This window comes from Glycine soja, chromosome 4 (assembly GCF_004193775.1).
Source record: "Glycine soja cultivar W05 chromosome 4, ASM419377v2, whole genome shotgun sequence".
NCBI classification, from domain to species: Eukaryota; Viridiplantae; Streptophyta; class Magnoliopsida; order Fabales; family Fabaceae; genus Glycine; species Glycine soja.
Genome location: NC_041005.1, coordinates 3,325,045 through 3,394,326, shown reverse-complemented (window position 1 = coordinate 3,394,326; position 69,282 = coordinate 3,325,045). Strand labels below are relative to the sequence as shown.

The following is a 69,282-nucleotide window of genomic DNA, read 5'->3' as shown; positions in this document are numbered from 1 at the left end:
ACTTAAATGCATCTACAATTTTTATTTGAATAATCATACACTGGTGTCTTCTTATTTTTAATATCTTTTCAACACTTCTCATTTTTTATCTCTTTTTATCGTATCATAAAATAAAATATTTAACAAACGTCTACTATGTTATCATACACATATAGAGAAGAAAAAAATATTACAATAATAAAATTTATAATATGACAAAAAAAGATAAAAATAAAAGATAATGATAAATTTTTAAAATAAATAATAATTTATGTATTATTATTTTATTATAATTATATTTTTTTTCTTCTCTCTTTACCTGCCTCGTAGTACTATGGATGTTCGTCATCAAATATTTTTTATATTTTTTAATTATTTTCTTGTTGACTTCATCAAAATAATTTACTCCCCATGTCACATTATATAGTTATATAATTATATCCAATTGGGGTTATTTTAATTTTTTATATTTTTATATATTTTTTAAGAGATTTTTTTATTTTTTTATATGTACACACATCTTTAGAATACAATAAGATGGTTGGTGAGTGTACGCAATTAGTGAGAGGAAAAAAACAATCAGCACTGTATAAATATAAATGTTATCGTCACGTGACAAAATTACATGTTTTTTTTTCGGTCTTCATCTGTTTGGAAACAATGTTACATGTAGTTAGGAATCCAATCGGTCATATTCTTATTTCAAATTTGTCTTAATACATATAATCTTAATTTTTTTATCATATTATCATTTCTAATTTTTATTTTACACTCTTTCTAATTGATAACATGTATATGAATGTCTGTGAAGTTGTTCTTTATTTGTGTTTTTATTTAAACAATATTTAAAAATTATAAGAGAGTTTTACGGTACTCTCATTTTTAGAGTTTTGATACTACTAATTTTGTAACCAATAGTAATCAAGTTACATTATTATCATGTTATTTTAACATTTAGTGATAATTTTATCATATATTTTCAATTTAATCACTGTGTAATTAAGATATTATTTTTAATCAATTTTCTAATCTCTAAATTAAACCTCAACAAACAAACATTGCAATTCAAAAATCTCGCCAAACTCTTTTGGCTATCCCCATTCCAATGTACATATTTCTCCAAAAATCAACCTACTAAAATCTGGTTCGATAAAATTGCAAAGAAACTGAGACTTTTCCACGCCCAACCTGCACGAAAAAACAACTGCTAACTAGTGAACCACACTGCATAACAAATCAACATCTTGGATAGGTCTGAATATTGCCACGGGTGTCAACTAAACCTTTCTATTATACCATAAATGGAATGTTATCCAAAGACCAATGGGATCGTCACTCCGAGGCATCTTACGTTCCTGTAACCTTATCCCATCCCCTACTGCATAATGATACACCAAGATCAGTTGAACCACCACAGTACCCAGATTCCCTGAGGTTTTTTAAATTGGAATGTTTGTTTGCTGAAATCTGAATTGGTGAGATTAGAAAGTTGATTTTTAAAAATATATTTTAATTATACAGAAATTAAATTAAAATATATAATAGAATTATTACTAAATATTAAAATAATAAGATAACAATGTAACTTGATTATTATTGGTTAAAAAATCAATAGTATCAAAATTCCAGAATTAGTGAGGGTATCATATATAAAAACTCTCAAATTATAATGATTGTGTAAGTTTTTTTCACAAAAAGATAAATATTTTAAAATAAATAAATATTGTTAACAAATTAGAAATAACAAGTTTAACTGGAAATTAATAAATTATTTTTATGTTAAAATTACTACTAAATTTCCATTTTATCAATTTATTTGTAGAAATTTAAGAGAACTTTTTTTTTACTGCATGAAATTTCTAGTTTTTATTTTGTATATTCTTTCTTTGAGAATCTATACCAATCAATGATACATCATATTTTTTTAGTAGTATTATATTTCTATTAATTATTGAATGAATTTTTAAAATGAAAAACTAAATTTAAATAATGAAAAATCATTAAAAATAAATACGAATAATTAAAATAAGAGAAATAAAAACCATAAACAAAATAAAATATATGATCGAAAAGTGGGATTAAATCTAAATTTCCGTTTAATACTTTAATACATGATTGAAATATATCTTTATTGTAAAAAAAAATAGATTTGTACGCCAACCTAACGGATAACTTCCACTGATTGTTAAACGTTCGTTAATTAGCAGCTTTGAAAGGTCTGACAAGCTCTTTTATGAATTCTTTCTTGCTATAGTGACATGGGATTTAAATCTGTAACGTAAACAATGTGGAAAACTAATTTGTGGGGTTATGATCAAATAAAATTTTAAATTATATAATAGAATATTGATAATTTCTTTTGATAAATTAATTTCTTTCAATCAATCAATCTAATTTGATTTTAAGAGACAATCGTCAATCTTTTACATGGAGAGAAATTATTGCATAAAGATAAATAAAATCTCACTGTATTCCATAACTCAAAACCATGATGAAAACTAAATGGGGAAGCACGTCTAGATTAGTCATAATTGAAATGATGAAAGGTAGATGATCATTAAGATTGATTTTATGATTTTTCAAAGGTAGAGAACCCTTTTTTTCTCTAAATTTTTTTAATTCTAATGAGGATCATGACCTCTTATATTAGTAACTGTTATCCGTTACCCCAAATTTAATAATTATAATTTAGTCTTTCATCAAATTATAATATCACTACTGATATTTACATAATTAATCTTTTATGACATATATGTCCTTAATCATAATTTTATATTGATTAGACTACTTTAATATTTTGACTAATAAAATAATAACTCTAACTCATTTAATTATGTGATGTATATGCATATATATATATATGTATATGCATATATATATATATATATATATATATATATATATATATATATATATATATATATATATATATATATATACATGACCCAAAATTACTAACAATCTCCCACTTGGTCACAAATATATATATCCTTAGCATCCTTAAGAACGTGTTAGACTTTGTGAGCTCAAAATTTGTCATTACATGCCTTAATCACATTTCGAAAATCTTGTCCATTGATTACATCTTGCACGTAAAACCAAACCCATCAATGATCATTAATACTGACAGAATCAAATGACATAGACTCATCATGAAATGTATAGCATGAAAGCTACGTAAAGATGGTTTGTACATGTCTATTTTCAAGTGGTCCTACTTTACCTCAATGAGATCATTTAATAACCTTAATATACAAAGTGTAATAACTGAATAATATATATATATATATATATATATATATATATATATATATAAAAGTCAATGTATGTATACATAAAATACATAAAAATGAATAACTCCCACTAAACCAAAGATTCTTCGAACTATAAAACACTTATATAAGCAACATGCTCATGAAAGACTTTTGGTGAAAGTCCCTTAATAAGAGGATTTGTTATCATGAAGTTTGTCCCTATGTGTTTTATGAAAATTTGTTTACTTTGTACCCTTTCCTTAACAACTAGGAACTTGATGTTGATCACTAATGCTGATAAAATCAAATGACATGAACTCGTCATGAAATGCGTAGCATGAAAACTACGTAAAGATGACCTCTACACGTCTATTTTGAAGTGATCCTACTTTACCTCAATGAAATCATTTAATAACCTTAATGTACAAAGTATAATAACCGAATAATATATATAATCAAATATATTCAAAAGTTAATATATGCATACATAAAATCTAACATAGAACATAAAATACATAAAAATGAATAACTCCCACTATACCAAAGATTTCTCGAACGCTAAAACACCCATATGAACAACAAGCTCATGAAAGATCTTGGGTGAAAATTCCTTAATAAGAAGATCTGTTATCATGAAGTTTGTCTCTAAGTGTTCTATAGAAATTTGTCCACTCTGTACCCTTTCCTTAACAATTAAAAACTTAATGTAAATATGATTTAAATATGATTCGACTTTATCAAACTCCTTCGTAAAATAGGAATTTGATTGACAATGTATAATTATTAAATTATTTTTTTTTGTCAAACAATGTTCTCTTGATTTTCTTTTATAAACAAAATCTAACTACTTTTATTTTATTGAAATTATTTTTAAAATATCCTTTATAGTACAAGATTTGTGTTTAATATCAGGTATCAGTTAAGGATAATTTAAGGAAAAAATATTTTTTTATATTTACAATGATACAATTTAATAAAGTTACAATGATACATATTAAGCATGAAATCAGTTTGTTTTCTTATAAAAAAGAAAGAAGGAAGTATATTACTTATATTTATCTTCCTCCCGAACAAATTTCAACACATTTGATTCATATCTAGATTTTTTTTTAAGTATATCTTAGATGTTTAATTATTATTTTGTGAATTTTAATTCTTTATGTGTATGAAAAATAATTTATTGGAAGATACAATATTCACATTAATGATCTCTATAACTAGAATGATTTAATTTCCAACTGCTGATTGAAATATATCTTTATTGTAAAAAAAAAAAAAGTAGATTTGTACTACTAAACTTTTTTTAAAATTACATATAACATCATTTTTTTTATTTCTATATTAACTCTTTGTTCTGACATTCTCTTAAGTGTTATATTAACAATCTTTTAATGTTTAAAAATATGACACTGATATTTCTTTCTATATTACACTAACACCGTTACTGGTTAAGAAATCAGTGTAATTTACTCAACGCTAAAACATTTGTCTTCGTCAGCTTGCACATGGAAAATATTGGACGAGTCGAGTAACATCCACACATGCGCGATTGAACCTGATCCTATAAATTTTGACAAAATAACTACATTTGGTTATGAAATTACATTAATTTAATTATGTTTATCACGCCCTCTTAATAAATTACTGTAAATAATAAAAAGTAGCCTTCCTGCTTTAAAATTACGAAGGTGCTTCATCAATGCCCAAAGCCCTGTTTCTGGTTGCTTCAAGCCTTCAACGGTCCGTTCCTATTTTTACGAAATAAAGTAAGAGAGAAAGACTGAAAACAAAATAATGCAAAACAAGAGAAGATTATAAGGTTGCTAAAACATGAGCCTAGCGGATCAATAAAGAAAGAATTTATAAATATACACACCCAAATATATATATATATATATATATAGTTTAACTCCAAGAAAATTAGGAAAAGCTGGTTACAAAGAGGTTGTTTATGATTCTGATTAACTAATGGCGCTTCAGCTGATATCCAGGGGTGACATTCACTTGCATCCTTATGCTGACTTTTCAGTTTTTTCGGACCCAGTTGAAGATTTCCTTGTTAGCTAATGCTTCTGGTAATATTAAGAATCACACAAGATAAATTAAATACGTCTGTTATAAAATAAAAATAGTTAACTTACGACAAAACAATATTCAAATTTTCTAGAAAGCAAAATTTTTAAGAGGACTAAATTCTTTATTTTAGGCGTCTAAAATTCTAAATATCAAGAGAAAACTTATACTGTTGTCATTTTTAATAATAATACGAAGATAATAATGTTCATCGAATGAGATAAATAAATCTTTAATAAAAGAATATATATATATATATATATATATATATATAATAATGGCTTTACAAAAAATTACTTTGTATTCAACATAAATTTATTTAAGTTTATGAATTTTTTCTCAAAATCAACTTAATGTAGTCATTTTTATTTAATAATAAAGATTCTATTTAAAAATTTGTAAGAAAATAATATTGTTCTGTGTTATAATTAAATAGACTTAAATATAATTTTGTTCTTTATATTTTAAAAATTCGTAATTTTGTTTTCCATATTTTAAAAAATTCATAATTTTAGTTTAATATTTATTTTGTCTACTTTTTTTATTTTGTAATTAATCAAATCATATGTAGATAGTATTTTAAATGAATATGTTAAGTTTCAGATTTAATGAAATTAAAAGAAAAAAATAAATGTAAATAAAATTAAGAATTTAATTAAAATTATAAATTTTTTAAAATAAAAGAATTAAATGTTTATATTTTAAAATAAGAAGATTAAAATTATAATTTTTTTAAAGTAAAACGATAAAACTCTCAATTTTAAAATAAATGAATTAAAATTACAGATTCAATTAAAACAAAATAACTAAAATTATATTTAAATCAATTAAATATTTCTTAGAAGCATAAAAAGACGAAGGAATCCTCTGACAGTCGTGTCATACACGGTACCAGAAGCTATAAAAACCAAAGACTGTTTGACAAAAATAGCAAGTTGTCGTAAAATTCCAATAGGAAAATAAAACGGACGATGTGTCACTGTGCGGCGTTGATGCCAACTTAGGCCAAAAAAACCTTCACCAACCTCACGGATTGATGCATAAAATAAGTGCCATTTGCCAAGTTGCTATAGCTCGTAGGGCATACCAATTCGATTCTGTGCTTATACCAAACTAACAATACATATTATATTGGTTGATGACTCCAATGGACTATGTGAAACTAGGTACGAATTGAAAACTCAGACACAAATACAGGGACAAATAAATAATGAACTAGGTTTGCATTGCTGATTTGTTAGTATTATCACAATAGACTCAGCTACCTTAAATTGACCCAAATTTAGCCGTGGATGGTTTTAGTTGTGGGAACTCAGACTTGACGGATAATAGTGGGAACTCAGCTTTGTCATTAAATATAGTGATCAGAAAATTGAATTGCATTAAATCAAACCTATTAAATAAAGAATTATGAAATAAATTTATTGAATCGATCGAACATTTTCAACAAGTGAACACTCAGATAAATAATGGTTTAAACAATATTTTACATAAGAAAAAATAACACAATAAAAAATAAAAAAAAATTACCACTACCACATCTTTTTTTCCCTCACCCTTCCACGTCAAAAAGGAGAAATGCTTACATGCTTCAGGATCATGTGACAAATGAGAAAAATTAGTATGATATAGTCAAACTTTAAAATTTGGGGGAAAATATTATAACACTTAATCATTTATCATATGAAAATTAATGAAAATGATGTAGTTCATAATCACTCATAATTTATCGTAAAGAAAACTACTCTGCAGTATACATGGAGCAGCAAAAATGCAAAACTGTCTGATCCAATTTCTACCAACCAACGTGCTGACTCTCCTACGTAACATAAATTGAGTTGTGGTTGATTCGGAACCTCTCTACTAGTACTTAAATGCATCTACAATTTTTATTTGAATAATCATACACTGATGTCTTCTTATTTTTAATATCTTTTCAACACTTAGTAATAATTTTATCATATATGTATTTTTAATTTAATCACTGTATAATTAAGATATTATTTTTAATCAATTTTCTAATCTCTAAATTAAACCTCAACAAACAAACATTCCAAATCAAAAATCTTGCCAAACTCTTTTGGCTATCCCCATTCCAATGTACACATTTCTCCAAAAATCAACCTACTAAAATCTGGTTCGATAAAATTGCAAAGAAACTGAGACTTTTCCACACCCAACCTGCACTAAAAAACAACCGCTAACTAGTGAACCACACTGCATAACAAATCAACATCTGAGATAGGTCTGAATTATTGCCACGGGTGTCAACTAAACCTTTCTATTTTACCATAAATGGAATGTTATCCAAAGACCAATGGGATCGTCACTCCGAGGCATCTTATGTTCCTGTAACCTTATCCCATCCCCTACTGCATAATGATACACCAAGATCAGTTGAACCAACACACTACCCAGATTCCCTGAGGTTTTTTAAATTGGAATGTTTGTTTGCTGAAATCTGATTTGGTGAGATTAGAAAGTTGATTTTAAAAAATATATTTTGATCATACAGAAATTAAATTAAAATATATAATAAAATTATTACTAAATATTAAAATAATAAGATAACTGTAACTTGATTATTATTGGTTAAAAAACCAATAGTATCAAAATTCCAGAATTAGTGAGGGTATCATAAAAACTCTCAAATTATAATGATTGTGTAAGTTTTTTTACAAAAAGATAAATATTTTTAAAATAAATAAATATTGTTAACAAATTAGGAATAACAAGTTTAACTGGAAATTAAGAAATTAATTTTATGTTAAAATTACTAATAAATTTCCATTTTATCAGTTTATTTGTAGAAATTTAAGAGAACTTTTTTTTACTGCATGAAATTTCTAGTTTCTATTTTATATATTCTTTTGTAGTATTATATTTCTATTAATTATTGAATGAATTTTTTTAAATGAAAAACTTAATTCAAATAATTAAAAATCATTTAAAATAAATACTAATAACTAAAATAAGAGAAATAAAGACCACAAACAAAATAAAATATATGATCGAAAAGTGTGATTAAATCTAACTTTTCGTTTAATACTTTAATACATGATTTGCCAAGCCGAACTCACGGTTATTAGTTACTCGGTCAAATTTGTTTATATATAAGCGAGTAAAGGACCAGTATTTTATATTTCAACAAGTAAACAATTGATTACAAAATTATAGAGTAAAATATTTTTAAAAATGTATTTTTATTAGTTAAATCATTTAATTTGGGTGAACAAAAAATTATGTGAAAGATTAAATAAATAAATCAATCCAATTTTTGTTTTATTTCAAACACAAACTAAGCCATTCATGAACATATTCTGATGACTACTAATTTTAGTCACTGACATTATTAACTTAACACCGCGCGTGACGTTATAATTAATTAACTTGTTACATATATAAATCTCGCGTGTTTGAATGAAGTGAGAAAATAAAGATAAAAAGTTGAAATTCAAAACTTTTTATTATTTTGTTGGAGTGAAAATAAAATAAAAATGCTTAATATTTTCTTTTTTTATTTATTTCCTAGCTCCTTAAACTTTCTATAAAAAAAAAAGGGGGAATTTCGTGGGTTTCGTCTCGACGCCGCATGCATGGTACCATAAGCTTGTTACGGGATCAGTGGATCCATACCCAAAACACCAACATATATAATACTATTAAGTCGATCGGGACCTGTTTATAGTGCGTTGCTAACTAATTCATTCCGTGAACAAGATAAAGATCTCCCACCATTCAACAATGTGTCACTTAATTTCTGTAAAGTGTGATCTCAAACATTCATATACATTGTTAAAGCTAGGTTTACTGAACTGTTAAATAAGCAGAAGCTAGCAGAACCTTGATTTACACTGTGAACTTCAGTGAACATATTCTCCATTCTTTGCTAGTGCAATCATGGATAGAAATTAAATGTTCTCATTTTGTATATTCTTTTAACAGAAAAATAATGTGAAGTTAAAATTATTTTTTTAAAAACCAAACTGGCTAGTTTGACCGATGGGCCAGAAAAAAAAATGATTGCTTAATGTTACTTAATGCTTCTTAATGGCTAGTTTAAAATTATTTAAACTGGTATTTTTTAAAATATAATTATTTTTTATTTTCATCTTATTTTAATTTAAATATTTTTAAATATATGAAAATATAATTAAATATTACATATAGATATAAATTATTTTTTATTTTTATCTTGAAAGAATTTAATTTAGTTATTCATAATAATTTATAATTTTGAGTATTTTGATTGCTTATATTATATAATTTTATTATTTAAAATTTTATATAATATTAAAATATTAATTTAATTATTATCGATTCGATTATATATTTTTATCTGTATAAATTGCTGGGTTAGACCTCTTTACCGATTTGACTATAATTTAACTACAATTGAACTATCAAACAAAAAATAAATGTTTTTACCGGTTTAAATATCAGTCTATTTTAAAAAAAAATATTGATTAAAACTAATATATTTTTCCTTTTTATCAAGGTATTATTTTTTAATTGAAAGGATAGGAAATAATTAATACACACAAGGCAGCAAAGAAATTTAGTTCTTTGAAATCTTATTTTCATGATGGCCACATGGACTAAGGCTTGTGGTTAGCCCACTGACCCAATATTTTCTTATTGTATAACTTTCGACATTTATTTATATTAAATTTATTATTTTAAATTAGATATGTATGTTATGCTAAAAAAATATAAAGGTTTAATGATCAAAATATTTATGATAAACAATATTTGGTTATAAATGTATCGAGCAAAATTATAAATAACCATCATACGTAAAAAAAAAAAATCTAAATCCTTTCTTGTTATTTAAAAAATAAATCATCATTGCTTTTGCAAATGAGAAATACTATTTTATACGAAAAGGATTTTCTCAACTGATAGTTGGATGAGTGAAATTACATAAATTGTAAATTTTTTAAATCTGTCTTCGATTTCCACCCGAATCAAGAAAATAGCATCAAAACATATTTTATATCTTTTTTAATTTTTAATTAATATTTATTTAAAAAAATATTATCAATCCATGTATTTATTTGTGTGTTTCGTGCATACTAGCATCGCTCTTTGCAAATACATATACTTGATGCTTTTGGCTTCACGCTTTGTTCCATTATACTTTTTTTTATGGTATTTGTTCCATTATACTTGAACTCCCAGTAAAGTTTTTTTATATATATATTAAAGCTGAATTAAATGGTTCACTGTAACAATAATAAAAAATTTAAAGACTAATTGAGATAGAATAAAAAATTATGATGCTTATATTTAGAAAAGATACAAAGTTTAAGATGATTATTTATTCTTTTAAGAGAAAATATATCATATATTAATAATATAAAATAATTTTATTAGATCATTCCATCACAATTTATTATATATGATAAATTTATTAACTTTTATCATAATTATTTTAAAAATCATATCGACTATAATTTTTAATTAATTGATCGGATAAAATTATTTTATACTTATCAATGTATGTGTATGATCATTCATCTCTAACTTTAAAAGTTAAAACATATTTTATGAAAATATGATAGAAAAATATTAATTGTTGCAATATTAATAATTATAATTTTTTGAATGAAAAAAAATAATTAAAATAAAAAAATCTCATTAAAAATATCAATCATGTTCTCTAACAAAGATTATTCATATATTAAATAAGTGAATATTTTATACCGATAACATACCATTATAACAAAAAAAAATTAATAATATTAATATGGTCAAAATTAAAATTTTCTCTTAAAAAGGAAAAAAATTATAAAAAAAAAGAAGAAAAAGTTGAGCTATAAACTTGCCAATTTAAACCGTGATTAATTAAGTTGTCACAGAAAATTTGAATCAACGACTTAATTGATTAAACTATGCAGATCAACCCGAATGATTACGTACCAACAGCCAACTTGCACGGATTAACAAACAAACCACACTTTAAAATATTTCCATTTCAAACCTTAATAATCATCACAAGCATGATCAGGAAGGAAGGCAGAACTTGGCTCACGATTTACTGGGTCCAATTCATGCTTACGCTCTTCAATAGTCTACCGAAAATGACTATTAAATGGAGGATATAGACTGACGATGACTTGTGAGCCTTTTCAATGCTTACGCTCTTCAATAGTCCAAGCGAACCTTTTCCTAAGTTAAATGGATAGAGATTGATGATTACCACTGAAAGCACTCTGGTTTAAGTTGGACTAATAATGCTATACACTCTGCAGCTTTGTTGAAATGTTGAATACACTTGGAATTTGACTTCCACGTAGAATTGTAGAAATACCTAGCCCCTACCCAACTTGAAAGTCTAGAACGAGTTTAATTTAAGAGAAATGTTTCCTGAATGTGATAGAGACAGGAAAAAAATATTGAAAGATATTAATGCGATATTTAAAATAAGTAAATATTTATATATCATTGTTCATCTTTCCTTTATAATATGTGCACATTATATTTAAATAATTGAAAATTTGATTATAAAATGTTTTTATATAAAAATCACTGTATTTTGAGGAGCGTTTTAATTGAACGCCCTTTTCAATCCCAGTGTTAGTTTCAAATAAATTTGTTAAAATATATCCAATGAAGGACCAAAATTATTCATATGATTAACTTTATTGTTTTAAAATTTGTAGTCAATTATTAACAAGTTTTTTAAAAAAATGTGGAGAGGAATACATGTCTTAAGAGGTCTGAAATAAATTGGGCTGAAGAAACATGCATCCTTACATATCTTGTTCACAATTCTAATAAATTTGACTGACAAACACATGAATCAAAGGAGAAGTAAACTCTAGATATGTGGACGGTTTCAAAGCTTCACATTGATTAATTTAGAATTGTGGTTTGCCTTTTTTCTTGTTAAAGGCCAGGTTCTATATACCAGAATATGTCATTGCACATTATGATGACATCTTTTCATGAGATTGCTTTAACATTTGGTGTTTTGGCTCATATAGAATTATTTTTTGATGTAGTTTGTGTATTTCATTCATCATTGAACACTAAGTGTTCACTGTTCTCGTGTTATTTTTTTACTCGTATCTTCATAAATCATTTATACATTTGCATGAGTACAATAAGAATAAATTTTGACATTTAATCTTTCGCAAAAAAGGTTTTTTCAACTTTAAAACTCTATATAGATAATTGGATATCATTTGGTGCCGAAGATGTCATCTGGACCGAACAATCTCAATGTAACGTGTAAAATAGTATCTATGTAATGAATTTTTTTATAAGTGATTGGTATTTAATTTGAATGATCAATGTCCTATGGTCAATAATCGAATATCTGGGATCTAGCTGCTAAAAATAATCAATTGAGTAATCAATTATCTAAGGCATAGTACCTGAAAGTAATTTATTATCATTGTTGGTTCATTGATTATTTTGTCAATTTTACCATTTCGAAATCCAATTGATTCTTTATATAAAGAACCCATTCTTCATTGTTTTAAGTGCGTGTGTTTTATTAGTGTTTAAAAAGTGAGATGTTCAAATTTCATCATTATTATTGTTTGTTTATCAAAATTCATACCTACAAGCTCTAATTAACTCTTTGTTTTTTAAATTTTGCATTTGTTATTTTAATTATAAATACTCAAATTTAACTATTCTATACTTTATAACGCAAAATATTTACTTATTATAGCTTAAGTATTGCTTTTATAATCATTACTGCTTTTGAAATATTAAAACATAAACATGTACACAATATTTTAAAACTATGCCTCAATTGAGAGTTGTTTTTTAACTTCTCCACACAATAAAAATATCAAATATTAATAATGGGCATTTACAATTTAGCTAGTAAAAACAGAATAAAATGAACCCACACCGCACATGTCACTTTCAGACAAAATAATTAAACCACAACCCCAAATAGGAAATTTCTAGAAGCAGTCAGCATTTTTGTTTAGACATCCAGCAAAACAGTGAAAGGGTGAAAATGCCTTTCGTATTTTCATGGATCCGTATGTTTATATGTATGTGGTTCATAGGATTTTTTTTATTTTTTTTTCAAAAATATAATTTACGATTTAATTTAAAATTATTGGTCCAAGTAGGGATCAAACTTGTACCTCCTATATTATTAATAAAATACTCAAACCAACTGAACTAATACACACATTATGTTATAAATAAATAATGTCGTTATATATAACACTAAAATTTCTAATTTATATTTAATTACATGTAAATTTACATATTAAATTTTGTGATCATTATTTTTTTATCTAATAATTAATTTGTTTACATATATAAATTATAAATAAAAATCATAGGTTTAATAAGTATTTACATATGTAAAAAAATATTAAATCTATTTAATTATCAATTGCTATAAAAAAAACATCTAAATACATCATTCAATTAAATATCATGTTTATTTAATTTTTAATCATTATAATAAACATCTAAGTACATCATTCAATTAAATATCAAATTTGTTTAATTATCAAATTTTGTAAATAAAGTAAATGAATACAAAATTTCTTAAAAAATAATTTTTAAATTTTTTTACTATCATGATAGTATATTAACTGGGTTGTTAAGGCCCTACTTTTGTGGGGTTCCATAAATTTTGTAAACAATTTTTAAAAAATGAGTAATTAAGAGTTGATACTAAATTAAGGATATTTTTGTAAAAATGTATTACTTTATTTTCAAACAATATATATTTTAGAATTTTAGGTGTCTTTCAAGTGTAATTTACACAATTAGTAGTTGATTATTAAATTAAATGGGTATTGTTTTTTTTAAAAAAAAAAAAACTAAATTTTAATACTTGATTTTGCATTGTAAAGTACAAGGTTACTAAATTTTAAACATATTTGAAAAATATTTTATATATTGAAAAACTCATTATATAATTTTTGTGTCTATTATATATAGCGACACTATTTGTTTATAACATAATGTGTCTATTAGCTCAGTTGGTTTGAGTGTTCTGTTAATAATGTAGGAGGTGTAAGTTTTATCCTTGCTTAGACCATTAATTTTAAATTAAATCGTAAATTATATTTTTGAAAAAAAAAATCAGCAATCCATATGAGTGTATGAATGATCAGCGATCCATGAAAAAGTAAAAGGCATTTTCGCCCTTTCACTATTTTGCTGGGTGTCCCAGCAAAAATACTAGGTGTCCCTAGCAATTCCCCCATATATAATGCAATGGGCAAAGAGCCCAACGAAATAATGAAAGAAGAAGAAGAAGAAAAAAAAAAAAGGTGGCTGGATCTGGAGTACACATCTTGGACAGCTTCCATGACCCAAGCATCCCAACATAACATTCACAAAACCAATTACACTAAAATAAAGTAATGACTAATGACAATATAAAAAAATTAACAAGAAATAAAAAGCAGACTGGGTTCGAACATGGACCCAATCCAAAGGGAAAGACCCCAATTTCTCAACCCAGATCCAGTAATAACAAAAGAAAATAATAAAAGCATGATTGCAAATTTTGTTTCCAATTCTTTTAAGATTTTTCAAATTTTATCACCCAACTTATAAAATTTCGTGTAGCCTAAAGACTTCATTTGAAACCTAACACGAGCTAAGGAGAGCAAATCTGCAAAATGGGATGGAGGAGTTCACAGTCCATTTAGGTCGAATGAGAGAGGGGAGCCACAAGCTTAGGGAGAAGACAGTGAGCGTGCAGGTTGCAAGAGGGAGAAAAATGAAGAAAAAAAAAACTTTATAAAATTGAAGTCAAGCTGGGCCAACGTGATTTAGAGGAACAAATAAGAAGCCATTTCAATTATACCACATAGGAAATGAAGGAAAAGGAAATGATAAAATAGAGGCAAAACTTTTGAGCCCAAAATGGTCCAACTGAGTAAAAAAAATAGCTTGAAGTTCAATAGAGTAAAAACAAAAATGAAACTTTAAATTAATATTGACCCAATAAAGAAACAAGTGTAAGAAGAAATAAAATATTATTAGGGCAAAATATTGACTCAGTGTGTTTTTTTTTTTTTTTTGTGGAACTCAATGTGATTTGATTATATGCTGAAAAGGAAAGAATAAAATAAAAAATTCAAATAAAAATAATAAAGGCAAATAAAATTTGGTTATATATATTATCTAACAATTGAAAAAGTAATTATATTTTTTGGTCAAATTTTAATTAAACTTAGCTTATTAAATATGATAATTCATTTATTACAATCTCAACCACATTTATCAATTAATTTTATAAATGCGTTTATCCATGTCCAAAAACATTGATCTTGGGTACTGTTTGGTCTAACGTTTTTTTATCCTTTTCTCCTTTTAAGAAGTTATGACAAACACTATTCTATAAAAACTCTTAAAATAAAAAGAAACATATTTTTAATGAAAGAAAAAAAAACTTAAAATTAAGCTCTCTTAAGTAATTTATCACGGCTTTTCATTGGTTCAGGAACAAGGTACGTCTTCTGTTCAGTGTTTTGTTTTGTTTTCCGTTACTTTTGGAAAATTTAGATAAAAAAATGATATATATATACTTGTTAATCAATTGGATTTTCTTCGCTAATTCCTAATTTTCTGCTGACAATAGACTCTTTGGTCGTTTGTTACCCTTGCAAAGTCATGGCCACGAACACAAAATCATCACTTTTTATCATTTCCGTTGTCTATATTCCCCACGAACAACCTGAACTTCACCATTCCTCAGTTTTAGCCTTTTAGGTTCCTTTATTGTGTGTACTATTTTTTTTAATGAATAATTTTGTACTATATATTTATCATTTCTTGACTGCATATATTTATCATTTTTAAATCTAATGTATCTGAAATAAATAAATAAAGTTCCCTGTATAACCCCTCTATCACAAAATGATTTTTTCTTTTTTTATCTCCATGATTTTTTAATCTCCCTCATTTTCATCGGTACAGATAAAAAATAATTATCATTTAAAAAAAGGATAATTAACCTAACAAAAAATAAAAAGATAGAATCACTATTTCTCTGCGATTTCACCTAATCATTTTTCCATGACCTAATATGAATATAATTTTCCGCTCTTGAATTCATTATTCAACCCTACCAATTCCCATCCTCTCCAACACCGAGATCCTAATGGCATCGGTTTGCATACACACACCATTACGTTCCAGTACAGACATGTAATTTCTCACTTCCACTCGTATCATCTCTTGCATCACCTTCATAAACTCTTGGCTGAACAACTGCTTTTGGGAACCAAGCATCGGTATCTCCTGGACCGGGCCGCAACTGGGCCCCTGATTCGGCCCAGGCCCATTATTAGCCCCATCGCACGAATCGAATCCCGGTAGAGACAAACTCAATAACGTGGCAGGATCAGTTACTGAAGAAGACGCGGTTTCCGCAAGGTGGTTAGAGGGAGCAACCGTCACGCTCACGCTTCTTGCAAGAATAATGGGTAAACCCGAATCGCTCAAATCGGATCCGGATTGACTACCCGAAACGGTGGCGGATCTCTTCAGAGGCCGAGGCTCGGAGAGAGGCTCGGAGCACTTCCTCTTGAGGGTGGAATTCCAATGGTTCTTGATGGCGTTGTCGGTGCGGCCATTGAGGAAGCGCGCGATGGTGGCCCACTTGTTCCCGAACCTGGCGTGAGCCTTCAGGATCGCCTCGTCTTCCTCCGCCGTGAAAGGCCGGCGCTCCACCTCCGGAGACAGCTGGTTGCACCACCGCAAGCGGCACGATTTCCCAGACCGACCCGGAATGGATTTGCTTATAACGGACCAGTTCCTAGGGCCGTAAGTCTGAACCAACCTCCGTAACGCTTCGTCCTCTTCAGGACTCCATGGCCCTTTTATCCGATCCATGTCCTTTGCCGAAGCCATGGAATTAATAAATAAGTTACTGGAGGGAAGAGAATATATATATATATATAGAGAGAGAGAGAGAGAGAGAGAGGGTGGGTAAGAAAGTGATAAGGATGAGTTGTGGAGGTAACCGGTTAGAGCGGTTAGGAGCGGTGTGTTGATCCTGACGAGGTAGTTACTAGCTTACAGCAATCAAAAGTGACACCTGTGGAATGAGAATCCCATGTTTTTACACGTATGTGTACATTATGGCTGCGGTTGAGTTCCCCAATCCACTACGTACGGTTTGTGCCAGTTGCCAACCCTAATTTGTGATGCGTGTTTGGAATCAAATCCTATCACGAAATGTGCCACCAATAGCTAATTTAAATATCACTTCTTTGACTGCGACGATTCCTCAATCCCATTACGAAACAATACGGAATTTAAAGATTTCAATCATTCCAAACAGAATAATTAATCGGGTGGGATGATTTTAATGGAGGACGCCAACCTAACGGATAACTTCCACTTATTGTTAAACGTTCGTTAATTATAGTGAATTCTTTTATGAATTCTTTCTTGTTATAGTGACATGGGATTTAAATCTGAAACGTAAACAATGTGGGAAACTAATTTGTGGGGTTATGATCAAATAAAATTTTAAATTATTGATAATTTCTTTTGATGTACAATGAATGATCAAATCTTAATTTGTTATTATAATGAATTAAAATCTTTAAAACTTAAACTAAAATAGTAATGATATATTTCTGTAAACAATATTCTAGTCTTGAATTGTTTGTACTTTGTATACATAAAAACACTAATGAAATTTTAAATTTTAAACTTCTTGGTAATACGCTGAAACTACCCCTGAACAAAATTTACAATTCCAGATTTTGCTTATATCATTGAAGGGTTAGGTTGTATACAGTTGAAACTTCAACCACTAGACCTTCACCGTCCAAAAAGAACATAAAGAAAAGTTTAAAAGAAAAAATACAGGTCGAAAACTTATTACAGTTAAAGATCAAAATCAACGGCCCTACGCTTCTTTTTACCTGTTGCTTGTTCAAAATTTCATATGAGGAAAAAATATGGCTGTAAATATATATATATATATATATATATATATATATATATATATATATATATATATATATATATATATATGATAAACAACACTAATAACAAACTTTTTTCTGTTAAATCTATTTTTATATAATTTAGTTCCTCATGGGTTTTAAGCTGTTTTTAATAACAAAATTTAACACTTATTTCAATAAATAAAGTTGCTAAATTAGAAATGATAATTTCAAGAGTACTATAATTAGAAGTATTATTTTTGGTTAATTTAAAAAATACACTTAATTATATTTTTAAATTCCTTAAATTTATTTTTTAAGTTCTAATGATAAAAAGAATAAAAGAAATAAAGATTATAAGAAAAAAAAGTTTATACAGTGACACGATAATGTAAATGATTTTTATATTATTATTTAATTACAAACTATTATATATAATAAATTAGTTGATTCATATAATAATTATTTTAAAAGATATATAGTTCACTAGCAGTGGCAGTGCTTGAAAAAAATGTTTGGAAGAGCTAAAATAATTATAATTATGATATATAATTAACATAATAATTTTGATAATATCGTTTCTCATAAGTGATTTTAAGAGTTTTTTCACGGGTGATTTTAAGCCTTTAACGATACTATTCAAATGTTATTTTTTTTATGACATTAAAATATATTTTTCCGAGTTTATTAAAAACACTCTTAAAGTTTTTTATGACTTTTAATCTTATTAGTTATTGAATAAAACAGTAGAGAAATTATCTTTACTTTATTTTTTAAAACTGCAAAGACATTGATTTTTTATACAAAAACAAAAATTATACTAGTATACACAAAAGAAAATTAAAATTTTATAAAAAAAAAAATTCAAAGAGTTTACTGAAATACTTACATTTTTGCCAAAGTCATTACAAATTTTACATAACAAATTGCAAAAAAAAAACTATTAAACCAAAGCAGATAATATACACGTGACCTTGCTCTTCCTTACACGTGCGGATGTCTAGCTATTTGAATTTTTGTTTTGAGACAGACATTCATTTACTAGCCTCTTTTGTAGGTTGAATAAGAAAATATTCATCCTTTTTACTAATTTTTGTTTGGTTGGTTATAATTTTTTTACAAACGTTTATATACATTTTTTGAAAATAAAAGATGTGATGTTTTTACTATTTTTTAATTATTTGTCATATTAAATTATTTAATAAGAATAATATAATATTATTATTACAGTAAAATAATTTGGGGAAATGAGGTGTTTCCATATCCCTTGGGAACAATTTTTTTTAAGCATAGCTAAAAAATAAACATTCATAATTTCATATTTTCGGAAAACTAATTTTTTTTTCTTGTACCAAATTTTCCCTCAGCTATTCTAATAGTTAACAAATTTATTTTATTTGATGCACAAGCTAAGTTTAATAGCTTATATTACCTATGATTCTTATTATAAGATTGAATTGACTAATTCATAAAAAAAATTAAAACAATAATTAATTTAGTTGAGAATATTAAATTTATCTTAAATTAATATATTTTTTTCAAAATTTTATTTACTTACAAAAATAACAAAACGTTGATAGGTTATGTTATTCTCACTATCATCTTATTCTTGGTAAGGGTTAGGAGAGAGAGGATGCTCACACTCATCAACCACGCCTTCCTTTCAGATTTTGTAATTGGTTTTTTTATTTTAATGAGCTGTCATCTTTTAAGTGTTTGTGTGCAAATGCAAGGTGTTAGGTTTGTGTGTATGCAAAATTTACTCTACTTAGATTCTCTATTAAATATTAGTTATATATAAAATTAATGTATACTTCGCATTAGCATTGTAATCAATAAAATGCGTGGAACAACCACATTATTAAAAAAATGATATTAAAATATGAAGTTCAATCTCTTTTTTTTTTTTTTTACCAAAAATCAGGATCCATAACCCTCTGGAGTCTGGGATATCAAAATCCATCACCATTCACTATTTTGTGAATGCAAATGCAGAGCTAGGCCCTGTGGCCTGAAAAAAAATACAAGCAAGTTAACAACTTTGATTTTGTAAGGCCTCAATTTACACCTTCTGCTTCCTATTTACACCGTTGGCCTCAAAATCCATCACCATTGACACATTTTATTTTATGATTCATTTAGACAAGTTAATATATTTTTTGTGTCAAGTGTTAACTAATTATTGTACAAACTTTAAACATGCTTTTTTTTAATATATTTTGATAAATAAAAAGGCACGTCCAATGGAAAATCTACTTTGTGTAGCTTTTTATTTTCACATATTTTATGTGTGTCTAAAAAAATATACGTGTAACCAAACATGTATTTAAATGTAAAATTCTCTATGTACTCCTGATGTTAAAGTGTCATTGTTACACTTTCATATTCTGTTTTAAATTTTGCATTATGTGAAATTTGGAATTGTATAAAACTTTATTTAAGTTGTATATTGTTATTAATTTGACTACCTTGTTTACTTAAAGTGAAAATAGTAAATAAAAAAAAAACAAGGAGAAACTCTCTTTGTTTTGCAAGAAAAAATAAAATGAGAGAATAGTCAAGTAACTAATTTATCACTTTTTGTTTTCTTCTCATATAAAAAGAAGAAGAGGGAGAAACATATTTTATTTTACATATTTTCTAAAATATTTTTCTCTCTACCATAGTTCCATATTTTTAATGAAACGTATAGTTATTATATATTTAACAAAACTTTAGTATTTTCAATTTCTTTTACATTTTTCTCACATTAATTAGTTTTTAAGCTTATTAAAAAAATAGCTTTTAAATATATTTTTATTTAGTGTTTATCTTATCTTTTTTATTTCCTTTTTCAAAGCAAACATGGGACGACCGAGTCATTCCTGCCACCTGAATTCTCTTTCTTTTATTAATCAACGATATTGACGTTGGAAGCCAATCTAATTCAAGCTCGCATTGCGACAAGATCCATCACCAACTGACATTCCAAAATCCAAAGGCTACTATATTCTTACAGCTAGTTTTCTTTCATCTCATTTTTCGTTGTAATATTGTTTTCATTTTTCATTACATCATTTATCAATGTTTATTTCTATCAATTTTTTTTATTATGTTTAATAGTTTTTTTCTTTTATTGTTTTCTCTCAATTTTTTCTCTTTTATGTACTCATACATCCCAAATTTGGGATATACGTACAATCTTTTCCCATTCCTAATTCTTCTAACCCTCTGCGTCCGCGAGATCAAAAATTCAAAATCCAATACGGCCCCATTTGTTAATGCAACCACACGCTTGGGCCCCTCAGGCCTGAAAGAAAAGTATTATCAACCTCGATTTGTGATGATTTTTAGATTCTTGCTGCAGCGAATCACGCAAGGAAATGGAACTTTTCCATTACTCAATATTGGTCAAGGATAAATAATATGTGCATGTAACCAAAAAAGGGTAATATATATGTACACACAATGTGAACGCTTAATCCACGCTTTTTTTTTTTATCTTATTAGTACGAAATTGTTCCTATTGAAAATAATACTTCATTTTTATTAAAGATGGCCAAAGTACACACAGGTTAATTTTTTTTAAAATTACTTGATTAATCTTGAGTAGCTTCCTTTAAAAGGACTTTTGCTTTCCTAGTGAAGGTCTTGATAGAAGATATGATTTCTTTAAATTGAAATTTATTCGCCTTTAAGTAAGTAACTGAATAAGAAATTTTCTTATTAATCCAACTTGTAATGAATCAAGATAAGCAACTCGTGCAATGGTACCTCTTGCTAATTGATTTTGAGTTGTCATCATTGTTGGTAGCTTAATCCACGTTTAACGCAACCATGATGACTTATTTTGAAGCGCCACGCCTTTTGCAACAAAAAAAAAAAAAAAATAGAAGGAGAACAACAATAATTTGGTATCACGTGATATTTTAATTATTTATATCATTTAAAAATATTAAAGAACCAGCGACAGATGGACTGATATATATATATATAATAATAATAATAACTGGAAAGCGTAAAAATGAGCAAGGGTGGAGAAAGAGGTCTTGTGTGATCTGAGAATATGCCTTGCTTGTTATTGTTGGTATTTCTGATTCAATCATGGGCAGTGAAGGCACAACAAGTCTACGATAGGAACATATTCATATTAGCGGGGCAGAGCAACATGGCTGGTCGGGGCGGCGTGCTGAACAACACCGGCACGGGGATCGCCACGTGGGACGGCGTGGTTCCACCCCAGTCCCGTCCCAACCCCTCAGTCTTGAAGCTGGACGCGCACTTAACGTGGGTGGAGGCCCGTGAGCCACTGGACGCGGACATCGATTCTAGGAAGACAAATGGTGTTGGGCCAGGAATGGCATTTGCGAACTCGGTGTTGGAGAAGCACCCAGATTTTGGTCTGATTGGTTTGGTCCCTTGCGCGATTGGAGGCAGCAACATAAGCGAGTGGGAACGCGGAAAAGAGCTTTACTTTCAGATGATAAAGAGGGCCAAGGCATCGTTGCGTGACGGTGGCACCATTCGTGCATTGCTATGGTACCAAGGAGAAACCGATACAGTGAATTTACACGATGCTCAATCGTATCAAAGAAGAGTTCACAAGTTCTTCTTGGACGTTCGTGATGATCTACAGTCTCCGTTGCTTCCAATAATCCAGGTATTTCTTTTTTTCTTTATTCAAACCATTATTTTCGTCCTAAAGATATTTATTAATCACTTGTTGATCATTAAATTGGTAGGTTTGGTTTGGTTTCACCTTCTGTTAGTTGTTTACATATTTTCAAGACCAAGTAGTCGCAACTGATAGTATATATTTTCATCAACTTATTTAATTCGGAGCGAAGCAATATCCACGAACGTTTACGTATGTCGGGACAAATAGAAAAACTCAACTGGTAGCAAACAATTGATTTATAGGGAAGTTATTGCTGATTGGGATCGAGGAAGGAATCTTCGACTTATAGGTAGCTTTGCATACTAGGTAGTGTGTTCTATATTAGATTGGAAACTTTCTTGGATATTCCATATATATCTAATAAAATTAAAGGTGAATATTTATTTTGGTTTTTGAATTTGAAGTAAGTTGATAAATTTATGTTCCAAAATTCAAATTTTAATTTTTAAAAGTAAAAACATGTGATAAATTTATGCATTTGTTAATTTCTATAATTATCATAAATAAAAAAATAAAGAATTTATGTGACACATTTAGAGATAAATTTATCATCCTTTTACAAAAACAAAAATGACTCTTTATTTTAAAATTAACCTAATTTTTTTTCATCTATCTTATTTATTAAAAATAAATAAAATATTGATGTATAATTATAATTTCGGTATCTAAACATTATAATTATAAATTGTTTAAAATAGAATGATTCTTAGCAACCTAATATACTAAATATACTAAACATTATAATTTTTTTTCATCATATGTTTATAGGTGATGCAAGTATACTAAATATATATTATTAATTTGTGGCCTTCGGCCATACTTGTATCAGGCACTCAACATAAATGATGTTGACATACTCCAACCAAGGTGACCACATAAAGTAACCCTGCACCGACTAATAAAACTTAGGTCTTTGGTTTACTTTCTTGTTTTTTAATCTTTAGAATATTATTTTTAATGTCTATATGAAAGTTTAGTTTAAATATATGTTTCAATTAATTGTAATATTTGAAAAACAATTTTATAAAAATTAATTATACTTTTAAAATTAAAATCGGATTTATGAATTTTCTAGGTTTATAATTTCATTATCACTGTTGAGCCAGATTAAGGTTGAACTTGCAATGTAATAAATGGTTTCCTGTAAGATGATCCCTGTCAATTCATGTTACCAACTAAATAGGTTATTGTATAGTTGTGGTGTGTCATGTGTGCAGTAAAAGTACCTTCATAGCTAATAGCTTTACAAGTGATATATTGATTTTGCTCTGATAATTACTTTACACGGACAACTTATTAACTCAAATGTTAAGCTATGGAAATGGAAGTAATTTGTCTTTCTCAACAACACATATTCGCTTGCTGTTGAAAACGGCACTGAAGAATGAAGATTGCCTTTTCTCTTTCAGCAAATTACTTGAAACTCCTTGTAGTTTATGGAGATTGCACAGATGTACTTGAATTAAAATACATTACATTGATATTTTCTATTACTTAAAAAACAAATTACATCATATAATATTGTAATAGGGCTACTCTAAACGTTAAAAAGGTAAAAATACTGTGTCCAATCTCAAGAAACTACTTGTCAATGCAATTTGTTCTATCAATTTTTGTTTTTCCTTTTATCTTTGTTCCATTTTTTTTCTATCACATTTTGTAGGTAGCTTTGGCATCTGGATCAGGCCCTCACATAGAGATAGTAAGACAAGCTCAGCTGGGCATTGACCTTCTAAACCTGAGAACTGTGGACGCTCATGGTTTGCCCCTTCAGCCCGATGGGCTGCATCTTTCAACCCCGGCCCAGGCTCATCTTGGGCAGATGATGGCTAATGCATTCCTTCAGTTCGTACCCTCTTCAAATGTAAATTACAAAGTTAGCCCAATTCTCAATGAGGCAATCAGGCTTTATAATTATGCCTTTTATGTTTGTATGCTCCCCTTGTTCATAACACTTTTCACAATTATGTACCCATCATTCTTATAGTAACATTCTTTTTTCATTACTATTTTCACCCATAGGCACAAACACGATCGTGAAAACTCCAACAGTGTAAGAATCATTTCAATATAAAACATGACTGCATGCATGAGTAGATAAAGAATTCCTTTGCCTGATTTTATTTTCTAATTTTTCGGTTACAGTTGAGAAATTCTTCATTGGGTAAATTAAAAATGCATTAGCTATAGGGTAGAGTACTCCTCTTACCCCTTTCTATTTATCATTCACTAAGGTTAGGGTTGTTTCAGTCACGGGAAGTTTGAATAATAAGCATGAAGTCTTAGATTCTATCTTCATTATATTACTCTTGTACACCAAAAATAAAAATTATATTTATCATTTAAGATATGGCACACATTTTATCAAAATAATTGATTATATAAATTTCCGTGATACAATAATTTTATGTAAATAAAATTCTCTTAATAGTTTCGCTGTACAGTAACAAGTAGACATATATCAGTTCCATTTATTTTTCGAGGATATTATTAAAAAATAATTAATATTTAAATTTTAAAATGATAAATAATTTAACAGATGAATTTTTTTAAAATTGGATCATTGTTAGCGTGAACCAGTTGCTTAAGTGGTTCATTGTGGATCATTTCTTTTATACCGTAAGATTCATCAAAGCCACACAGTAATATGGTGTAGCTTTCGCAATAATTTTTTTTCTCTCTCCTCCATTTTCCTTCTTCCTTCTTCCTTCTGTTCTCGATCCTCCTGTCTAGAAGAACAAAGGAGAGGGAAAAAGGGTGATCATAAGAAAAACGGAGGAGAAAGGGGGGAGGGTAACAAAGGAGGAGGATGCTACTAGAACGAAGAAGGACATGGGAGACGCAGTAACAGAAGCAGTGGAGGAGAATGTTTTCACTGTGCGGAGGTGGTTTGGGGTGGGTGATGGTCGTAGAGGTTGGTAAGAAAAATAATCTGGTGGAGAGAATGCATGATATGAATTTAAGGATTAGATTAACCCAAGGGTAAGGAAAAGTGGTACAGTATAGACCACTTGTTTAGCTAGTCCACGGTAGAATGGTCTTAAAATTGAAACTATTAAACTCAATACTGTTATTAATTTGTGGTAAACAATTATGATAAACCCACAAGGAACGTTTATTTTACGATTTTTTTTTATTCCAGAAAATGTTATTCTTAAAAATATTATAGAGGAATATCATTTCTGAGTATTTTTAAAAAAAAATATTTTTTGATACATTTTGATATGCCTGGAAATATCGTTTAAAATCCAAAATAATTTAAATAAAGAAAAAATAATGATATTTTAAGAAATAATTTCTCTTATTATCATGAAAATATCTCATTTCCATTCCTTTTTTATCAGAATAAAAGTGTTAAAAAATATGATAAAAATAAAAGTTATTACGACTTAACAATACTCAAAAATAATTCTTTAAAACTTGTAATAAAAAGTAGTTAAGGGAATGTTTGGTTTGTTTTCTGTTTTTATTTTCAAATTAAAACAGAAAATGGTGATGAAGATGTGTTTGGTTGAATTTTTGAAAATATTTTCCGTGAAAATAAAAACAAGAAATAATCAGAAAATAAAAACAATAAAATTTCGTTTTATTGAAAACAGAAATCTCATCTTGAGTAAAATGAAAATGCAATGTCAATAAATATAATTTTAAGCAAATCTAAAAATACAAAAAGACGAGAAGTCAATATATCATAATACTGTCAGTATTTTCATTTCATGGAAACAAAAAACAAGAAGTCAAATCAAATATGTTTTCAAAATTCTAATCTTTTAAAAATGAAAACATTTTTCAAAAAATGAAAACAGAAAATAAAAATTCAAACCAAACACATCCTAATATTCTCATATTACATTTCGGGAATGAACTTTTATTTTGTGAAAAAAACTCACATAGGATTTGAAAAAAAAAAATCATCCCTTCCCAAATATATATTCTAATTAAAATTTTAAACTCGAAGCAATTGTTAGTTTATGACAAAAATATATATTCTTGCGGCATATTTATGAATTTTTACGTTTCATAATTTTTTTAATTAAGATTTTAAAAGTAAGTATATGTTATCTAGCAATCCAATGAATTTGTACGTTTTATAATTTTTTTAATTAAGATTTTTATTAAGTTGGTTTGATTCGCGTTTATTGAAATAATATAAAAAATCAAACAAATTTGATTTGTTCAAATTTTTCGTCCACTGAACCAAATTGAGCCGTATAAAACAACGCCTCTTATTCTCAAATAATGCATAAATGGCATAAACTTATAGGATCAAGAATGTCTCACGATCTATTAATTATAGTCTGTAAGATCATAAAGGTCATTTGATGGATATAATAGAATAAAGAAAAAGTAAAAGAGATAAGAATATGATATGTAAAAAATAAATAAAATAAGAGTATGATACGGATATAAATTTATAAGTTTTTTTTTTAAATATATAAATTTAATATAATTTTTTTTATCCGTTGAAGATTGAAGATAATATTAAGGAGTTTATAATTAATAAGATCTTATTCTATCAGGCGTTAGATACATACCGAATAATAAATTTGGGTAGTATTATATCATCATATGTTTGATATGATCAACTAAATAATTACATTGTATGATATAAATGTAAATTATATTTAAATGGAAAACTTGTTATTGTGAAAAAATTTACATACATTTTTCAAATTAAATTTGATATTTTAATTTCTATACATAGTCTAAATTATAATAAATATATAAATAACAAAAAGAACTATTTCAATAAAATTATTTAACTCGATGAATATAATTTAATTAAGGGTGTGCTTAATTTTAAAACTATATTCTTCTATGATGCATTGAATTAGAGTACAAATTTATAATTTTAAAATATAAAAATGATATAAACAACAAAATTTGTTTAATTAAAAGAGTAGTAACAACTAATGTAAGTACTTTATATATTTTTAAAATTTACTTAAATTTAAAAACAAACAAGCAAAATAATGTCTTTAGTGAGTCAACATCGATGATATAGTTGATAGATAATTTTATTCCTTAAACATATGATTATGAATTTGATTCCTAATTTTTGCATATGAAAAAATATTTTTTAAAGAGATTAATCCTTAAATGAATTATGATAATATCTTAGAGGATCAATTATTAACTTTGGATCCAGCCATGTTCAAGTTCACCAAAGAAAAGAAAGAAAAAATTACCTTATAGAATGCAATACTAATTAAAACTGTACATTAATGCTAGAATTAAGGGAGATGCGATGACAAACTGAATCATGAATTAGGACGAAATTAGCTAGGAAACGCAAGTGTTGCTAGGGCACTAAGAGTGTAAACAATGCTGGGTTTTTTATTCCTATGGAGTAAAGGTTCAAGGGAGGAGACTCATTTTATCTCGATTATTTAAGTAGAGAGAGATCATGGGTGAGAGAGGGGGTACTCATTTGAGGAAAAAATTGTTACAAAATATTAAGAAAAAAATGAGAGGAAAAATTAGTGTGATTTTTGCACATCTACATAGAGCGTTTTTTAGATTGCAAGAGGATTCGTTCACTGTTGGATCTAGCTGATTTCCAGGTAACAAATTCTACACATGTAATACTTCAAATTTTTTAGTTGGATAGTCAAAAATTTATTTGGAGAAAGAGATAAATGTTTCATCCTTGGCTCTATATTTTGGATTTTTATTTTTTGTCTCTATTATACCAATTAAAGATTTATTTTAATTTGACTGTTTGTAGCACGTTGTAGTACACTTGTTGAAGACTTTATTGTATCTTTATTGATTATAGTAGAATTATTTCTTTGGTATATACGACCCATCATTTTTACCTTAGTATTGAGGAGTTTTTTACGTTAAATAAATTAGGTCTCTTGTATGATTTTTCGTAATTTCTATTTTCCTCACATGTTCTTGTAAGTTTTAGAAAAATTTATTGTTATATTATAGAGTTTGTTATTGTGTTATGCATGAGAAAAGAGAATCGAAAGGGAACGCAGGATAAAAACAAGACTCAAGATGCAATAAGAAAAAACATTTCTTATTTTTATTTTATTGATTAAAAACCTTACTTTTACCGTAAGATAGAAATTAATAGAATTGTTTTATCATATCTCGTTAGGTAAGCAAATAAAGAATTGAACACATGATAATTTATCCTATATTGTCCTCTATCATACCTACAAAACGAATACTCAAGTCAAGGCATATTTAAATTGTCGTTAATATTATCGTGCTAATTTGTAAATAGAAAATGTAGTAACTAATTTCATCGGGGTAGTTGACTGTTGAGCAAATTGACAAGAAGAAATCTCTGCTGACTCTCAAGAGACAATTAAAAAAGGGAAAGAAAGTGCCCCAACATTATGAATTTGAAGCATGTCAAGGTCAATTTCTTGAAATAAAATATAGACAGCGCGGCTTTGGACACTTGGACAACATACACGTCCAGCATGAGATTGTTACCAACGTATAAGATCAGGATAAACAAAAACAAGCTTCGCTTTAGCTTATGCAATCATGATAAACATCATATTTGGTGATCTTTATTCTACCATTCATTTTACTTTTATAAAAATTCTAAATGTCGCAAAAAAATTTATAGTCAATACTATTCATAAAAATAGAAATATTTTTTTCTTCATTCTTATTAGTTTTCTCTGCAATCACATTTAATTATTAAGATTCTGCATAAAATTTTTGGATTAAATAGCATTATTATATTGAGTTGTTGTTCTATTCTTAAAATATATTTTGATAACTATTTTTTTTACATGAATCTATTTTTTTTAACCATACTATAGATAGGAAGTATTTAATAATTTTGTTGATGATTATAAATTTATTTATTTTTCTTTATTATCACCTATTTTATTTCATACTTTTTCTTTTCTCTTCTTTAAGTTCTTTTGATCTCCATTCTAGTTGTTCAAAAAAATTAAATAAAGTATGAGAAGAAATGTAATTTATTTTATATAGTTTGCACTTCGAGCACGATGTTCAAAATAAATAAACATTATCTCTTTAAAAGAAGATAATGCCGCGCGCGCGCGCTGCAAAATTATAAGCCAACTGGAGATTTGGTTTAGGTAGGGTGTTGATTGGTTCAACCAATCGAAGTAACAATTGATTCAATTTGATTTATATAATTGAGATAAACTGAAACTGAATCAAATTAAAACTAATAAAACTGATTGTATTTGGTTTAAAAATTAATTTTTGTTGATAATTTATTACTGGATCGTTCGAATAAATAAATCTAAACACCTTTGTTTTATTTTTTTATCAGTAAAAAGATGAATATTATTACCAATCATTTGAGACTCTTCGGTTTTATTTTTAAAATATTCACATAAATTCCTAATCAGTCATGGTTTTTGCATAAAAATATAATATACACTCGTTACATAATATTTATGGATTCATGGAAGATTTTAAAAACTAGATAATTTCATTTAAAAACATATAATTTTATATGACACAAAAATCATTTCTTCTAAATATTATAACTATACCCCCATTAATTCCATTTATGAGAGACATCAAGATGATAATAATAATAATAATAATATAATTATTGTGTTGGTCATGTTTATTTTATAAATAAAACTAACTTTGCCTATGATGAAAAGCGTTAACTAACTTTTTATTTTTTTAAAATTCAATTTTTATTCCATGAACAATTGTGTTGGTCATGTTTATTTTAAATTTTTTTTATGGTTTTTAATCCTTGAACAAAAGTATGATTGGTTAAGATTTTCAAAAATTTGGTTTTAGTCCCTAAATAAAAAATTAAACTTCATTATTTTTATTTTTTAATGAGATTTCATAGACTAAAAATTTAGATTTTAAAAAGTTCAGGGACCCTGCTAAACATTTCAAACTTTTGTTTGTGAACTAAAAATCTCAATAAAAAAAAAAAACTAGAGACTAAAACTCAAAATTTTTGACTAAGTTTAAAGACCGAAAACTTTGTAGAAGACAAGAAAATTTGATCATAGACCTTAGCAAGAGCCACAAGTTTATATGCAAGTAGGGTTGTGCAAAAAAATCCAAATATATAAAATCAATTCATATCGAATTTAATCTAATCCACTTTAAATCCATTTAAATGCTCTAATTTCATATCCAAATCCATTTTTTTGGATTTTAAATCCATTCCAATTAATTGGATGTGGATTTTTAAATTCAACACAAATTTTTGGACAATGATGACTAAGTTTTTTTGGCCAACTTCAATAGGAATTATTTTTTGTCGATGTTGTCTATACTTATTTTGGCGAACGTCAACTAATGATGTTTTTAAGGTGCCATCGGATTAGACTAATTTTTGATTAATGTTGGTAAGGGTTTTTCCGATCAACATTAGTCAAGACTATTTGTTGGTCGACGTTAGGTAGGTTTTTCAGTCGATATCAGCTAGGGTTTTTTCGGTGGACATTAGATAAGATTATTTTTTTTATCAATGTTAGCTAGGATTATCTTGGCCGACATCAGTTGAAAAACATCATCGAATGACATCGGCAAAAAAAACCTTGTTGGGGTCGACAAAAATATTCCCCAAATTGTCATTTATCGAAAAACCCTAATTAATGTCAATAGAAAATATCCCTAGCCAATGTCGATCAAAAGAAATAGTCATGACTAATGTTGGCCAACAAACCCTAGTTGACACCAACAAAAAGAAAGTTTCAACTAGGGTCAACAAAAAAATCTAGCCAATGTCGACCACGAAATAGTCTTGATTGATCTTGGCCAAAAAATAGCAACAAACAACATTGGCAAAAAAAAACCTTAACCAATGTTAGCCAAAAACCAGTCACGCTCGACGCTGATTGAAAACCCCCTAATCAATGTCGTCCAAAAAATATCACTGATTGACATTGACTAAAAACCCTAGCTGTCCTCAACTAAAAAAAAAATCACCTAAGATTGAACAAAAGCATCCTTGACTGACGTTGATCGATAATACACTGACCGACATCATCCAAAAAATAGTCTTGGTTGATGATTGTCTAAAAATGTCTGGGACGATGTCAGTCGAAATTGCCCTGGTTGAGATGATTCAAAAATATCCTAACCAAGATTGATTGAAATAGTTCGGTTGAAACTAATTCTTAAATAAATAGGTGCTAAGTTTTCACTTTTAAGCATTTAATTAATAAAATTTGTGAAAAAAAATCCTTATAACATTTAAGTTGATATAAATTGGATATGATGAAATTCATATCCACTTAAATAATTGGATCTTGAATTCAATTTTTTTTAAAAAAAATGGATATAGAGTTAATATCTTCCATTTAAGTATATATGGATTGAATTCTTAAAAATCTAATTCATGCTCACCCCAATATGCAAGTTTCCAAACTTTTAATTAAATCCCGACCCTTATACTTGTGTTTGATATTCTTCTGTCAAAAAAATATTGACATCATTTTATTTTAATGTAAAATCTTAAAAAAAAGCTTAAAAAGGAAAAAAATGAATTACCAGGGTAACAAAACAGGTTTAATAAGTTAAATTAGTTTGTCTAACTTGTAAAAAATGTTAGTTAGAATGACTTAACCCACCACATGGTTTTAACCCACCAACTCAACAGGTTGAACACAAGGTGGGGCTAGTTGTTTTAAATTTTAAGCGAAAAATCAAGCTATAAATTCGGAAACTATAGTTTTTTTTAATTACAAATAAATAGAAAGTGAGTTTTTTTATATAAAAAACGTATAATCCGAAATTGATAGTTGATAAGTTGAAGGTAGGCCAGGACAATTTGACCTACATAACTCGCTTGCCTAATTCATTAATATTTAAGGCATATTTTTTAAAAAAATATACTTTCATATAATTTTAAGATGTACCATAATTTCATGAATTAACCGGTATTTCAAATTGAGAAATTTATTTGGTGTATTACTGAAACGAATGGCAACGAATTGGCGGTTGTTGGATAAGAGCACAGAAAGAGAGGAACGTGTGTATGGAGGGATCACTGATCACTCACGGGAATTCCTTTGTAGAGAAAAAGAGAAACAACTAGTAACATTTCTATGACGCTGAGAAAAACAAAAAAAAGGCGCTAATTCTAAGACAATAGAACTAGGAAATAAAAACGAAAGAAAACAAGAGAGAGTACGTGACCACTGACAACTGCAGAATCCCCATCAAAGGAATCTCACCAAACCAAGACAACATTTTATTCCCAGATTCCAACCTCCATGAATCCATCCTCGGTGGCGCATGCCCTGAACATGGCATTAGAGTTGAATCCATACGCCACGTCACCAGTATTCGACACCGCTATCAGCCCTGCCTTCCCTCCCTCAAGGCGCTGCTCCATCACAAAGTCCACTGCCCCCTGAAGCTCCAGTCCTTTGTATTCCATCACCGCCGCCACCTCTCGCGCCAGCGTACCACGTATTATAGCCTCACCTTCCCCAGTGCACGACACCCCACACACCTTACACGCGTAAGTACCTGCGCCTATCAGAGGTGAGTCACCGATCCTACCACACTTCTTGTTCATCAATCCCCCTGTCGACGTGGCGGCCGCACACCGCCCCTCTCTGTCCACCACCACGCACCCCACCGTCTCCGGCGCGTACACGCTGATCGGCAGTCCATTCATTTGCAACGGATTCTCAACCTCCACACCGCAACTTTCGTATCCATTGTGCAATGGAACCCTATAATCAAACTGCATCGTCATAACACAAACACAACCATCCACGTTTTTATTCCCACCAATAATAAAATATATCTTTTATTGATAAAATAAACTCTGTGCTAGCTAATTACCAGGATTGCGTTTGCTTCCTTTGCGAGTTTCAGCATACCAACATTTTCAGGGGTGATGAAGTATTCGTTCTCCACAATCTCCACACCCTAATAAGTAATAACCAATTTTTGTATTACTATATTATTTGCGGATAAAACAAATGTGAAAAACGAGATTGTATTTGAGATGATGCGGCGGCAGTTTGGCAGGGACAGTTTCTTATTATTATTTTGTATGCGAAAAAGAAATAATTAATTTGACCTGTTGTCTGGCGAAATCTTCAGCGCCGTTAAAGGCGAGGTAGGAGTGGGGTGAGTTTTCCATGACAAGGCGAGCGAGTGAGATGGGGTTTTTGACGGTGGTGACGCCCGAAACGGCGCCGCATCGTCTATTGGAACCATCCATGATGCTTGCTTCTAATTCCGCTGTTCCCTTTTCTGTCAGAGCAGCTCCGCGACCAGAGTTGAACAGTGGATCTGTTTCCAGTTCCCGTACCTGCCAGTGACGCGATAATTATATATACTATTATTTATATTCATTTCATGGATTTTAGAAAAGAAGTGCATGGCCATGCATGAAGCCGATCGCACATGCTAGAAGAACAAGAAGGGAAAACGTACGACAAGTTCGACGACATCGAGGGCAGAAGCATTGGAACGAAGGGCAGAGATGCCAAGATTGAGAACGCGAGTGAGGAGTTGTTTGGCTTGATCTTGACGCTCCGGTGGGAGATTAGGGTCCACACCTGCGCCACCATGCACCGCTATAGCCCAACCCCCCATTATAATTTCTCTCTGCGATTTCTTACCCTTCCCTATACTTTTTTTGTGTGTGGACTGAAAGGAACCTGGTTGGTGATTTTATAGGCAATTTTGGACTTGAAAATGTTTATGTGGTGCAATTAAACTTTGCTTTGGGTTGCCAATGGGAGGACTTGGTATCGGCTGGACAACTCAGTTTCAGTTTCCTTATTAACTTAGTCTGAAATCATATATAAAGTAAAAAAAGATATTTTGTATCTTATATTTAATTATAAATAAGTTTAATTTATTTTATTTTATTTAATGATATTATTCCTGAGATAGTCTTATTTTATTTTTGATTTTAATGTTGATATTTTAAAAATAATCTAATTTTGGGTTGAAATTAAAAAATTAAATAATATATAAACTATTTTACTTATTTATATATACGTTTAAGGGAATTACTACTAAGGATAGGGTGCCTCTATGCGTATTCCCAAGTTGCCCCTTTTCTCTGTTTCCAAAATTCTGATTCTGTACCCAACACGCCTGTCTTTTGTCCTTTTTTCTCTTACATTTGGGAAGGGAGACTGGGAGAGGGGGCAACAGCAGTCATTATTAAAATTATACAGTATTTTTTAAGATTTTTTTTAATTACGCACATTATTTTCTTTTTATTCTTACATTAACTCCTATTAATGTTTCCAAACATTAAGCTGGCACTCCTTCATTTATATATTATATATACAAATCTTACGTAACGTTTAAAAATATTATTGCATTGACACTCCTATAAAAGAGAGTTTGTTATAAACATTATATAGGAAAAAATATTGTATATAATTTAAAATACTTTTATGATAAAGTGTTAATATGATTTTTTTAAAATGAAGGAAGAAAACATCCCAACAAAGATTAATTAAAATCTACGAGAAAAAATTGTAGAGCTTACATTAGCTTTAATAGCTAAAGCAATAAATTGTTCTTAAAAAAATTATCATTTTATTTAATTGTTTATGTATTTATGAGTATACATTATTTATTAAGTTTAGTAGTACATTGTTGTTAACACAAAACTTTGCACTATTTCTTAATTAATCAAAAATTACTTTTTACTCTTTTTTTTTTACTATGATAAGTGTCATCTTAAACTTTTTACATATGAAAAAAAGTTAGTAAATAGATGAAAAGTTATAAAAATCTTATTATTATATTTGTTTTATTTTTTATAATATCATTTATCTTAGTTTCAACCGTGTAATGTAATAAGTAATAAATTTTTTTTATAATATCATTTATCCTCGATTGACTAAAATTGATTGAAAATCAATAATTTTGATGAATTTAAATATTAAATCAAAATTGGAATCCATCAAAATCTTTGATTTATAATAAATTTAAGTTAATAAAAAAAGTGTTAAAAAGAATGTAACAAATATAATGTTGTTAAAGGGTGGGAATTAATTAAAAAATTCTTATGTATAAGTATGAAACTAGTAAAAATTAAAGCAAGTTAATTTATTTTTATTTATAAAATTTAGTTTAGTTAATTGATTAGGTAAGTGAGTTATGTTATAATATTTTTTATTTGAGCGGATAAAAAAATTAACCTTTATCCCTGCTTGATACTTTTGTTTTTTTTTTCTTTTTTAGAAACTATTAATTGCTTTAAAATGTTTATTTTGGGATGATTGGGTCGATGTAAAAGAACGGTTTCGCCCTGTATCGGGGATCACTGTCGAAGCAGACAATGCCTTCGCCGCTACATGCACAGGGAGTCAAACTCCATCGTTCCCATCATTGCAGTTTACAAACAGTGCCAATATTTTTGGATGCTGCTCTTCCACGAAATATTTATTTAATCCATTGAACTTAGTTCAAATTATTTTTATCTCGTGTGGACACATATCAATGTTTAAAATGGTCACAATGAGATTAAAATAGTATTTTTTTAAAATAAAACAAAATATTTTAATTAAAAAATAAAGACTAAAATTATATTTTTTTTTAATAATAAGAACAGAATGTTTTAATCAAAAAATTAAAAGAACTAAGATTATGGATTAGAAAAAATATGAAGACAAAAATTGCCTTTGATCTTTTTTATTACTTTTAATGTTTCTATACCTTAAATCAAGTTTAATGATTATTATTGATATTTTTTTTGGAAAATTTTTACCTTAAAAGTAAAAACATTATTCATATTCTCTGGCGTGATTTTTAATGGTATTTTAATTTGTTATTTTTTAAGAGAAAAAAGAATTATATACATTGATAAAGTATAAAATAATTTTATATAATTATCTAATCATATGCTCTATTATCTATAATAAATTTATAGATTTTTATAATAATTATGTTAAAATTTATTCAAACAATAATATATAATTAAATAATAATATATAACTGTTTAATATTATTCCTGTATAATCATTAACTTTTTTATCATCCTAAGTTATTTTACATAAATAAAAAAATTATTAAATAAATAAAAGAAAAAAATAATTTTACAAAACTAACCTTAAAATTAATATTACATTCAAAAATTAATATAATACATTAATAAAAAAGTAATTAATATTAGTTAAAAAGCTAAATACGATTCTTATTTAAAATGAAGTACTTATTAGGATCTAGTAAAAAAATGAGGCGGTAGAGACTGGATGGGTAGGATCGGTGACTAATTAACACGATAGGTCACTGCGTTTTCTGTTTCTTTTTTTTTTTTTGAGTCACACAGCTAATGCGTTGTGCACGTGCTTAGCTATTAACTGGCTCAAAGCTAAACGCGCCGCCCGCGAAGAAAAAGAAAGAGAAAATAGCAAGTTGGATTATTGATATACTATTTGCTAATAGTAGTAATACTTACAATTATAATAATTAATAATTGATGAATGGAAAGATAAGGATTGTGATTGGCTGCATAAGATGACTAATTATCGCCATAGATCTGAGATAATGCGATATATATGGACCCATGGACCTAGCCAATACCTAGTTTAGTTCTGACCAAAACAAAGGCAAACAAATAAACAAAGATATCTTATCTTCTTTACTTTCTCATCTCCAATTATGACGACTTTGTTGATGCTGTACACAAAAATATTTTCAAAGTTTATCAGCATCACTTTCATTCCCTTGGAAGTGATGACACATGACCTCAATATTTAGATCCAGATTTTATGTCTGATCCTTCGAAATGACGACAAACATTAGGAAGGTCGGTCATTACTCGAATACATAATAAGATAGACGAATCAATTTCAAATAGACCTAAAAAATGTTCATTGTGTAAAAGTGAAAGAAGGACATAATCGTACTAATTTACTAATTGTTACAAACAAGTACATGACTTTAGTTAAAAAATATACCATAAAAAATATATAAACTTTTATATTTTTCAAAAAACAAAAAATTACATTTTTCAAAAAAAGTTTTACGACTTTAGTTAAAAAAATATTAAGAACAAGTGTTACGACTTCTAACTCAGAAGTCGTTATAACACCTGCACGACTTATCCGATTTTGAATAATTTTTTAAAAGTCATTCCAATTGAAAAATTAGGTTTAAAAATATCCCCTCATCATAAAAAAAGCCTACAAACGATATCAAGTGAAAAAAAAAACGGACAATGCACCCACATAATCATTGAAAATAAAAATAAGAAATCAGCCCTATGTTTAATTTTTTTTTGTCTGGCATAATAAAAATTCCTAATTATTTAGTTTGTTTAATATAAGTAAATAAGAATAAAAAGTTTGCTTAATTAATATAAAATATTCCTAATATTATGATATCCTTGATAAACGCATCACAATATTTTTTTTTCTTTTTACAGCAAACGTATTACAAGATTAAGAACCATTTTCTCCTCCTATCTCTCTTCTGGCCGGCCTTCCTTTTATTGGAGAGAGAGAGAATATTTTATTTCTGTTTCCTAATTTTCATGCTAATTCAAGAATTAAAATGTGTAAACATTCGTATTTGATTATCGATAGTTTTCTTTCATCAGCATCTGTGGACTCTGTACATGTCTCTAGCACCCACAAAAGTCGTAGGAGAGACAAAGAATCTTGCAAGATACGCCGCCAGCACCCCTCGCCCTCCTCCACCACTGGAAAATGACACCTGTTTTTTGTGTTCCAAAGGATTCCCATCACGTGTTTTTTTTGTCTTTCATCCTGTCCTTATATTTAGTGCTTCTTATATTTAAACACTTCTTCTTCTGCTTCTACATAATCTGGACGCCTTTTTTTTATCTTGTATAATAATATTCTATAAATTCATTACTTGTTTATACATATAATTGTTATGTGATTATCTTTTGTGTTCAAGTCTTCAAGAGATATCTAAAATTGAATCTGAGGTTAAAGATTGACTTCCATAGAAGTCTTAGCTGAACTAGTAGTAGTTTTTTCTATGGGAATGGACGTATGGCTGAGTTACAGTAGACATGAATTGAGTATTTATAAAACATACTTTATCGCTCAAGTCAAGAATAATTTTTAATAGAATAATGATAAATAATAAATACATACAAAATGTTGATAAATAATAACATCAATATCGTGGCAGACACAATACTTAAAATCTTTTTTGGTAGATAATGACTTTTAATGGTTGATCATTTCTACTAATATTGTGCCAAAATTAATTAAACAATTTGTGAGCATACTGCCTCGTAGATCATTGATTTTTCCATCCTTTGATGGATATGGTGATGTGCTGAAAGTTGAGTTCTAACTACACATAACGCCCGTGTTCCACGCTATGAGTAGCCCCAGCCAAACACCCCAAGCCTCAGCATTAGGAAAACTTCCAGTGCCTATATTTCTGGAAACAAGGCTCCCCCACAATCAGCAGCTTTTGCTGAAGAAATGTAGGCTCCGTTAGTTAGTATATTTCGACTAATCTATTATCTATCATTAGTTGGAGGTTTCCGCTTCAACACATCTTGTTTCAGGCGTAATTCTCACCCTTCTGATGGTTTTCTAATTCCTTCCTTCTTCTTTGTGTTGTCTACTCAAAAGTTACTTTGTTTGAAAACAATTCTATTGGAGACACCATAGAACATTAAATTTAAATTAATGTGATCATTTTTTCTAAATTCAAATCTTAGTTCTTCACGTCGAAGAGTATAGCCCGTCTGCTAGATTTAACTTTCTCCACCGTATATTTGTTTACCTTCTACTTGGCACTTTTAATCCAGCAAGCAATACATGACATTATGGGGCACCTACTTTCTACAAAATAGTTCCGCATTGGTTCTCGGGTAAAGAAGTGGAGACTGTTTTAGCTTGAAGTCTGAACAATGAAGAGTAAGTGACATACGCAGAAGCTAGGTGCCTCCATAGTTCAAGCATTTCATGGAGATAAACATAACCTATATACATATAAACCGAATCAAATAATTTTCATAATCAGCAACATTTTAACATCTTCAACGTCAATTAATTAATAAGTATAAAATCTATGTAATATACATGTACTAACCAAATCAAACCAATAAATAAATAGCATTCACATGCTCCCTTAAGTCTCCATTAACTAAATTACTGAAATATTTATATATATACTTAACGAATAAATAATAACACAAATATATTATAATAATAAAATATATCTAATTTTAAAACTTATGAATATATTTATGTGTAACAAATATATATACACGCCACTATACATGTATATAATATATACCATAATAAGAATAAATAAGTCTAGATTCAAGACTTTAACAAAACTATGCAGAATATTCGGACTCATGAATTAATCAATTAGTTCCTAAAGTATACTTAAAAAAAATACATATATTTTATATAAGAAATTGAAATCTAGAACAAAATCACTACAAATGTATCATATTATATATATATATATATATATATATATATAATACATATATAACAAATCAAAATCTTATATACATATATTTGTATATAACAAAAACACATGTGCGTGTATCACTAAATATATTAATTCCAACGCAGCCATAGAAATTCAGCCACAAGATAATGGAATTTATATATATAATGCAAAATAAACTAGAGAAGCCGTGCATTCTAATTCACAACCGCTTGGTTTCGTGTATTGCAACATCATGTTGGAAATAAATCACAAAAATTTCAGAATTATTCTAGCATTAAAACACCATTTGACAGAATTCATAATTGACAGAAAAGATTAAATGTTATGAATATCTAAACAAAAAGATTCATCACTTTCAAAATAAAATTAAACTGATTTTGGATTTCTTAGCCTATCCAGATCAACAAAAAATTATACAATAGAAGGAAAAGAGATCGAAATAGCTCACTCTCCTTACCTTGATTATGCAGTCCTCAAAACAAAGTGGCGGAATTAACGATCCTCTATCCTTTTGCTGTTCGCAATTCTGATGGCACGATCTCCAACGAGAGCAAAAATTAAAACAAGAGACAGGATAAGGAACAAACTAGGTTTTGAGAGGACCTTTTAGCTTTTATAGTTGAATTGGACTTTCCCAATACTAAAGACTCAAAAACATTTAACCCAAATAATTTAATTTATTATAAAAAAAACCAAATAAAATAAAATATTTAATAAAAACTAAAATATTTTGATAAATATATTATCTTTTTGATAAAATATATTATCTTTTGATAAATATATTACTCAAACGTGTCTGGTTAAAACCTCTTTAGCAAAATCTTTTTTTTTATAAGTGGGAAAAAATATTGGAGTAGGAAAAAGAGTACACTATCTAGTTTTAACTATAGTAAGACCTTAAGGGAGTTGCATTCCAGGTCCTAGGGATGACCCTTTGAAACATACTTGATTGCAAAAAGCAGACAATTCCTCCATTTGGATATATCCTGTTGTTCTCGCTCTGAGTTCATCCAAATCTTTGGGTTGCTTCTGACAGAGGCTACCAATGAATGACCCAGGTTTCTGTGTTGTAATCATGGAATACAGTGTGACACCAGGATTGAGATCTTTAATTTTGACAGAGACAACCGCGTATCTCTCTATGAATGACCACAACAATTTGTCATTAGCTTGATGCAGATTGACCAAAGCGACAAAAGTTGTGTGATGAGGACGACTAGTTGCATAATGCGCTCCCAAATGCTGGGCTAAGGTTGTGAATGAATCAATAGATCATGGGGGTAAGCATTTGTACCATTTTAGCGTTGGTCCCCTGAGGGAGGTAAGAAAGACCTTGCACAACACGACGTCGTTGTTTGAATATAAGTTTACCCGAGTGGTAAATGTTCGTCTGGATCTGATGTACTGTTATATCTTTCAATATTCAACGGCTTTCAGGTCATGGGTAGAGGTATGTCCTGATGCCATGGACAAATGGGTGCAAATGAATAGCATCATTGTGAATATTGGGGGACCTAAGTTTGGAGTGGCTTGGGGTTTCCTCCTGATTACTGTAGGAGGAGAGTTGAGTATGATTTTCTTGATTTCTCGTTTCGACATGGGTGGGTTTTTGAAAGGATGAAGAGTCTGGTGGGGTTGGTGGTGGAGGTGGATGATGGATCGCAACCTTTGCTTTGAGGTTCGCGTTCTCTTACCTTAACTATCACATGTCCACTTCGCGTTTTTCCCTCGAGGCCTTTAAGTCGGCCTCAATTTTCTTGCGTAATTGTTCCATTTGTGCTTTGATTGTCGATGTCTCTTCCTGAGTGGAGCAAGCAAACTACCTAGGATCGCTTCTCCTTGTTGCTACCATGTTATGGCCAAAGGAAAAAATTTCCTCAACCCTACGGTGGACACCAAATGTTCTAGCTAAGTTTCGGTGAACCAGAGCCGAGTTCTAGTTGAGTTGTGGTGAGCTATGGTCGAGTTTCGACGAGTTGTCTATCTTTCTCCTATCGTTCCTCGTTTCAATGGAATCTCCAATCTCCTAACCTGGTGTCTAGAGAAGTACTTGCTAAAAGAACTTCGACGATCAAGTAAGTTGGGTACAAGGTGTTTGTGTAGGTGTTACACTGACTAACTAATCCTTTTGGCATCGTATGTGATCGTGGAGAGCTAATTGTCATCACTAGCTGAGTAATTGCCAAGTTCATGGGTTGAATAGCACATAAGTACCACTAGCCGAGTAAGTATCGAGTTTATGAATTGTATAATACATATACATATATTTAAAAATTTGCTGATTGTTTATTTCTGCCAATTTTTTCTTTCATAATTATCTTATGTATATATTTATTTTTTTTATGAATATATTGACAAGTTACATTAAACAATAACGCATTCATACTAAAAAAATATAAATGTTAACGAATTCTCTCTCTATATATGTCCTATTAAGATCGCAATTTAACATCTCTCCCATTTCTTTTTTGAATGTGTATTTCATATACTATCCATTACTTAACAAAAACGTTTCTCTCTCTATCATCTCAAATTGCATTCTTTTTTATCTCAACTTTTAATATTCTTTTAAGAAATTTCCAATAATTGAAAACAATCTTATATTCGGCTTAATATATATCAAAACACTTTTAAAAGACTATAAAATGAAAATAAGAAATGTCAACACACATATAATATAATATTCAAACATTATTAGTATACTTTTTTTACCCTATTAATTAATCAGAAATTATTTTTATAATAATTATTATAAATTAGTTAATAAATTTATCATATAGAATGACTAGCAATTAGATGATAGTATATAAAAAAATTTAGGAGTTGAAATTTATTTATATTATCAATACATATATTTATCCATATTTTTATACTAAAATATTATAATATTTTCTAAAAGTTTATGTAGTATTAAAAAAAAAGATAGGTATGGTGAAATAATAGGTAGTTCCTATGAGTTCATTAACAACTTTGGAGAATGGACAATGCCCAGAAATCGATTACAACTATATATTTTCAGACTGCAGGGCCCGAGTTTGCCTCCCCTTATATATGCTTGGCTTAATTCTACCCCGAAGCAGGCCATGTTGCGTGAGCTATACTGGTTGAGGAGACAACTCGATTATACAATACAAAATTCAGAAGGGCCTTGTTATTTTCACATTCCACGATGTTAAACTCACACCCCAATTTTCCTGGGTTTTCTTACCAAAATATCCTTTAAGAAAACATGTTTTTCGTTGGGGTTTGTACACAACGAAAACTCATCTCTTTTGTGTTAGGAGGTGTGAATTCAGCACAGTAAAAACGAGTTTTCATTGTATATTGTGAAATTATTCACAATTAAAACTTTTTTTTGTTGTGTTAATTTATTTAATAAAAAACAAAACTTTATGATGTTTAGTTAATTTTATATACAAGTTATTTTTTTAAAAAAGTGACCTTTTAATAGTAATAAAATTAATCATGATACAAATTAGCTTTTTTTTTAATTGAAATTGAATTAATTACCATACACATTACCATTTTAATAGCTATCAAATTAATTATGATATAAAATACTTTTTTAATAGTACTATTATTAATTTAATTAAAATTAAAATATAATTTATATCATAATTAATTCAATTAATATTAAAAAGGATAACTATATTTTCATTTGTAATTTAATTACCATTAGAAAATTAATTCATATCATAATTAATTTGATTTACTATTAAAAATAATTTTTAAAAAAGTGACTTATATATAAAATTAACTAAACAACAAAAATACATTTTCATTGTGTATCTCAACAAAATATTTCCATTGTGCATATAAACAGCTTATGGAGATATCTAAGGGAAATGTATTTCTGTCAAATGTACTTTTATAAAAAAAAAAAAAAAACTAAAAAAAGTTGGGAGTAAACTTAACAAAAGTAGTGACGAAAATAACACAGGCCAGTTCTCAACCAACGAGACACAGCCCAAGAAGGACCCAATAAATGAAAATGAAGAAATAGTCGAGTCCATGGATTACCTCTATTAAAATTAAAATGGGATTCTCTCGGTTGGGGCACTGTTCGAACCTTATTAAAACTCACAATCCCGCTCTTAAAAAAATAGTGGATGAAACTTTAGTATTTCAGAATTTGTTATTCGATTATTTGTGTGTGTGTGTGTATATAATGTGTAAAAGCTTGAGAAGCAGGGCAATGAGCAGCAATGGTGTGGTATGAGATAGTGCCAAAGTGCAATGAATGGTTGATTCACATATTGCTTATCGTTCTGTGCAGAAACTAGTTGGCAACATCTATGATTGCTTCCAATTCTTCATGATTACGGTGGCGTTGGCGCAATCCTTGACTACGCCTATAAAATGTCACTTTCCTTCTCAACTAGACAAAACTAGTTTAGGAAATAGACAATGCTACTCAACACTGCAGTGTACCCGAGCTCGATGCTAACAGTTTATCTAACAGTATCTTGTGATTTCTGCATGCGCTCTATAAATGTTTTAAGAGTAAAATATTCTAAAATTAATAAAAAGGAAACGTGCATGATAATTTACATAAATTTTAAAAATTTCAATTAGATGAGAAAATATTTTAAATTATAAAATTATTATATAATTAATTCAATCTTTTTTTAGTAAAATCTCAATATATAGTCGTATAAAATTAGGGTCTAGTTGCATAAGCCCTCTAAAGAATTTTGAAATTTAATTGGTCCCTCAAACGTTAAAGTGTGGCTACTTTTATTTTTTAAAGTATATTTTTAGTTCTCTAAGTATGTGTTTGATGTAATAAAAAGACACAAGAGATAGAGTAATATCGGATGAATAATTGAGTTAATACTGTAAGTTCTTTCATAATCGAATACAAATAATTTTATATTATATTTTATTTGATGTGTTTATATATTAAATAAAATGATATAAATTTAGCTATAAAACTATAGATGCATTAGTCAACCAATTATTCAGTGTGGCTCTTCTTTCCCATTAGCATAACTTTTATTAAAAAAAATCATTTATGAGTTTCCAAACATAGCATGATTTGTATGGCTAAAAGATGTCGGCGTGGAAGGTGAGCAAATATATGGATTGTGATGGTGGTGATATAGGAAGGAGGAAGAGAGAAGTGAAAAAGGAGGAATGGAAGATGGGTGATGAAATAACCCAATTTCCAACGGTAATGGGTAGTTTTTTTGGGTACAGTGATAATTGGTAATTAAATAGCAAGGTTTAATGGCATTATAATGAAAGTTTTTTGAAAGGACATTATAGTGAAAGTTTATGGAAGGATAAATGTGACTTTTTAAAGCATAGAAAAAAGATAATAAACTAAATTAAAATTTGACGTAAAATTAAAGGATGAAATTACTACTTTACTTTTTCTTACAGTTAAATGGTTACGACTTACGATTGAGTAAAAACTTTAGATATATATAATAATAATAGGATTGAGCCTACGCTGGTATAGCCCCACACTGCCAGTTGTAGCTAGATATCCATTTATATCGATTGATTGACTGCCACTATTTGACCACATTCACCTCTCTGTAAAATCTAAAAAGGAAAAGGAAAAAAGAGAGACCAATTCCAACTAACAAATACTAAAGTATACTAAAGTGTTTACATGTGTAACATGATAGTGTATTGCAAGGCAAAGTATAATATTATGTTAAAAATAAAAATAAAAGAAATATATTTTACACTTTCAGTCAAGCTATAAATATGACGGGGGCATATAAATATATCTGTTAGTAATGGGTAACTTGAATTAATAATATTAATAATAAGAAATTAAAATATCCACCAAATAACATTTTTGTTTATGGAGTGATACTTAAGCTTCGATATATATTGAAGACAGTGCAAGATAATTTAATTATCAAATGTGTGAAGCCGTGAAAGAATAACATTTTTGTTTTATATAAGTTACTATTGTCACGATCCGATACTCTTCTTTTACTTTGACCTAGATGACATCCTTTTTTTTTTTTCTTCTTCTTACAAACAACTTTTTACTTCGACAATTATCTTCTATCGGCAGTAACCTAAGGTAGATTGCTCATGTCAGTATGTCATGCTCCTCTGTGTACGTAAAGTCAACAACATGAGAAGTTGAGAAAGCACTTTATTTTTATATGGAAAATGATAATATTCGGATTACTACTATCACTCAGAGGATTTAGAAACCCTTTTTTTTTCCCTCAAAAGCCTACACGCGCTATCCTTTTGCGTTTTGAAGATAAGAAAATGAGAATTGAGACAATAAAATCGAACGATAATTGGGCCACGTTGAGCGAAGCTGGCCCCGAATTGGACCACATGTAGGATCTGATTACCCAAATGTGGCATAATGTGTTCCGTAAAAATAATTTATGGTAAATCAAAAAAATTACTTACCGAGTCGTGAATAATGTCGCTTTTTTTAAGACATTTTATGGTACTGTCAAAAATTGTGCAAGGAGACCATCAACCACCACATTAAAGGAACATTTCTAAAATTACACCATTTTGTATGACTTGAAAAGTCACTCTAATAATCAACCGAAAATATGACTTGAAAAGTCACTTTAATGGTCAACCGAAAATTTAGTGCGGCTAAAATTTGGGAGGAAAAAAAAAAGTTGAGAAAATATTTCTCAGTTGAGACAAAAAAAAATAAAAAAAAGAGACTCTCTATATAAAGGGAGTGAAATATTATTCAAATGTTTATCCTAAAGATGTGGGATTTGAATTTTTTTTTTTTTTAAACTTTCACCCATTGTATTCTAACACTAAGAAATAATAAAATGATGGCATAAGTTGTGGATCCCTTCCACGCAAAGACAACAAGAGAAGATGGCAGATCTAGACCTAGTTAATGCAGAACTGTACTGAGTAGCAGCAGTGTGTTGGCATTACCCAGGTTGAGATAGTGACAGCTTCCATGCCCCAGCCCAAGCCCACAAGCCCATTGGATACTTATCCCGTGCACCATGTGAACAAGCCTTTACGCAGTTTCAGTGCTGATAAAGAAGAAAATAAATAGATTTCTAATTTTGAATGAAAGAGAAATAAAAAAGAAAAGAATTCACGTTCCATTTGATATTTTTGTATATACGTCTCCTCCTGTGCATTGCATTGAGGCCGTGAGATAGAGGGCTTCTTGACCATTAATAACAGTCACGCCCGGAATGTGTATCTCTATCTCCTGGTAACTTGACAATTCGAATTGTTGTTTCGCCTCTTCAATTCTACTCCAAAATCAGATTCTATAATTTCTATTATAAGTATAGGGGGCCCCTCTATCTCTATTCCATCCATTTTTCTTTCTTCTGCTATTCAATGTTGATGAGCATCTCATTTATTATTATATTTTAATTAAAAGGAGCTTCTATAGTTCTTCGGATCAATTATTTCCCCGAGTTCAATCATATAATTATAGTATGAAACTGGAATTTCTACATTCTACACTACTTAATGCATTCACGCGGTGAAATCAATTTTGACTGTAGAACCATATTTAAAGTGTAGGGTCCAAATTCCGTGGACCCCCTTCTCCCTGTACGAGAAATTGAGAAAGACAGAAAAGAAAATATCAGAAGAATGAAAACAAAGGGAATGCCGAGTAGAGATTACCAATTCTAGATTCCATATTAATAAAGATAGGTCATAGAAAAGTGGTTGAAAAGCCTTTTGGCACGACATGAATTATACGAATCACTAACATGGCCGTCCAATTGGAGAGGTAAAAGGTCGATTATGATTGACCATGGGATTATGATGATTGCTTAGTGCAAATAATTTGAGGGTGTAAAGCCATATTTAATCGCAACAGTTGTCCAAGAAGTAGAACTGCCTATATATATTTGGTTTAGGTGTGCAGATAGTGTGCTTAACTCGTGGATCAAGTGGAATGAAGATTAGCTAAAATAATTTTTAAGTTCTAATTATAACTTTAATTGAAAGCCTTATAGTAACATATTCTTTAATTGAAATTAATTTGATAAATTTTTACAGTATATAATAGCACTCGATAATAGAAGTATAAACCTGAACTGGTCAAAAGCATAACACTGCTGCCTAGCACCACCTGTTTGCCGATTTCAAAGATTCAAGTGTACACAAATAAATTAGACAAAGAAAAAAGCAGCCAATTACGTGTTCCTCCTTTCACCAATAGTCCACAGGAGACTATCATTGTCTTTTCTCTCCTTTTCTTTTTGGGTTGAAATACGCGCTGTTGCATTCTACAGTCTTAGATAGCAAAAAAATTTACATAGTGGACTACTCAAATAGACTCTGCTTTAATTATTTCATAATTTGGTAGCAAACAGTTTTTAAAACTAATATTGAATTTAATCTCTATTATGTTTCAAGAAACTATACGTAACACTTGTTTTGGCAAAAAATCTAATTCACTGTAATGCCGGGCAAAATAAGGTGAGATATGCGACCCATACAAGCCCTTAGTGTCTGTATCTCTCTATGCAATGAACTAAATCTCACCCCACAGGAAATTGGATATCATGCCACACCGTCAACATCAACCCACACTGTAATGACGGCGATTATAATTTGTATTTTAGAATTAGTTTATCAGCAAAACAATATCAATATATATATATAATTTTTTTTACGTTTTGTCCTTTCTTTTTAAGTTAATTATACCCTTTCCCGTGTATAGAACCGAGAGACAAGACGTTAGCTCTGAAAACCATCTCCATTCTTTTTTGCTGCCATCAATAAGAAATTTAAAAATAAATTATATATATTATATTTATACACTATAAAACTATGATTATAAAAAGTAGCATAATGCAATGCGATATTGTCATGTTAGCCGTTAACATAAGAAGATCCTATCCCATGGATTGTGATGCAATGTAACATTATAGAAGTGCTCACAATTTTTCTTGGTGAAATTAATGTTTTAGTTTTCTTCTCAATATTATATCAACCACGACACTCAACCTCTTAAAAAAAAAAAACTCAAAGCTGCACATATATAGAGAAAGGGAATAAAGTCAAGCAATGGTCCCCTTTGATTAGGGAAGGCACATGCAGGGTCTTTCGTGGGTGTCTTTTGCGTGTTATGAACAAGACAGAAGCAAGATCCACTACACAAAAAAATTGTTTTGCCGGGCAAGGCAATTAATTGTTAAACTCTAGTGACTTGTTTTTTAATCGCATTTTATTTTCTACTTAAATGGTCATGGTCTTATATTTTCGTACACTAACTGATCCAAATGAACCAACAAGGTTTCAAATTAAGACGGCCAGTTTATATTATACTTTTTTTTTTCTTAAGTTGCTGCTCTGCTGCAACTAGAAAATGTGTAGACATTAGGTTTTATATTCTTTAAGCATTATCATTAACAATTTTTTAAGAAAATGCAATAATTTTCTGTAAAGGCTTTGTAGAATTTAGTGGATTTAATGATATAAAAATACCATAATTTTTCTTCTCTTGCACATATGTAACTGTGGTAAAAAAAATTTGGAGGGTTGAGATCTGAGCAAACTGCTTGATGATTTGCCTTCATTGAATTTGACTTGGTCCTGTTTGATGAGATGAAATGCCAATAAAACTTTGCGCTGCTTCCGAGAAAGGATGGAAACGAATTTTGCACTTTGAGCTTCAAAAATCAAAATCCATTGCATACCTCCCAACAAACGCTTTCTATCTAAGTAGTGAAAGCAAAAGATTATTGGCACGGCTTTTTTTTTTTTTTCCTCTCGTTTCTTTTGCCTGTTAAACCAATAAGTGCCCAATGCTAATTGACCCACTCAACATAAAATACTTGTTATTTTTTCTATTTTTTAATTTGATGAAATAAGAAAAAGATAAGCAATACATACAAGCTAAGTACAATATTTGCCTCAGATGTCACAACGTAGAGATCTCTATAAGAAGATCCGACAAACTAATCTTTTTGAAGTTGATCTGTTGCTTAACCCTACCGAAAATCTTTCAAAATGTCAAGCTGATTTGTTCTAACTTTGAAATACTGAAATCAACATTTTCGTTAAAAATATTTTGAAGTTGTCTGCAGATCCATCAATGCAAAGATTACTCAAATACTACAATGGGGAAGACAAGGGTCCGCCTTGGCTTTTGCTATGACAAAAAGACACGAGGAAAAGGGAAAATTTAGAAATTTGAGAACAATTGAACAAGCACGAAAGAAATAGAAATAAAAATAAAAATAAAAGTGATAGAAACATAAAAGGAAAAGGATGCTATTACAGCTGGCTAACTCATTATATGATTACTTTTTACTATAATTGCAATACAAAGGAAAACTGGACTCACCCCAACGAGGTCAACCCCCCAATAAATAATCAGTCATTGATATCTTCATTTCAATATGTGCCGGTGGCCGACAATATGTTTCTCCCCTCACAAGCAAAACAAAAATTCATTCCCGTAAATCTTTCAACCCAACTCTCTCCCTTCCGCATGTTCCATTGCAACGTTATCCAGCTAGCACAAACAACCCACCTAGCTTGCTTTCCCTCTAAACAATTGTTTTTTAGTTCGAATTCCCACTGTTTGATTTTGTCCGGAACTTAGGATATGCTTGGTCGTGGGAAAAGAAAAAAAAGGAGGGAATAGGTGAGAAAAGAAATAGATAAAAATAAAGATGATTTGGTCGAAGAAAAATAAAAAGATAGAATTTATGAAAATATCCTTTTAAGATTAATATGTTTTTTTTGCACAGTTAATATAAACAATAACAATAAGGTAAAATGTCAAATTTCTGCCAAATCTTCTCGTATGTAGGTGAAGATCGGCAACATGAATCCCACCGTTCTTTTAAAAAAATTCTTCTCTCCCATGCTCAACCAAATAGGCAGCTCACTCTCTCTACCCTCCCCCCATCTTTCTTTTGCATGTACCAAATCATGCTTAATTACACTTACTTAATAATGTTCCTTGTCTCTCCCCAAATATATATTTGGCGAGAATCCAATTCAGTTATTTTCACAAATTCGATGTTTGTTGCCATAAGATATTGTAAAAAGAAAAAGAAAATTAAAGTGATTTAAAAATTAAAACTTAATATATATATGTATATATATATATATACACGGTCGATTTATTGGGATAAAGTAAAAGACAATAAATACACTTTAGTCCAGGGATATGCTCATATACTACTATTATTTAATATATATTTTTATAAATTTGTTCCTCATAAAATGCCAACTATCTCTGCTTCCAGTCCTACAGCCATCTCAAGTCTAATCTAATTCCATTAATAAATGCTTTCATGAATGGAAGGGGGGAAGTAGTGCTAGGCAGAGATGGTTGGCAATTTAACTTGCTCGTCAAAAGGAGAAAAAAAAGAAAGATACGCTGTTATTAAAGCGGGGAAAAGACTATATATGTTTTCCATAAGAAAGGGAGGGTAGTTGAAATTAAATTAAAGGCGACGGAGAAAAACTGAGTTGGAAGGGTTTGGTAGAAGCAGCTGCTATTTTTCACTCCTACTCTTCTTTGACAATGGTTCCGGTGAGGAAGAGACCCAAGAGTCATTGGAGCTACTATCACAGCTAAACGACACATCCATCACGCCGTTTGGGCTTCCAGGAATCCACCCTATTCCAAACTTGCGTTTCATGCATTGCTTCCCCTCGAACTCTGACCACAATTCCAGCATCAGCTTGCAACACGAATTCACCTTCTCCTGTACACATACATACATACATCAGTTCCAGATTTAACAACTAACCGCATTATTGCATAATTCAAAACCATATTAAAAGACGGAACATCAATCAACCTTGTCGATTCTGAGAATACCAAATAGCTGGCTCTTGTATTCAGCTTCTAGACTAGGCTCTACGCTTTTCAGAACTTGCATCATCGTAGCAGTTGCCAACACAGAAGGTAGATAACTCATGAACCTCGAATCTGCAATGTTGGAAAACAAAACGAAAAGCAAATTAAAATCTAAAAACAATAATTATGAATAAGAAAACTGACATTGCATGAAAGATGTAACAAAAATACCTCCAATGAGGGAGAGAAGAACGCCTTCAGACTTAGTGAGGAACTCCCAGAAGAGATGATCCTTCAATCCAAGTCTTCTTGTGAAGTAATCAAGAAAAGAGAGAGAGGTTGGAGGGTTCATCTTCCATCCAAGAGTGGAAAGGATCAAAATCTCCATCTTTTTAATCGTCTTGGCTTCGAACAAGTATCTACTCTCCTCCACCTACACAATTCAAGATAGTTGCTGGGTAAGATTTGGTATCTTTGAAATTAGAGAGTGAAGAAAGAAAGAAAGAAACATACTTGTTGAAGGTCAATAAGAAAGGGAACGTGTGTCTCGTCCACTTTGGCAGCGAGGGAGAGGCAAGCGACGGCAGCGAGCCGAGTCATCCATGGCTTAATGTCATTCTGAAAGCGGAAGCTGAAGAGAAAACGGTCAAAGTAGTTGACAGCAAGAACAGCGGTGAGGGCAGAGAAGGAGTAGTGGGCGTTTACTTTGAGAATCCACTCCACGGCTTCTATGCGAGCACCCTCCAAGGCAGGGTTGCTTTGGAGACAGCAAGTGCTTAGTGGGTTGTGTTGTTCTTTCTCCAACAGCGATGCCAACTCTTGTTCGTCCCAAAACATGTCGCTTTCGAGCAACAAATGAGGGGAGGACTCAGGGGAGTTGTTTACTAAGGTGCTGCTACTATTGCTATTACTGTTACCGTACTCCTCCTCTGCTTGGTCAAATTCACCTTCCCCTATCCAATGCTCTTCGGAGCAGTATAGGGTGTCCAAAAGGGATTTTTGATGGTGGTAAGCCATCTTGGATCTGGGACTTTTATGGGATGGAGAGTGCGGAATGCCCCGATGGAGAAGGAGGCATTTCCATTCTCAGAACACACAATTTGAGGAGTTAGAAAGGAAGGGGTGAGTGAGTGACCACTGAGCAGTGACAATAATCGAGACCGTGTTATTTATTCTCGGGTTTCCCAAACCGAACCAAATGTTACTTTTTTTTCTTGGGAGTGTCTCGCGCTAGCTCCCAGACCCGGATGAAACATGGGCCATGCACCACATTACTCGACACGTGACAATTGTACCCTACAATTTAATGGATCCCCTCTTCGCCTTCTTTCACCCCTTCATGTTAAACATCGTGTTACTATACTGTTAACTATCAATTAATTTATGGAATGTTTAAAGGGTAGTAGTAGTTGAGGTACAACTGTACAATTCAATCAGACTCAACAGTACTTTCTTTTCTTCCTAATGCCCATCCATTGCTGACAAATTGTTTTTAAAAAATAAAAAACACTAATCACCTAAATAATGCGCTAAATTGTTGCATGTATCTATAGCTAGAGAGACTCAGAGAGAATTGTTGCATTTATCCTTTAATTTGATTTTAAAATTTAATCTCAATTCATTATCGTTTTATTTTATTACAGTCTGTCAAACATTAAAAATTTAAAATGTTAGTATATGATTTCATTTTAGAGTAGAAAAGAGAAAAATATAGAAAGTGGCGCGCGGGGGAATTAACACGAAGACAGTGGCAGACACGTGAAAATAACATGTTTGAATTATCTCTTTGTTTCTGATGTCTGATTTGTGAGGTTTGACAAGTCCTGGTCATGTCCTGCACCGATTTTACATTAAAAACATTTTTGTAAAATGGCTGTGATGCATGCAGAATATTTTACCGGAACTGCAGTCCTATGCTTATTGCTTCATCAAGAAGTTAAACAAAGTTAAGACAAATAATTAACAGATTTCATAATTCCCAGATCAGTTACTTTCTTTCTTTCTTTCTTCCAACGGAATTGAAGACTCTCTGCAGCAGTTATATTTGTGCAATCCGGATCTCTCCTGCAAAGGACCCCTCAAGCCTAAGAAAAAAGTGTTTCTCCCTCTCTCAAGTTCATTTGAAAATAAACTTGCTGTCGATTTTAAATGTCATATTAACAAATATAAAACAATTATTTTTAAAAATATTTTATGTTTTAAAATTATTACAATAGAAAAATCCTATATTAAAAATACTCAAAAAGAATAATAATAATAATAATAATAATCACAAAAGTATATTTTTTTAATTTGAGTAAATAAAAACATATTAAATACAATTTAGTATTTCTCTACCTTTTCAGTTTATCTAAATAAAAGAAACAATTTTTCAATGTTTTTTCCAGATCATGCTTTTTAACTCTATTTTTTCTTTTTCTTATAAGTGTTAAATAATTTATTTATTTTTCTTTATAAGGTTATTTCAAGTAATTCATATGGCTTAAAAAGTTATTCATTCAGTTAATCATATTAAATTTGGTCAATAATGTGTATTGTTTTTTTTTCTAAAATATCCTTAATTTTTTTAAAATTAGTTATCTCTCTTTTTGAAGAGAGATAGTTAACTAAGAGGTTTTTAGGAAGAAAAATAGTCAATACAAAAATAATCTTAAAAAAAATTTGAATTGCAAGACTTTTGCACAAGTAGGGATTCAATACAACAATAATCTTAAAAATAATTGTTTAGTCATCTAATTTCTTAGATGATAATCGTATACTTGTGCATTCAATTTTTTTTCTTGAAAATTATTGCAAGACTTTTTTTTTTTCTTTTCTAATCAAGATGTTCCTCACTCGAGATTTGACCTCTTTCAATTGATATTTTTTCACATGAATGTGTGCTTGAATCCCTACTCATATGCTTAAGAATAAAAAATATTTATTAATTATATCACAACATATTAGTATTGCTGCTGGTAAGATGCGAAGATGCCTCTAATGCAAGTGAACTATAATTTCCTTCAATTCTTTGCATCACTGCATGCAATCCTGTTGAGTCTGCATCATGGTTCTATTGCGGAAGCCCAAAGAAGATTATAGAAAGAGACTTTAAATAAATCAAGCCCTTTGCCCTTCGGTGAGATTTCTCATCTCATTTCATTTGCAATTCGGGAGCATCATTCCCCTGTGGTTCAGAGACCGAAAACTATAACACAATATGACAATTACGGAAGTATACACTTCCCAACATAATTTACTACTAATATGCAACACAAAGCAAGGACAACTCAGTTCTTTGTTTTTTTTTTTTTGACGTACGATAAAGAGATGTCTCTGCAAGCCATTGCCCCATTACAATAAATGGTTGCAAACAGAGCAGCGGACCGTAGGAATAGGACTGAATCAGAGCTACGATAGAGAGGCATGTCTTTCGAGTTACTTCAAAAATTTCCCCTCTTGGCCATGCCATGCAGGTCAAAATTATTGATAGTTAATAGTAATTAGTACCTCTGCTTATGGCTGTAAATAACTAATTGCGACATACGCGTGTAGCGGGGGGGGGGGGGGGGGGGGGTTAATTTTTCTGTGATGACATGTTGCTTTCTCTCTTTTCTTTTCCATTCTTTTCTTTTTTGCATCTTTGTTTTCAAATTCTTCTACTTCTACTACTACCCCTTTTGTAGGCTCGATCTCCGAGGAACGAAGTTGGGTGGAGTGGGGGGCAGATAAAGAGAAAAATGCAAACAAAAAAGGGGTAGCTAATAGCTATATCCACATAGTGCAAGCAGGTGAGACAGAAGCAGTGATGGTGGTTGTGGATTGTTGAAGCTAGTTCGTGGTTTCCAGCACACCACTACCGCAACAAGCAACCTTTTTTTCTCACTGCTCTTTACTCTTGGGCACCAAACTATAGTACGAAATGTCACCAGTTGGTCACTGTTTAAGTATAGTTAATTAATTTTAGTTATTCGTTTTGGCCAAAGCAATGCACATTTTTTGCGATTAACGCTGTGCTATGCAAAAGTATTTATTTTGTTATGACAAGATCATTATTATGAGTTTTCTTTTTTCTAATTCTAACTTTCTCCGCAAAGTAGTGTGCTAGTCTACATATAATTTCTAAGACAAAAACAGCGACATGCGCTTTATACTGGTCAAAGTCAGACATGTCCACTCCCTGAAGGATCAGAGAGTGGCTGATGGTGATTTCTTTCCATTTCAATCGCGGAGCAGGAAAATAAAGGAGCAAGACCCCTTTATTGGGACTCATGAACCCTTTCTACAGATGGTACAAGTAGACCTAGAGAGATGCTGCTATCGTTCTATCTTAGGATGTGTTTGAGACAGAGATGAAATGAGATAAAAAAAAAAATAATTAAAAAAATTGTTTGATAGAAATGAAATATTTAAATTAAAATGATTAAATGAGTAATAAAATAAAAAAATAAAATTAAAAAATTATAAAATATCAATTTTACTTCATCTTTTAAAAAAAATTACTCAATGAAAATTTTCTTAAAAAATAAAATAAAAATAATGCTATCCAAAAATAACAAACATATTACAGGAAGAAAACTCACATGGTTTCACATGAAAAAGGAAGACCAGTTTTTTGATAATTCATTTTTTTACTGTATATTTCATTTCATTTTTTAGGTGAAAGTTTTTCATATTTGCTGCACGTCATTTCTTTCTCTTTCAGCTCTGTTTGCAAATGATCCACACGATACAGTTATAGTACTTTTAGTTCAATTCATTGTTGCATTACTTTTACCTTTGAAGCTTAGGATCATATTCATATTCGAGGGAAATGGAACATCTTAACATCGCGTGCGTCTTTTTGGATTATTATATGCTTTATTTTAAAAATATTATTAATTTTAAGAATGAATAACTATAAAAAATGTATCTAATGATTGTTTGATAAAGACAAAAGAAGATGAAAAAGAAGTTAAATAAATCGTAAAATTTTATGAGATTCATATTTTTACTTACAATATAAAAATTATATTATTTTAATAATTTATCATATTTTTATATTTTTTGTTTGGATTAATTTTTTGAAAAATAATTTTAAAATAATAAAATTCTTTTAAATACAAAAAAAACTAAAGCCGGAAGAAAAAAAGTTGTTGCAAATTTAGGATAAATTGGGAATAATGTTTTAAAGGAAAAAAAACTATTGAAAACTAATCATAAGCTTTAATTTTTCTATATGCATGAAAGAACATGAATGAGAGAGAAGACCAGCAATACGTTCCATTTACAAAACAAATGAAAGTAAAATGGTATGAAAAGAGTGAAAAATAGAAAAAGAGGATTATTTATTTGAGATAAAAGAGGGTTATTTTTTTTAAAAAAAAAGTGATGGCAAATACTAAATGTGATTTATATTTCTAAAACATTAAAACTATTTTTTATTTAAATTATCTTTGTAAAATAGTATTTAGACTTGTAGAATGAAATAATATTAATCTTTAGGTTTGATTTGTCAAGTCCATTTTCTTATAGTTAAGGCACATGAGTGCTCTGGACAAAAACATTTAAGCTAGATTTATTATGTATTATTTTATTAAAACAAATATTTAAAATTTAAATTCTCAATTTCCACATAATAAAGGTAAATTGTGCATGGTTAGAGTTATTAAATATTACTATAATGTAAAAGTTTTGGGGAATCAAATAACAAATTAATAAAATTAACCCATAAAAAATAATTAATATAATTCTTTAAACTTATTGAATTCTCCGAATTCTTAAACTCATGATCCTAACCCGTACTAAGAAGAAAAAAAGAATGTGACAAGAGTGATGGGCCACAAGGATCTTGATCCAGCTGGTTGAAGATGGGGTCCGCAATAGAGAGTCAGAGCTTAATGATAATGTTTTCCGCACACAACTACCATGAGCCCAGGGGTTGACCTTTCTCTCCTGCAGTTTTTACCTCTTTTCTTCCACGAAACAAAAATGAGCTGATTATTAATATAGAAGATTGTCATACACAATGACGACAAAAGTTTAGCTCCGCCTAACATGGACTTTGTAAACCTTGGTCCCATGATGCTTGGATATAATAAACGACTAGAATTACATTCAAATTGACTGGCTATACTGGTCAATGCATGGTCATGTTACAACTATCAAAATTTTGCCATTTAGTTATCGTATAAGTGTTTGGATTAGTTCTAAACTTCTGACTGAAATCCCAGAAAGTCTTGTGTTCTAATTAAATAAGTCAATTCCTATTTCGTTATCTTTAGACTGCAACTCTGTCAAATACATATATTGCAGAATGGATATGGATAAAAATCTTTGGCTGAAAGGGGAAATTTTAGCTTTGATTAGGTGTAACGAAGATTAAAACAAGGACTTTGTTAAGATCAAAGAACTTTATTTGATTAGCTTCATGCCTTCATCTCAATTTGCTTGATTTAAATCGCAAAGGCAACCTTAATCATAATAAGTCTGCAGCAGGTAAGAAAACGAAGGATTTTGGTAGGTAACATCACAGTCATAATCATATATATATATATATATATATATATATATATATATATATATCTTAATGATGTCATGTTACTCTACTAAGCACTTAAGCTTACAAGTAGGGGGCTTTTCACTTTAAATAAATGTTTTTCTTGCTGCATCTTTTTCTCTTGCATTTATGAATTTGTAGAAACTTTATGCAAAATTTCTATTCCACTGTTTTGAACAATCCCTTTAAAAGGTTCCATTATGTCATAAGCTAACCATCAGAGAAAGAAATTGTCCTCTAATGACCATTTTTTTTTTTGCTATTATTGCTGAGCATGATGACCACATCGAAGCCATTAATTGATTGTGTTTAAAGCTTCAGTCCACACACATCACCTGGGCATTAAAATTTAAATATAATTAACTAATCTGAGTAAAAGTACCATTTTTTTTCTTCTGAAAATATTATGCGTGGTGACATCAGTCTATATAATTAAGGATATTTCACAAATCATTCAAAAATTCAATTATTATTTGTTATCTAAGTCACTAAACTTACATGCTATTTTGGTCCCTAATTTTATGTTAATAGCATCACTTAAATCACCTTTTTTTTTTAACTTTGGAGTAATGTGATTGACGGATTGCACATAGACTTATTTGAATTCTTTTTAGTTTTAGAGATTAATATAATTAAATACAATAATGCTATACACTTTCATAGACTGAAATAGTAGTTTACTCTAGTTAATTTTTTATACGAATTTACAAATGTTGTTAGTCTTGAGAGTCCCTTTTTACTTAAGGGAGAAAAGAAAATACGATCATAGATGCTGAAGTGCTGAAACCATGTGGTATCTAAACTGAGACAAGAGTGTTTGATTTTTTTTAAAAAAATTGTTTTTCATTTTTTTTCTTACAATTATAAAAATTTATTTATTTTTTATTCCTTTTTTATAAATATTTGTATAATAAATCGTGAAATAATTTCATTATTTTTAAAATTTAGGTTTTGAAAATGAAAAACAAAATGAAAATAAAGTGTAAATTATGTAATTTAAATGAAAAATTATCAAAAATATTTTTCAAAAAGTAAAATTAAATTTTAGATGAGAAGTATTGGCAAATGGTAACACAAAAGTTACAAATAAACTGATTAAAATATATTGACAATACAAAGATTATTGTTATTACTATTTAATTATATATTATTATATATTTAAAAATGATTAATTTTATAATAATTATTTTAAAATTTACAATTAGAATAATTTATAATTAATTGAAAATATAAAACAAAATTAAAAATATTTAAAAAAAATAGGTTAAAGTATTGAATTTCTGTAATAATAGCTGACTAGTGGGAAAGTTAATGACAGACCTCAAAATATAATAGAAAAGTGCTGACAAAGAAACCATGCTTCCCTTGCTGATTTACACTCTCAGATCTTAGAACAGTTTTTACTTTTTACTCTTGGTAGTAATCTTCATCTGTGTCAAAACTTATAAAGGACTATCAAATAATATTAAATTAAAACTAAATTTCTTTCTTCTCTTAAATTAACCATTTTCTTAGGGACTAGGAATTTTTGCCTTTTGACTGAATTTTGTAGATAATTTTTAAAATAATTATTATAAAGTTAATATTATTATGATATATAATGATTTATAATTAGACGATAATATAAAAATATTTACTGCTCTAAGTTAAATAAAAAACGGGAGAAGATTAGGATGAAGAAGCTGAGAGTACAATGAAGGTTGTAAAGTAGTAGAAGTTCAATATTTACAGGCAATTTCTTCAACAACTATAGTGTACAGACGACATTCCCTCAAATCGTTGAACGTTTTTCAGTGTTCTCAACCTCCTACATTTAACACTATTTCTCTGTATATGGTTCACAATCATTTCGACCAAACCCGACATAATTTTCATGTTTGAATTGGTTCTTGAAAATATTTCAGACGACTATTACTCTCATTATTTTGCTATTTGATTAATGTGTTAGTGATTTTGCATATTTAAATCTAGGTATTGTGAAATCCACCAAAGACCCAGTCATCTCTTCACTGGAGCCCACCACTCTGACCTTAGTAGATTAATCGACCAAGTTGTTTTCTCTCATTGCTATTCGGAGAATAGAAGCTGAGACAAAGAGGTTGGTAGTTTGATCGTAGGGGCTATGGAATGCTATGTTATTTCCTATTATTGGTGCTAAAGTTTCAAATTCTTGTTCTGTGTTAGAATCTAATTTCCCTTTCGAGTTTTTTGGTTCTATGCTTTATTGGAAAAATGATAAAGATTTATATGTCGTGTCTGATTACTTTTTCTATTTTAAATCATTACATTGTTCTTGAACTCTAAATGATATTTACTAATTCGCATTATGGAGGACGCCAATAAATTAAAGTGAATCAGATACTCTCTCTCCACGTCTGATTCGTCAAATACGAAGAAGCAGGTCTTAATAGCTTCTGATTTACGGGCCCAAGACGCTGAATCAAACACGCTGGGAATTCTCACCCCTCACGTGCAGTTATTTTGCGTTCGTTCATCGGATACACCAGAGGAAACCAACCCCTCTCCCAGACAGTAAGTTGGCCAAGTTCTTCAAGATTCAAATGGCAAAAAGAAAAAAAGGATCCAAGTTTAAATTCAGTGCTCCTTTGGTAAACTACTCAAATAAATTCCTCTCACCGTGACAGAAGTTCTAATATAAAATTTGTGGTTAAGATTTTAAAATGAATTTTACCGGAATTTAAACAATAGATCATGCTTAACACTTGGGGCTTGATGACATACTGCTACAATAACGGGAGTTTCTTCAGTGTTTGACTTATTATCAAAACCAACATAAAGAAAGATGATTCTGTATTGGGATTTAGAAACATATTCAGCTAAAAAATCTAAAAGTAGGCCAGACATAGTTTCTCTCCGTTTTGACTTGTGCAGAGTCCTACTTAACCTAGCTGAGCATGACCCTTTGACTCGTACATGTCCGGTCCCAACTACTCCTCAATTGCCCGTGACTAATATAGCTGGACACAGGACACCTCAATCAAAATCCATAATCCAGAATGGGTACAAACTACAAACTAAAATCCCAGGCTTCCCCCTCATTTTACAGAAATTGCCTTCGGGTCCAATGAATCCCCACATTCAAGGTGAAAGCATCCTTCTAAAATTAAGGGGGTTAAAAATTCAATGCTGAACAGCAAAACCATACAACATTAAAAAATAAAAATACGAAGACCATAAAACAACATTGAATTCTAGCAAATATCTTATATAATATTTTAGAGGTGGATCAACAACAAGATTCTGTTCCTTACTGCCAACCAGTTACCTAACCACCAATTTACAAGTCAACAAAGTGAAGTTCACTTCAATAATTTCCTGTGTAGCTTTCATAATAACTAATAAGCTTGATATCCCAGTCAATGATTATCCACTACCATTGACAATGGAGGCAGGACACTGAACAATAAGGGGGGAAAGCAGATGTAAAAAGCAGTCAGCACACCAAAGTATACAAATTCTACTATATATACATCAACCACTCCCACGCTTAAAATGTTCTCTAATAAACCTTTCCGCATGAGTAGGGTACTTATCTCTAATGTATTCCCGAAGGCACTTCTGATAGGAGAAATCAATCCAGCCACCATCAGTTCTTACAACAAAAAGACACCTTGATTGTCGATATTGGGGATGACGGTCAACCTACAAGAAAATAAGTCACATATTCATATCCTGCACTGTCTGTCTGCTATGGAGAGTAACCAGAGCAGATCATTGACATGCAAATCCAAATAATAATGGCTTAAGTTCAACAGTCTTGAGGTCAGTCAATGTAAATTTTAATAAAATAGGAAATGTATTTGAAAAACAAAGAAGTTGATAATTAAAAAAAAAAAAGGATTTAACTTGACTTCTCTAAATTGAGTACATTTGATTGGATTAATGGCCTTAGTTATCAAATTTTAATTGATAAAGAGGCGAAATGGTCTTCAGAACTGATTGTCAAATCAATCACATTCCTTTACTTAAATCTATATGAGAATATCTAAAAACTCATAATGATCCAGCACAAATATACTTAATGTATCTATGAGTGGCACAATTGGTAAGGACATTTAATCTAACTGGAGTGGTAACATAGATGATAATAGAACTATAGAAGATAACTGTTCCTTCAAAATACGTTAGCATTGGCAAAAGAAGCAGAAAGAAATAAAGAATGAAAAACCTTAACACTTTACAAAAGCACAAAACTGACAGAACTGCATATTGCATAGAAGACCTTTTTTAATCTTTAACATTTTGACTTAATTACACTTTTGTTCCTCTTGTTTTCACTAAAATTTGATTTTTACCCTTGTTTTAGTTCCTTTTGTTGCTCTCCAAAACTGAAAAATTATGCCTTATGTCAGTTTGACAGAGGTGGGACATTGAATTTGCTGCATGAAAACACCTAGTTTTTTTCTAGGGAATAAATCAAATTTGATTTGGTGGCACTCCATTTTTAATGATTTTGTTTACAATGAAATGATATTGCTCAATGCCACCACAAGCTAATGAGATTCGCTTAAATAACAAAGATACAAAACTAGTAGGACAAAACTTTGCAGTTAAATTGGGGAAATGTCTAAAAGATCAATAGTACAATTAAAGCCTATTAGCCTAATACTATTTTTGGGTACATAAAGGGGGCTAATGAAGCTCAACTAAATCCAACATCTTTCTAACATAAATTGTATATTAATCTGAAGATTTATCAAAAAGACATATATAATGTATAACTATTTAAAATTCTAAATATATAGTATCATTAATTCATAAAAACTACTAACTTAACCCTGTCAACAGGCTGCAAATAGGAAGTCAACTTGCATTTTGCATATTGTAGTTTTGGGCCTAGTGATGGAGAATAAGAAAAGAAACAGCCGTTTAAGTTGGTTCACCAAATTGTTCTACATGAATTTAAGGGATAAGCTACCGATTGTTTGAGAATTCTATTATTAATTTCAGCTTTTAGCTCTTAAATGTTTTTCTTTGATTGATCACCACCAAATTGATGTTTTAGCTTTGTATTGCAATGAAAATTGGGTATAAGGCTAGATCTGGATTAGGAATCATATGTTTCAGACATAAAGAAATAGAATCTAGTCCGTGTGCATTCTTATGAGTTCTTGAACTTAATATCTCTCTTTAATTGAGTTTCCCCTAAGAAATTAGGTTTCTAATTGAATAGTTTTCACCAAGGAATAGGGTTCTACCTATTCTAGTGATCTCAAATGATAATTGAGTGGATTGAATGTAATCAAAGAATAGTGAGATTGGATCAAGTGAAGGTAGAAGGATACCAATGCCTAACCACTTAATTATTCACAGCATTAACTTCATATTGTATTTCTTAGTTTCTTGCAATTTCATCGCATTTCATTCATTCTACTACATTGTCGCATTTTATTCTTTATTTTGGTACTGTTAGATCAACACCAATCCTCATGGTTAGTTCAACCTGCAATAGCTTGATAGTAAATGCTAATTGACTCAAAAATCTACGTGAAAATGATACTCTACTCATCATTATATTACTTATGGTGATTGGTATACTTGTCGTAGTTGTTTGTTAAAGGCAGGCACTAGACATCAAGGCCAAGGGTCTGGATTTAATGAGTCTGGATTAGCAGTAGATCAATGGTAGAGAATAAGTGGATTAAAGGTTCATTAGATATGTGAGGATAAGGTGAATTTGGAAGCCATGGGACGGGTTCAAAGAACTGATTTAGAAGCTGTTTGGAAGCAGTGATAAGTAACATGGGTAAATTGAAGGAATAGTAATTGGCTCTCAAGTCTCAATATTGTGGTAAGTAGTATCTGGGTAACAGAAGAGTCGGCAACCTATTTTAGCCAACATAACCAAATTAAAAGTATATCTTGGAAACCTACTTCACACACCACCTCCATTGCTAACAAAGCGTACCCCGATGGATTTTTTACTTCGCCAATCTGTTTCATCATCCCGCCAAAATTTACACCATCATGCCAACTTAGTTAAAAAAAAAAAAAAAACTCAACTAGCCCTAGACTGAAAATATATATATGATAAAAGGAACAATGTACTAAACTAACATGAAGAGCCAAAATACAAGGTTTTTTTTTTGGTAGAAAAAACAAGTTTAGGGGAATAGGTCCTATTCAAAGGTCAAGATAAGTCAGATGACTCAGTGATGGCTTATAGTGGTACTTACAAATGACCTTTCAATGAAAGGCAACCAAAAAGCATGAACCCAGGACCTTCTAGTGGATTGTGGACAATGTTCAATCTTTGTGGTTGAGCAAACCATGGTTTTATGCAGAAAGACAGCAGTGCAGATTCTTATTTCTAACTATTCACTGCAAAAACCATTGTCTCAAACTAAGCTCTAATAAAGTGGCACCCTTTTCTTTTTGGTTATAAATTCTTCTGCATAAATACAAGACAGAAGTGCTACGAGCACTAGCTAATTCGACAAAAATGGAATGGGTAAATTTTTAGGTGCACCATTCTTGAACTCAAAGTAATTCATAACAAAGGTAAGCCATCCATCATAATTCACCTAATCCTAGCAGCACAATCGCAGGGGTAGAAATTTATATCAATATTATAATCAGAATATAGCTCAAAATAGCATACAAACAGATCATCCTTGCTTAAACTGATATCATGCGTCTGAGACAATTGCACCCCTCCCAAGGGGATAAAAAAACTAGTCAAGATGGTTGTAGATGAAAATCAAGCCATTAAACCTGATGAAAGTGTTAGAAATCCCAATAAAAGTTTTATGTAATTAAAATTCAGGTAAGGTGTTTTATTTAAATTCGAAAGGAGTGAGAAACATATGATCTTGCCATTTTCCAAATATTATGATCTAGGTACAGCAAAATGGCATCATTAGAATGTTTTAAGTATTTGTGTTAGTAAGTTAGGAGTTATGGCAACCACAGTTAGAAGTTGCAGACTAATAAAATAAGCCATAGCAAAGCCCTCAATATAATTAATGTCATGATCAGGGCAAAAAGAAAGCCGCGTTGGTATTACTAAACGACGACGTACGCAACAACAAAACGCTTTTCAGATTGAGCAAGCGCTTACCATAATGGATTCAAGGCCACACCCAATCTTATCTTCAGAATGTGGATGGTATGCAAGGAGCTTCTCAACTATAGCCTTCTCGTCCTCCTCATTCAATCGCGCTCCATCCATGTACCTGCAGTGTGTGCAATATAGAATAAATAAATAAAAAATCACTTCACATTTTTTTTTATGAAATTAAGAAGTGACCTTCGTGAATGGAGAATATCCTTGGCGAGAACAACGATAGGTTCAATGTCGCTGAGAATCTCCTTTTCTTTGTCCTTCCATTTGCGGTAATCGGGGTCGTCCTCCCACCGCGCTTCACTTGACGGAGGATACTGAGCTTTCCGTGCAAAGGAGCTGTTGCTGATGCCGCCGGAGTTTGTTTTCTTCTCCGCTTCGTCCGACGGTAGGTTGGCGGCGGCGCTGCACCACATCCGGTGACGTGCGGCGACGCCTCCGGCGGTGAAGCGTTGGTAGTTGTGGAAGCAAACGCGGAGGAGCAGAGCCTGTCTAAGAAAAAGAGAGGCCATGGTTTATGGTGGGTTGGGTTGGGTTCTTTGCTGATTGGTGCTGATAATCTCGTAACGGGTCACACTCAATGGACCCCAAAACACAGTGGGTTCCTATGCAAGCCCACCTACAACGGGTTCCTATCCAAACAAAAAATATCAATATTTTTTATTTTTTTATCACATCTTATCATTTATTTATATTTTATCATATCATATCATATCATTTACTTTATTTAAATTCAATTTGTGTCTGTGAATTGATTTTAAAAATCAGAATTAGAGAGGATCATGTTTGGCTATATGTATACGGAATTGCAATATTCCAAGAGAATTCCCAGAATGGGGAAAGCAGTAAGCATTGATGAGATTCCCGATGAGTGTTTGGGTTGTATTTTCCAGTTATTTTCCCCCGGCGAGCGCAAGATGTTCTCCCTCGTATGTAGCCGCTGGCTGAAGATCGAAGGACAGACCTATCAGCGTCTGTCCCTGACCGCGGATGGTCTACTGTCAATCCCATGTACTTTCTCTCGCTTTTCTTCCCTCACCGAACTCACTCTAATAAATTCCCTTAGTAAGAGCATTGGGGACGAAGCTCTCACCCTCCTTACTCACCGCTGCTGCCCTAATCTCACCTTCTTCACTCTCCACTCTTCTATTCACTCAGACGCTTGCTTGGAGAATTTCGCCATGAACCACAAGGGTTTGAAGAAGTTTTCGGCCGTGTCTTGCATTTTCACATACAAAGGCTTGAAAGCATTCATGGATCATTGCGTCTCTCTGGAAGAACTCCGCCTCAAGTATCTTAACTCAAACCCCAATATTGCCAACGCCGACGAGGATGGGTTTGTAACGTCGTCATCGCTCAAAGCCCTTTATTTGGAGGGCGTTGATTTTTCTATCTTAAAAGCGATTTCAAAACGTTCCAGCTTAGAAGTTTTGCATCTTGAGATGATTGGCATGTGCAGTGACGAAGGACTTGTTGCAGTTTTGGAGGGTTGCAACCTTTTAAGAGAACTTCGTATCCGTAGAAGCTATTGTTGGGAGGCCAACCTTATGGGTGATAAAGTTTTGATAGCCATTGCTGAATGTTGTCCTAACCTTCAGGAGTTGGTTCTCGATGGGTTGAATCCCAGCACCAAAGCGAGTTTGGAAATGTTGGCATTCAAATGCCGGAGTATAGACCGATTGGCGTTGCGCGGAAAAAGTTCGATTGGCTATAGCGACTTAGCTTCCATATTGGCCAAACTGTTTCAGTCCAATGGATACATGCAATCTGCAGACGCTATGGGTTTTTTCGGTGTGAGGAAGGGTATGTTATCTAGTTTTTAATTTTTTTTATTAGCCAAAAAGTTTAGTTGTTAAACGAGTTTTGTTATTGTAGTTTTTAGCATTTGTTAGACATTTTTAAATTGTTAATTTTTAATTTTATATATTTCTTTTCTTTTTGTTTTTAACATTTATTACATTATTTTTTTTATTTAAGGTAAAATTTTAGTTTTTTTTTTACTTTTTTACATGTGATAGAATTTTCTCATTTTTAGTTTTTTATTTTATATTATTAATAGTGATATATAATAAGTTTATGTATTTTTTTGTTTTTTTGGATATTTTATAAATAAAAAGTTTCAAGTGTTTAAAATTAATTTAATACTAAAATTATAAATACTGCAAAATAATTTTTATCAATAAAACTAAATTAAAATTTGTTTAAAAGCATTCCTTAAATATGTTCATTTGTATAATTTTAAATTTTTTTAGCTATTTCAATAAATAATTTTATTAAATTTTTATAATTTAATAAGATAATTTTCATACTCACAATTAAATTTTTGACGTCAATTTTATCAAACATAACTTAACAAAAAAATATAAACCACAAAGTTCTTTCTTCAAATACTTAACACACATGAATGCCTGCGAGAGTATGCTATCGAACAAATAGAGAAAAATGAATTTTTTTAAATCATCATAATTAAGAGTATTTATATATTATAAATATTTTATTTATTGGAAATTTTAATTATAACACTTGTACACTACTAAGGAAATAATAGAAAAGTTTATTTATCTTCATCAAATATAAAATATTTTGTTTGAAACAAAGAAAAAAAGAATCATTAACTTCAGAGACTTGGACTATAAAGAAATAGAATGCGAGATAATTTGCATCACCGACTTACCATACTTTATCGCAATTTTAAATGTATCAAATCTTCAATAAAAAAAATAACAATCATACATGAATCACTTATAATTTTAAATATTCCAATAATATTTCTTATTTTTTTTCTTTCTTTTTTTGTCACATCACAAAACCTTATCATAAAAAAGATAAATGTCAAATGCATAACAGTTATTATCAACACTAAATCAAATATTAGAAGCATTATTAATTCATTTCGATAATACTTAATTTTCGTTAACTTAGAAGGCCAAGAATAAGTTATTTAATACTTAAATCGATGAATAACATATAAAATTTATTACAATTTTGTAACTTTTTTCCAGGATATTTTAATTTTAATTGAAAACGTTATTATTATCATAATGAAAAATATGAAGTTGGTGTGTCTTTATCCTCTCTTGTATATTCTATATTTTTCCATAAGATTTAGGGTCAATTAACAAGTACATTCCTTCATTCTTTACCTTTTCATTTGCTCATTAATTTTTTATTATTATTATTTATATTGCTTCCTCCACATTTGTAACCCTACGACATTTTTTATTTATTTTTTGTTTATCATTTTACTATTATGTTATTTTATGTTTTGGTTATTATTGTTTAACTATTTCATATATTTTTTTATATTTTCCTTTTCTGTTAAATTATAATAAATAAATAATACATACATTTTTATCCTCTCAATTTCAACAGCAAAAAATTAATAACTAATTTTAATTTTACTTTATATTTTAAACTTATAATAATATTATTTTTTCAACTTGACACGAGGAGAGATTATTATTGATGGATGGTATTTAGAGTAATAATACAAAAATAGTAGTTTCACTTAATTGTGTCTCATAATTATTTTCTCCCTATAACACTTTCAAAAATAACAATAAATTTGATGCAAAAGCCTCACATGTATTTTATAGGAAAATAAATAGTACATAATCTACAATATTAATTAAATTAAATATATATAAATAATATACAAATAATAATAATAATTCTTTAT

At 29.9% G+C, this 69,282-nt stretch overlaps 5 protein-coding genes across 7 annotated transcripts; 1 reads left to right on the top strand and 4 right to left on the bottom strand.

The window, feature by feature from the left end:
• Positions 1-16,157: 16,157 nt before the first annotated feature.
• Positions 16,158-17,458, bottom strand: LOC114408737 (transcription factor MYB44-like). Its single transcript, XM_028371890.1, has one exon. The coding sequence runs from the start codon at positions 17,160-17,162 to the stop codon at positions 16,365-16,367; it is 798 nt and encodes a 265-aa protein (XP_028227691.1). The 5' UTR covers positions 17,163-17,458; the 3' UTR covers positions 16,158-16,364.
• Positions 17,459-22,190: 4,732 nt separating this feature from the next.
• LOC114408736 (probable carbohydrate esterase At4g34215) lies at positions 22,191-24,986 on the top strand. Of its 3 annotated transcripts, none has more exons than XM_028371886.1 (2): positions 22,191-22,850; positions 24,532-24,986. In XM_028371886.1, the coding sequence occupies exons 1-2, from the start codon at positions 22,257-22,259 to the stop codon at positions 24,853-24,855; spliced, it is 918 nt and encodes a 305-aa protein (XP_028227687.1). In that variant the 5' UTR covers positions 22,191-22,256; the 3' UTR covers positions 24,856-24,986. The 3 variants fall into 3 exon arrangements, with proteins under 3 accessions (XP_028227687.1, XP_028227688.1, XP_028227690.1); XM_028371887.1 differs by lacking the exon at positions 24,532-24,986 and adding an exon at positions 23,698-24,525; XM_028371889.1 differs by lacking the exon at positions 24,532-24,986 and adding an exon at positions 22,933-23,265.
• Positions 24,987-32,805: 7,819 nt separating this feature from the next.
• On the bottom strand, positions 32,806-34,579 carry LOC114408735 (probable isoaspartyl peptidase/L-asparaginase 2). The gene is made up of 4 exons (XM_028371885.1): positions 34,251-34,579; positions 33,892-34,125; positions 33,651-33,737; positions 32,806-33,549 (listed from the first exon to the last, which is right to left on the bottom strand). Exons 1-4 carry the CDS (start codon positions 34,410-34,412, stop codon positions 33,049-33,051), a joined length of 984 nt encoding a protein of 327 aa, XP_028227686.1. The 5' UTR covers positions 34,413-34,579; the 3' UTR covers positions 32,806-33,048.
• Positions 34,580-51,694: 17,115 nt separating this feature from the next.
• LOC114408733 (cyclin-D3-1-like) lies at positions 51,695-53,172 on the bottom strand. The gene is made up of 4 exons (XM_028371884.1): positions 52,516-53,172; positions 52,234-52,435; positions 52,004-52,134; positions 51,695-51,907 (listed from the first exon to the last, which is right to left on the bottom strand). Exons 1-4 carry the CDS (start codon positions 53,017-53,019, stop codon positions 51,695-51,697), a joined length of 1,050 nt encoding a protein of 349 aa, XP_028227685.1. The 5' UTR covers positions 53,020-53,172.
• An 8,527-nt stretch (positions 53,173-61,699) lies between these two features.
• On the bottom strand, positions 61,700-66,152 carry LOC114408732 (protein DCL homolog, chloroplastic). Its single transcript, XM_028371883.1, has 3 exons — positions 65,790-66,152; positions 65,601-65,715; positions 61,700-62,182 (listed from the first exon to the last, which is right to left on the bottom strand). Exons 1-3 carry the CDS (start codon positions 66,113-66,115, stop codon positions 62,012-62,014), a joined length of 612 nt encoding a protein of 203 aa, XP_028227684.1. The 5' UTR covers positions 66,116-66,152; the 3' UTR covers positions 61,700-62,011.
• Positions 66,153-69,282: the final 3,130 nt, after the last annotated feature.

What these genes read in the sequence shown, in the direction of transcription:
- LOC114408736 (XM_028371886.1), top strand. Translation starts at nt 22,257, where the DNA reads ATGCCTTGCTTGTTATTGTTGGTATTTCTGATTCAATCATGGGCAGTG. An exon ending in CGTTGCTTCCAATAATCCAG is followed by an intron (nt 22,851 to 24,531) that starts GTATTTCTTTTT and finishes CACATTTTGTAG; the next exon opens with GTAGCTTTGGCATCTGGATC.
- LOC114408733 (XM_028371884.1), bottom strand. Translation starts at nt 53,019, where the DNA reads ATGGCTTACCACCATCAAAAATCCCTTTTGGACACCCTATACTGCTCC. An exon ending in TTCTTATTGACCTTCAACAA is followed by an intron (nt 52,436 to 52,515) that starts GTATGTTTCTTT and finishes TGAATTGTGTAG; the next exon opens with GTGGAGGAGAGTAGATACTT. An exon ending in GTATTCTCAGAATCGACAAG is followed by an intron (nt 51,908 to 52,003) that starts GTTGATTGATGT and finishes GTATGTGTACAG; the next exon opens with GAGAAGGTGAATTCGTGTTG.
- LOC114408737 (XM_028371890.1), bottom strand. Translation starts at nt 17,162, where the DNA reads ATGGCTTCGGCAAAGGACATGGATCGGATAAAAGGGCCATGGAGTCCT.
- LOC114408735 (XM_028371885.1), bottom strand. Translation starts at nt 34,412, where the DNA reads ATGGGGGGTTGGGCTATAGCGGTGCATGGTGGCGCAGGTGTGGACCCT. An exon ending in AAGATTTCGCCAGACAACAG is followed by an intron (nt 33,738 to 33,891) that starts GTCAAATTAATT and finishes ATTACTTATTAG; the next exon opens with GGTGTGGAGATTGTGGAGAA. An exon ending in AGGAAGCAAACGCAATCCTG is followed by an intron (nt 33,550 to 33,650) that starts GTAATTAGCTAG and finishes ATGACGATGCAG; the next exon opens with TTTGATTATAGGGTTCCATT.
- LOC114408732 (XM_028371883.1), bottom strand. Translation starts at nt 66,115, where the DNA reads ATGGCCTCTCTTTTTCTTAGACAGGCTCTGCTCCTCCGCGTTTGCTTC. An exon ending in GATATTCTCCATTCACGAAG is followed by an intron (nt 65,716 to 65,789) that starts GTCACTTCTTAA and finishes CACACACTGCAG; the next exon opens with GTACATGGATGGAGCGCGAT. An exon ending in GTGGCCTTGAATCCATTATG is followed by an intron (nt 62,183 to 65,600) that starts GTAAGCGCTTGC and finishes ATTTTCTTGTAG; the next exon opens with GTTGACCGTCATCCCCAATA.